At 39.7% G+C, this 67355-nt stretch overlaps 1 protein-coding gene across 1 annotated transcript; it reads right to left on the bottom strand.

The window, feature by feature from the left end:
* Positions 1–21054: 21054 nt before the first annotated feature.
* LOC132324813 (orofacial cleft 1 candidate gene 1 protein homolog) lies at positions 21055–50418 on the bottom strand. Its single transcript, XM_059841371.1, has 8 exons — positions 50407–50418; positions 44115–44181; positions 43630–43806; positions 32108–32194; positions 28812–28895; positions 24162–24331; positions 22409–22518; positions 21055–21139 (listed from the first exon to the last, which is right to left on the bottom strand). The coding sequence occupies exons 1-8, from the start codon at positions 50416–50418 to the stop codon at positions 21055–21057; spliced, it is 792 nt and encodes a 263-aa protein (XP_059697354.1).
* Between the last annotated feature and the right edge of the window lie 16937 nt (positions 50419–67355).

Genomic DNA, 67355 nt, shown 5'->3' with positions numbered 1-67355 from the left:
AATGTCCTTGAAACTGTTTGTTTCATCATATTTTAAGAATTAATACCTAAGGTCATGTTAATCAGTTTCTGATATATGTAGTTTTCAAAATGCACTTCAGGGAAGAAAATGCTGGAAATGACTAATAACAACAAAGATATGAACTTTATTCGTTACAAATCTAACTCCAAATGTGAACATTATCAAAGGACTTTGCCATCTGAAGTATTTAGGAAGGCTTAAATAAATAATAAATCCCTCATTCAGTGAAATAGAACATCCTCTTATTCCAAGCAAAAGAGTTCAAATTTATTAATTTTGTAGCTATATTTTAAAATGAGTGTCAGCCCCTGCTAGATGACTGCATGATAAGTGTCCTGAAACTTCAGGAAAAGGCACTAAATTTTTCACAGCATTTGTGTTTCATTTTCAGTATAATAAAAATATGGTGCCCTTTTAATAATGAATAATAGATCTCCTGGTATGATTTACATGAGTGGATTAAATGTCATGTTTGAAAAGTTGCTGTTTTATTCATATTGAATTTCCCTCAAGTAAAACAAAATGGTACCCAGCTACTGCTATAATATTGCTAGTACCTCACCACGCTGATACATAAATATTAACCAGTTGATATACTCTTTAAAAACCCTCAGTTCTGTGAACTGTTCTGTCAGCAATGGTGTCTTCTCATGCATATGAACAGATTCCTGGAACTATCCCAAGTTCCAGGTATGTTGGGAAAAATGTGTAGCACCAGTGCTTACACACTTGTGGAGCTCACACCTCTTTTGCTCAAGTGCCAGTTTTGAAAGCTCTCACGGAATAAGGATTGATGACAAATGGAGGCAGCGAGACCAGGGTTAAAAACCAGTTTGGGGAGCTCAGCCCTGACACAATTGTTCCTGCTTCTGTTCAGCAGTGCTGGACCAACTTCCCAGGTGACTGGACAGCATAATGAATGTTTTTTAAATGTCACTTGCAGGCAGCATCATCGCCTTATAGTGCCCTTCACAACAGCTGGAAATTTCCTACCTGAACTTCCCATTCTGAATAAAAACTCCACTTAATAGGCAATATTTTTTTCTTAAGAAGTGTTTCAGAAATTGCAAATATTTGAAATAGGAACATATTCCTTAAAGGTTCCTACCCTGTAGGCAAAGTCAGTAATCTTCAACAAAATATTTTGGTCCTGATAATTGAAATTATAGTTGAAAATAGTTTTTTAAAAGAGAAGCATTTTTACCACACTCCAATTTTTATTCCATTGAAGCCAATGAATTCTTTTATTCTGAAAAGTGAACATTTGTTCTTATTGTTGTATTTGTTTCATACAATTATTTTAATGTCTACCGAACTTTAGAAAAGCCAGCAAGGAAAAAAAAAAAAAGGAAAAAAAACAACCTAAGCACTTTCTTTTTACAAGTGAAATTAAAATTTTGCATAATGCAACTCCTTTTTGCTCCTCAAGTCATCATCAAGGAAAAAAATGTAATCTGGACTTGCTAACGCTGGGACATAATCCTGTGGAGTAAAACACTGCTTTAAATACACCATGATTTAAAAAAAAAAATTACTGCTTAGGACTTATCTATAGTAGGATCTCAGCCACCATGAGACAGCAATAAGGAAGTTATGCTTGTAAAATCCTTGTTCTAGTGTAAAGATGATGCAGTCACATCTGTGCAAGTGCTGCCAAGGACAACCTAGCTGCATAACTGCCTTACTCTATGCAGAGTAAGCATCTCATCTCCTTTCCTATCCTCTCCTTACTCAACTTCCATTCCAGACCTGAGAAAAAACCTGTCAGTGCAAAAATATATTGGAATTTTAGGAAAGCTTCTTCACCACCAGTTAACCTATACCACAATTTTTAAATCTCAAATTCACATTGAGTTCATTTTATAATGAAGGTGAAACTCCAGAACAGCTCTCACTTTGCCTAAACCATACAGACTTAATCTATCAAAGCCTAAAGCCCACTTACATAAACTAAATACATGAAAATATCCTAGAAATGCTGAGTCTAAAACAAGTTCCCTTCAGATCATGCAGTTCATTGCTATTCATAAAATTGCAAAAAGTCATTTGAAACAGCAATCGTGTTTTACCACAATCCAAAGCATTCATACATGTTTCTTTCAGCATAACTTAAAAAAAAAAAGAAATTACTTGTGTGACCGTCTGGCCTTACTGAAGGATAAATAAAATTCAACTGGAGCTATTAGGAGCCTCTGTCTAGTATGTAGTCAGAGGTTACTGGGGGAGGTAGGTTGACAAACTAAAAAGGAGGACAATGAAGGAGCGGAAAGAGGGGAAGCTGGCAAGCTGGAGCAAAGAACATTGATTAATGAACAAAAAACATTTTTGAAAGGTCGGGTGTGCAAGTCAGACTAGCCCTGAGGCAGATCTAACTTACATGACCAGCACTTTCTGTACACAGCAGGTAACCCACGCTGACACCAACTTTGCCGACATGACAGGGTTATTATTTTTGGAAGGATGTAATGTTCTGGAACAATTTCTCTAATATATTAGTTAAAATTAGGCTTTCCTTCAATATCGAGCATGCATGTCTTCATTTTCACCATGTTTACACTGAACTCCTATTATTATTCTGGCCAGTGGAAACAAAAGCATATTCTTCATTTATGAGCCCTTCTATTTCTCACACCATAATATATCCCAGTGCAGCAGTGCTGTGTGTAAGATTCTGTTCAAATCCAGGTGCTCACATGGAGGTCACCACTAAGACCTCACTACTCACCCTAAGTCTTGTGGTAGATGCTAACCATCTGAAGCCTAAAATTTGCCTCATATCTCAGCACACACACTAAAGGTTTTTTTTTCAAACATACCTTAAGGTTGTGAACCACTACCAAGGTGGAAGAACAGAAAGGTAGAGTCATCCAGGGTGCAACATACCCTGTGTCTCCAAAATGAGCTGGTGGAGCTCTAAAATTATGGCTTTTGCTGTACATCACTCAGTAATGAAGAAAGGGAATTACCAGAAGGTCACTGCATTCAACTTCTCCCATTCCTCATGTATTTTAAGGGAACTTGCCCAATTTCTGCACACCAGTTCACTAGTCTAAAAATGAAGTTTGGTGAAGATGCTAATTAAATGTCCCCTGTGAAGCTCCAAGAGAACTTGGAAGAAAACCTGAAAGTGCAAAATCTGCAAAGTCCAAGGAGAAATGTGATGCTGAAAGTAAGAAGCAGGACATGCTGGAATCATTCAGCCCTAGGACCCAGTCTTCTCCTTTCAAGACAGTACTTCAAGGCAAGTTACCGGGATGGGTGCATCCTGCCTAGGAGGGAATCACAGCTCAATGATTTCTGACAGATGCCTGGATTTGTTTTAACACCATGTGAAAGCCCCACTTGCAGTTTCCCTCTCTATACATGCAATTCTTTTTGCACCAATAGCTGTATTTACAGACTCTGCTCATTATCAATTACAGGTGATAAACAATTAAAAAGCAGAAAATGTGACTTAGCAGCACTTTATGTATAACAAACCCAACATCTGAAATGATCTATCTGCAAGTAACTGAAGGCATTAGTGCCACACATAGAAGTTGCTTTATCTGAAAGCTCTTTGGGATAGGTGCTGTCTGTCTGCTCTGTATCTACATAACAGAACATGTGGAGGAGGAAATCGATCATTCAGGTCATACCACAAAATAAATAAGTGAAAACAGAAAAGATTCCTCTTTCTACCAATGCCTCATAACATGCGCCCAAAAAAAGAAAAAAAAAAAAAAACACCAAACACACTGAGAGAGATGAAGATTGTTTTCCAAACTGTAAAGAAGCTTTCATGTGCCAGAGAGTTTATCTGAGACCAGTGTTCCAAGCAGCACCAGGCATTAGCTACAAGAGTGAGCAACTGACACACAACAATCCTGCCATGCACAGCGTGCTTAGGCAGGAAAATATCTGTGCCTCAGTTGCAAAAGACAGAATAGAGCCTCAAGTGTTTGGGCTCCTTCCAAAATAATCCAAATGCTGCTTTTTTGGCAAATGGGGGGGTCAATGGAGCTAAAAACTCACAGAAGGATTTGGGCATTCATGTGTTTATATACACCCACTCATTCATTTATTATTCTAAAGCTACTTTACAGAAATCAAATTACATAGCTGACAAGCTGCATAGATAAGAGAGAATAAAAGTAAAATTTAAAATTAGCTGACAACACTATATGGTGTAGCATATGTTTGGCACCCTTAAAGCGAGTGATGAGGGTTAACCTGGGGGGAAATAAATGCACCTTCCTAAATTGCACCTTAAATTATTAAATAAATTATTAACACGATGGAATGCATTAAATATATAAGCCTAAAGGAGAAAGGGCAGATGTGTTTTAACTTTCAAAGCAAAGACAGCATATTTATGAAGTGTTGCTTACCGTCTGGATACTTTGGCCAAAGTAGATTTCAGTGTTGTAGAAGTTTCCACCATGACTAACAGGCCGTGTGGTCCTGGCCTGAGGCTGCTCCTCCAGTTCTGACCACTCCACCAAGGCACCACCTAAGTGGCTGAGGACAGAAACTTTGAGAGTGTAGAGGCCTTTAGGGACCTTATCTTTGACTCCCCTCAGGCATCTGAGTCGAATTTCTAGTGGCTGTGGCATCTTGGAGCAGTCAGCCTAGGGAGAAGACTCAGAGTTACTGATCTGGGCTGGGCTCACTTTAACCATACAATTAGCAAGGACAAATTTCTTCCAGAAAATAACTACTGAGAAGCAGACAACACGCTTCTTGTTCAACCTGCAATTACCTACTGCTTACCAAGGATCTGCAATTAGGGAGGTCAAAAGTCATAGAGATGGCAGATAAAAGAAAAAACAGTACAAATACTACTAATAAAATGTTCAGCATCCTTGGGGGGAAGGTGGAGCTGGTGAAGTATGACACTAGAAGACACTACCTGACAATTATGAGGCAGAATTAACTGGAAAACAATACCTTCAAAAATACAGCATGCTTTTCAAGACCGGCACAATACACGATGTGATGAGCAGGCTGCAGGCACAGAGTGAAAGACAGGGCAGGCCATGTTTTTATACTAATTATTAGCCTTGCCAAAGCTATTAGTGCTGTGTAACAGGCAGACTATCCTTTCACCTTCTGATTATCATAATCAGATTCTCTTAAAAATAGTAATCAAAGTGCAACACGTGTAGAGTTTAATAAAAACTCCCTACAGGCACCTTTATTCCAAGTCCAGACAAAAGAAAACATCTGCCACTTGCTATTGACAAGATGTTGTCTGAGTTTCTGAATATTTAGTAAGGAAATGCTTTTCTGGTGCTTTCCTTGTGCGCTGAGCTTCCCAGTGGGGAGGTTTGTGGAGGAGAACAGGCACAATGGCATGATCTTTACCAAACTTTGCCTGAATAATAGCATAGGGTCTGTCCCACTGTACCAGAAGATATTTTGGTGCTGCCCAAATGCAATCTGCAGGGTCCGGCGCACAACAGGGACTCCCAGTTAGGCTCCAGTGTTGATTTGAATGGATAAAACTCTTTCTGCAATAACTAATTATATACTGCTTAAAATCAGCACTGTTGTTTTATCAATTTCTTGCACTATTTTGAGGAAAGACTAGTGCTAGGTCTTCTTTTAATGCAACTGGATATCAAAACCCATGCCACACTTAGGAATCACATGGCTACCTTGACTACTAGGTTTAGTGGTCTCACAGTTTAAGCCTACAGTAGCTAATAATCTCTTCTTTAATCCTGTCTTGGATTTATTTTGGAAGAGATAGCATATTTCCATATAGATAGAAAGCTTCTGGAATTAAATTAAGCAGTTAAATAAACAGTTGAATTTGTTAAACTTCTTTTGTTTCTCCACACAAACCATACTTAACAACTAATCTGAATGACAATTATTTTCAGCTTAATTAGAAAATCTTAATTAACAATGAAGATTTAACCTTAATATTTTTGGTTTCTGAATCGTATATAAAAAAATTAACATTATATGAATAAATAAGACAATCTTTTTAAACCTCAAGGCAGGATTACTGATGCAGGCAGCCTTCGTTATTAAACACATTCTAAATTAAACGCCTCTATGAATTTTATACTGAAATATATTGTGATAGTTTTGCATGCCAAATGTGACATTTTGTATTTTAGATTCATCTTCTGTAGTAACTTTGGAAATGTCATACAAACAAAGATTTTGTCATTTACCAATGGAATTACTATGCATGGCCGGTTAGCCATCTCTTTTCTGGCTCTTCTGGTTGTTTCAAGTCAGCAAGCCATAAAAAATCTTTATCTCTCTGAAACACAGCAATTTGGAAGATAATCGAATAGTGACTGGGGGGCAGAAACGCCAGTCTGAGGAATTATACCACAATCTCTCTTGCATTTACAACCTTCCTCAAAGCGAGTGTCAGTCGAGTAGGAAAAGGAGATAGAAGATTCATCATAATTCAAGCCTGTCTCATTTGCATGGTGGCATAGCTGTCTCATCTCCTGCTGAAAGACTTTGCTTGGCCAGCACTGACAAACTGTTTTGAAGAACTCTTGCCATGCCCAAATGATTCATCATTAATAGCTTTAGACATTCTCTTTAAGCATATGGTTACTTTTGCTGGAAAGCATATTTTGAAACTTGTTAAATTCTATCCTCTTAAACTATGAAAAGAGAAAAAAACAAAACAAAAGATAATAATGGAATGCAATTGATCCAGTGATTTAGCAGTTAATATGAGGGAAAAGAGCACTCATATAGAATCTCACCTTCCCACGAGGTCCTGCTGCTACATTTAATCCAGTATTCACATCTGTAATGTTACCAAAGCTGGCTACCATTTCTTCTTCAACTCCACTCTGCTCTGTTTTCAGTAGATGACTTCCTACTCTGCAGAGGTTAAAAAGGAAGAAGAATGGAAAAGAAATGAACTACAATGCACATACATAAATCACTTGCTGTTGGAAATACAACAGTTGATGTTTTCCTTGAACATACCATAAGACTTGCAGGGCGACCAGGAGAAACAGAAGTTTGTTAAAGCAGAGAAATACCTAGGCTTCAAAAAGCAGTATTAAAAAGAAAAAAAAAAAAAAAAAAAAAAACCACAAGACCAGCATTTCTCAGTCTGTATCACAGGTCAACATAAGGAACCCCAGCTTTCACTGCCTGTCTGTAATCAACTCTGGCTTTGGGACTTAGGATCCAGGTTAAGAATATTTCGGTTGGAAGCCATTGTCTCCATCACCGCCTTGAAAACTGACTGACAGCTTCAATAAACTTGGACAGGTTTTTGGAAAACACTGATTCTTTGGGGCCTAGGTTGCTCTAAACCACTAAAAAAAAATTAATTTTGTTTCAAAAAATTTTACTTTTATTTTTTTCCCAAAAACTTCTTGTAATTTTATATGTATATCTCACAAAATTTATAAATCTTCAGAATATATACAGGACAAGAGCTATATATACAAATTATATACATGCACATAAACTTTCAGGTGTATGTGAACTACAGAACCTTCCTTGTTATTCACATGTTAACATCTTTTGTTTTTAAAGTGATTTGGGGGGGTAATATATAAACTCAAAGTTGTTGGGGTTTTGTTTTTGAAGAAAGGTCACTATAGCAGCACAGAATATCAGCAAATAGCGCAAGAATAGCCCAACAGTGGACAACCCAATGCTGCCCCCTTCTTAGTACACAGGATACACAAAAGGCACAGTACCCTATGGAGAAAACCTCATTCCTAGAACACAGCAGGAGCAAATGCAAAACTAAGTCATTTACAATGAGCACTATAAAGCTGCATGCTTTGGCAATCCCATCCCCTCTTTCAACAGACACAGAACCATGAGTAATTCCTCTGTTCCTAAGTGTCATCAGCATCCAAATATTATTGACCCTAAGTAAAAACATCTGCAAATGCTCTGCTGGCTTCTAAACACATCAGCTCTTGCTTCCACAACATGCTTTAGGAGGCCAGGGAGGGTCAGCCAGTCACCAGTGCTGGTAATATTCCAGCCACACTTGCAGGTGGAGCCAGGGCAGGCACAGACAAAGACATGGTGGGTCTCAGAAGGTGGAGGCTGAGCAGGCTGGCCCTGAGCCATGCTGGAGGTCAAGGGAACTCTCTGCAGCTTCCTGAGAGGAGCTGCATGGAGCAAAGGAAAAACCACTGCATCAGGTGCACTTGCAATGCAGGGTTGACTGGGATGTCTACAACACAGGCATCAGAGAATAGGCTGTCCTAGGTTCCCAAGCAAATGCACTCTGCTACATCTTTAGCCACAAAAAGAAAATGCTATCACTTGGTGTTCAGTCAAAAAAAAAAAAAAAGGAAAAGATAGAAAAGAATCAAGACTCAAAACCAACAGCATTTCTCTGGACTGCATTTCTGAAGCATTTCTTCAGTATTTTCTGACTTGCTTTTGAAAATTTCAATACCAGAGCCATCATTCCCATTTTCCTCCTTATATGAGGCTATATTATATGAGATAAGTCCTCATTTGTAAAGATTAACACATAACATGGTTCTTCATTAAGAAAATTACAGTCATGCTAAACATCCCAGACTCATGCATGTTAGGTAACAAATGCTTCACATTCCCCTCTTCTGAAACAGATGCTTCTGCCCCCGAGATCATAGGACATTGCTATAAATCATTTTCTATTCAGACCTTGACCATTTCTTTTCTTTTGAATATGTACATATTTACATATTATCAGCAAAATTACCACTGCTTCATAGCTAAACTGTTTTCCAGATTCCTCTACAATAAAATTGTATCACATAAATTCCTAAGCAATAACTGAATCTGTTGGAAGGTCTGTGTGAATGCTAGTGGCAATGAAGTACATGGAAATTTTGCCCAAATCAAGACTGATGAGAAATAGGACAAGATTCAAGTGCTAAGAAGTGAATACATGAAGCACAGGGTCAACCATATCTGAAGTTTTATCCCTGAGCTTTAATCACGTCAACTGGGATCCAGCTGTCCTGAACAGAAATATAACAAAAGATGACTCTTGAATGGCTCTAACTAACTCATAGATCTGAAACATCTGAGAAGTTAAAGCATTCTCAAGGACAGAAGTTGTTTGGAACTTTGTACTTACTTCACTTCTCATGATGGAAATTATTTCACTTAATTTGGTTAGAGTTGCATTGACACAGGGGTTCATTAGGATGCCCATTTGCTTGCAATTCAATTTAAAATTAAATACACTTTGTTGTTGATTTTATTACTTTTAAACTACTGTATCTATTGCCTTTATTAGCTGCTAATACACAATTATGAAGGTAAACAGTTTTCATTACTGAACATCAAACATTTAAATAACCACATTTGATCTCCCCTAGCTGCACCATTTTTCTCCTTTTTCTGAGTATGAGACTGAAGACAATAATTTATTCAGTGAAGTTAGGCCTCTTTTGTGCTCAGCAGCATGCTCATCAGCTGTCACAGCAGAACATGGCTTCCTTTGCTCTATTCATGAGGGCTTTTATTTTGTCTGTTCATTTCTTTGGAGTTAATTCGATGCATGTATTTATCTGAAGGTCATTGATCACAAAAACTTTGCTTCAATTCCTATTTCCTTCACTCTCTAAGACTAATTCAGAGGCAAGGATGAAGGATGGTGGGACAAGCCATTTGGCCATCTTTTGAAGTGCACTGTGTGTAGCACTCAAAAACTACAGTCCAAGCTGGGTATCTGAAAACAGAGGTAATCCAAAACAGAGACCTCTTTCAAAGCCACAGGCTTAATTTTTCTAGTCCTGAGGTCCTTTGTTTGGGAGAAGTTCCCTTCATTAATATCTGTAAAGAACTGAAAAATCTTTAGAAGGAAGGTACACTAGATGGAATTACAAAGTAGCCTTTATCTGACATACCTTTGAAAGAGTTCATGAATCCCGGATCTCCACTTTTGTTTCTTGCGGTGAGAAGCTCTCTTGTGCTTTGAGTCCCACATGCCAAGAAGAAAAAGAAAAATCAGAATTTATTTCCAAGTGTACAGAAATAATATGGAAATAAAAGCTATAAATGTGCAATTTTCCAAAGGTTTGCCTTAGGTCCTCTGGTTGAAGCTTTTCAGAAGCAGTGAGGAACTTTAGCCACCATTACTTTATAACTTTTTTTTGCCATAACTTTTTTCCCCCCTGTGTGTTTTCCCATATTTACCGCATTATTTCCAAGAGAAACTGAGCTCTCATCTTGTTTTAAAAGTTTTTTGGTACAAAGTATATTTGTACATGGTAGTGTCCTACTATCCTTATTACTACAAGACCTAATCAGACAGTCATATGTAAGCATACACGTGTTCAAGTGTGCTTTCATACACACACACAACAAAACAGCACACAAAGCAGTTAGGCATAGACCAGACAACTCACATCTTAAAGCCTTGCTTGAAATCTCCTCCAAATTGTGATGTCTTTCTTGTCTTACCACAAAAGTTTTTAAATGTTTGGTGAGAAGGACTGGCATTTTTGTAGTTTACAGCGCTTGGGAGGCTAACTCATATGAGCAGTCCTCTCCCCCAACAGTTCTGCAGCTCTCCAGCATGAAGCTGGAGGGCTTGAAGTGGTTTTTCCCCTGCAATGCAAGTTGAAAAAAGTCTTTCCATCTAGAAGCTAGCATCAGCATGTATTAGGATGTGTTGTGTGTGCAAAAATTCATAACAAAAACTGCTGAGGGCTGTACAGTCATGAAAACAAAATTCTTCCCCATGACCTGCACTGTTCAGAGATCTTGCTGAACATTCAAGGGCACTTGCTGTCTGGATCTTCTACTGGGTGTCCCTGAGACCAACATAAAATGTGAATACAACACTACCAACACAGAAGAAGGCATCCCACTGTGTACCCTAGACTGTCATCCAAACAGTGTGAAACTGTGCTCCACTTCTACTCTCATCAAGCCTCGAAGGCAAAAAGTCATTTTGGTAGGGAGACAATGCAACAGTCAGGGGAGAAAAACTCCCCATCAGGGCTCCATATCTGGCTGTTAAAGTCTCTCCTTTCTTCCAAATCTCTTAATTTTTTTTACAAATTTCTGGCTCTTTTCAAGGAAGCTTGGAAATGTCTGTTGAAGACTAAGGCAAAACACCCTACTTATTTCCAAAATTAAAATTGTCTGAGTGCAAAAACAGACAAAAACAACAAAAGCCCGCGCATGTAGCTTTTAATGTAACTTTTTTAACACCGTAAAATTAAAGCAGAGACAACATGGCTGCCTTAAAGAACAGTGGGATTTGTTGGCAGTCCCAACAGCTATCCTCAGACATATGCAATAAATCCTCCAGGTCAAGCATCACTCACAAACAATTACAAAGGTGGCATGACTGAACTAGCTCAAAATGAGACCTTCCAGTCTTCCATATTGCAATTGTGTCACGGGCAATGCTTCCTTCACCACGGCCCCTCCACTGGTGAGAACCAAGCCCTCCTGCTCCTGGACAGCTTTTGGTTAAAGTTTACTAGGACTCTCTAGTGCAGGACCTGTTTCTCTCCCATCCCATCCCTCCTGGCACTGATTTTCTTCACCACGTGGGTAAATCACTACCTACACCACTTCCCCAGGAAGGGCTGGCAGCTGGCTCTGCTCTGGAGTTCTGCTCCAGCAGAGCTGGTCACTGTCTGGTTAGGGCTGTCAGAACCACCTTGTGACACTCCCCACAGTCCAACGGGCTGCAGTCACCAGGGAACATGGCAAGAGGTCTCAAGTTTTGGGCAGAGGCAGTTAAAGCTGAAGTTCAGAAAGTTGGAATAGTGTTTCTCCTGGACATAGCTCTTGGTGATGTCCGTGAAAGCTATTTTTGAGGTGAGTACTAAGATTAAGAAATAAGATGAAATAGCAAACCCATTTCATGTAAAATATCAAGTAGCCATAATATTGTAACAACATTCAGACATTACCACTCCAGGCTTACACTGACCCAGTAGTAAAGAAGCTGCTGTCTTAGCTACCATGAGTTCTAACATCATTATACTGCAAGGATTTCATATCACCAGAGCTTCATACCCCCTCAATATTTCTCACAAGCAGCTCCTCTAAGCACTGACTGTTCCTGCCCCTTGCAGCAGTCATCTGACTCCAGAGCCCACCAATCCACTCTTTTATACCACTTGTTCTTATTGGCTACAGGTGTGGCCTGTTAAGATCAGGCCTGCTTCTAATCTTTAGTAATTGGTCCAGCTGCAACTCATTGGGGGTTCTATACCACCTTCATTTACCCATACTGTATCCCCCTACAAGAAGTTTTCTTTAAAAAAAATTATTTTATTACCAGACTCCCACAGCTGTCCAATCCCCTTGTTTATCTTCTTAATCTTAATTAAATAATGAATATTCAAAAGAAAATATGAATCAGGCTTCTCTGTATGAACTGCACTGTTTTCCATCTCTTCCTCTGAAGTGGCAATGGGAATATGATTTAAAACTATTTCTTCTGGATCCTAGTAAAATATTTGTCACAGTGTGTCATGATAATTTTTAAAAAGCTCTATCATCTACCTAATAAATTTGTTAAGTTTATTCAAATCTTATTGAACAGGAAAAGTGCAATGAGTCATGGTTAATATTTCTTTACCTATACTAAGAAAAAAATATATCAAAAATTCAGTGCTCAAGGTCCTATTCAGAAAACCTCTATGAGTCTGTAATACATCTTCTACATGATTAAAAAAACAGGAAACTTGCTTTAAAATGAATTATTCACCACCTTGAATAAATTTCCATCTTTCCTATTTGCAAAACCCCTAAGTCAGTTATGTAAATTTTAACCTACACTAATTACCTCAGGGGTGTGCAGGCTAAAGGAAAGTACATGCAGTAGAAAAAAAAAAAAAAAAATTCCCAGACATTTCCATCGCCAGGAAGCAATTTAATAGAGGAAAAAAATGTGTAAGTTTTCAAAAACAGAACAGCCCACATACATTCTTTTTTTTTTTTTTTTTTAATGTGGAATAGACATTTCTGCAATATCCCTTGAATCTGAGCTTTACTGGAATAAACCAAGTGCTTTTCTCAATGGCATGTACCATGGCCCACATAGCAAGGCACTTGTTTCTCATCATGACACCAGCATTGTCTGGACTGTGACAACGACCCATTGTTGACAACGGGCGTTCCCAACGAGAAGGCATGAAATGTGGTTTAGCTCCAGCTCTCTATAGACATTGAGGGCCCCTTCAGAAAGTAAGTGGCTAAAATCTGCAAACCACTGGTCCAGGAGGTACTGGGAAAAGCAGAGTTTTGTGAAGGCAGAAGGGCTCAATCACAGCACCACTTTGTCCTATCCCCACCCTGATATCAGGCTCTGCTGTAGCTGTGAGCCAGTTCCTTCACACGTCTTTCCTGGCTTCTTCATCAGCTACCTTGAGGTCTAATTACACAAATGGCCTATCTACTGACTTCAGAGCGTGTTGCTGAGAGCAGGGCTTGAAAAGGTCTTTCAATCTGGGCTCAGCCTAGACACACACAATGGTGCACATTGTTTCTGCAAAGACAAGAACCTGACTCAACACTACTAATCAATGCTGACTGGATATTTTCAGCGTGAATCTACTTCACAAATAGCAGGATCTGGTTGTGTAGCACTTTTCAAAAAATTAGAAAAATTAAACAACACCCCACCCAAACACATCCTTTTCTTTTGAAAGCAAGCCCACAACATTCAGCAAAGCTTTGAAGCAAAATCAATTTGGCTTTTATTGTTCAGCAAAAATGGAGCATTTAGGGAAAACATTTACACACACACACACACAAACACACACACACATACACCCCTTTTTGGTCAGTCCTAGTCTATTACATCCTTCTGCTGAGGAGCTCTCCCCATGGCAATTTAAAACAGCCAGTGGAGTACTGGCCTTGGTGAAAAATCATACTCCATGCAAGGACTGCTGTAGGGGACAACCTTCCTGCATGTCTTCCTCAGCAGGTCAGGGTGCAGCAGAGGCAGCATGGAGACACAGCCTGTGGGTCTCCAGCAGCCTCCTGCTGCCCACAGCAATCCCACATGCAGAGCTGGTGCTTCCCCTTTGTTCCACTCCTTGAAACATCATGTTGGGCTATCACAGTGCAGGTAGTACTGACTTTTTTTAGGTTTAAGCAGATATCCAAATAAAATATTTTACTTAGAATTTCCATCTCTGCATCCTAAAATGTTTTTCAGTGATGGAAATCCTGCCAACTCTATTTTTACAGATGGGAGAAGGGAGAGGTCACCAAGCAAAATGTCATCAGGACTAGAAACAAAACCCAGATCTCAAGTCCCACTGGTGCCACCTAGTTCTCCTCCTTCACAGTCTGGCTGCTGTGTGGAGATTCATTCCCAGTGACTTCAATATCTAATGCACTGTATACACCACAAAACAAGGTAAAAAATGAAGAAACATTTGAGATGAACAAAAAAAAAATATATTGCAAGAAAAGTTAACATTCTTTTCAGGCAAACTGAAGTTCTGAGAGGCTTATCTGCTCCATATTAGCTGTAGAGAGAGGTCACAGGGAAGGGAGACATGAAGAGGTAAGTTAAACTGAGTGCCCTTCATTGGAAGCAAAGACCAAAGGAGCTGGATAAGACTTGCTCTGAAAATTGCACTACCCATTACCTGCTGGAATTTGTGTGACCTTGTTAAGGAGATGGCCACAAACCAGAAAGGAAAGTTGTGCCAAACCCTGGACACATGGTAGTATTATTGATGGTGCACTCTGCTAAAAAAATGCACCACAAACTCTTAGATGTTTTTTCAAAGAGAAAGAGAAAAGGCAACAAAGCAAATCCTCCCTGACTTTCCTTTCAAATAGAAAATTAATTTACTGTACACAAGAACCAACTTAAAAACTTAGACAGTTGAGTGTTCTGTAACAGAACTCAAACTCTCCTTTAAAACAGATACTGCAGAACACAAAGTGAGATTTACTTTAGTCGTGCTACAACCTTATTACACTGAGTGATACAGACACATTTAGTGATTATAGGCTGATCATTTTGACAAATCTGTAAAACATCACATTATTTCTAACAATGCAGCGAAAACTGAGCTACCAGTCAACAGAGGAAAGTAGTATTCTGCTATCAAGGTGAGTGCTTTTATAAGAATATATATCAAAGACGCTAATTTTGAACAGATATGGAAACTAGATCCAGCGGTAAAGCAGGTGTGATAAACAAGGACCTGAATTTTCTCAAAAAGTCAGAGATGTTTTCATTCAGGATTTTGATCCAAGATGATAGGACTGGACTTACAAATTAAAAGAACTTAAATCACTTTGCTTAAGATGCATTGAGAAAACTCCTTTGAGTAGCTGTGGCTGCTGCAGAGCTACCCAACTTCTACAAAACAAAGATTTTGCCTCTCCAGTCTCAAAACAGTGAACTCATTCTTCTCATTTCTGTCTTGCTGTTGACAGAGAGATGACCTACAGTTTCTTCAGAAGCACCAGGTGCTCCTTCAGATGCTTCCTACTGTTGAGAAGATGTAGCTTCTAGGTCATAAACCTTTAGTATCCTCATCAAAATCTAGAGTGTTGTAAGAGAATGCAAGGCCATTTATGAGAACATCTGACTACCACAGCCAGCACTGAAAATATGTAATTCTGAAATGTCTTTTGCCACTGATTAAGAGACTTTAAGCAGAAACATCTTAGTCAAAGTTCCACAAGTTCAGATGCCTCCAGATTAGCCTAGAAATCACCAGCTACTAAAAGATTCTTACTTTTAAACAGTAAGATATAACAGAATATGCTACCAAGATATGATGGAAGACACTAACCACATTTTATTAGGGAATACATTCCCTCCAGTATAAAGCCAGGCAGCATGAGAGATGCCAGTGAAAACCAAAGAGAACTATGCCAATCTATAGATCTAAAATGAATAGTTTACATTAACAATGGAAAAGTGTTCATAAGCTATGTAATGAACTTCAGCATTTTACAACCTTTTTCCACTTTATGGATACTGACAGTGAATCGGGACACAACTGAAGGGAAAAGGAAAAGAAATACCAATCGGAAACACTGACATTTTTATTGTGGTTTTCCCCCATTCTTCTTTAATTTAAAAATGTTTGTCAATTTCAGCACAGAATGTTTTTATTATTTGTAAAGCCTTTTCAAAGTCCCTCATGAAACTTTATTCCTTTAATCCTCTTACTCTTCCACAACACAGGTATCTAATTTTAGGTCTGTTTTGCAGATAGGGAAAACTTGAATCATGGCAACAAATTTGCTTGTTAGAGCTGCCCAAAAAAATCATGTTCAGGCCAGAGGTTACAATCTATTTCATCTTTCTGAGTCCCTGTTTTTTCTGACTGTCAGTAAAGCATTGCCTCACAAATCTGTCTCCATTATAATTGTAATCAAAAAGTATAGACTTTAACTTTATCCAACAATTCCCATTTGTACTCCCTTTCACATAATCCTCTGTTTTTAGTGTGCAGACATATTTGAACACTTTACAATTAAAAAAGATGCTCACTTACAATTAGTGTATGAAAATTACAGAAATAGAAAAAACACTAAGTACGGTTTACTGTATGATTTTCTCAAATAAAACAGCACAATGATGAGTTGCCATCCCTAATGATTTTTCTCTGTAAAGAGCAGACCTCCTCCTGCAAACCCACATCCTGCTCCAAGTCTCTGCTGAAATTGTTTCACATTTTCAGCTGAGATCTTTCTCTGATTTGAATGCTGATATAAGCAACTGTATAATAACATCATATTGTGCTGATGTATCTTTGAGTGAACATGTTGACTTTATTACATATTCTCATCATAACCACCTAGTCCTGAAAACTGCATCTTGTCTAAGGGTCTGGCACAGTAATGAGAGAAACCAACTGTGCTAACGGGTTGCCAGCAGGCTGAACAACAGTGGTGATTTTTCAGCTTTGTACTAAATAAATAAGCAGGCATGTAATGCAACTGGACTCTGTTTCACAGTATTTTAACATCTTTCAGCTTACAGACTACTGGTTATATTTCCCACTTACAGACTGATGTGAACTCCAAAGCCCTTAAAAAGTCTGGTTACACATGAAAAACTCAATACACCTCAAGAGCAGGAGGTTGGACTAGACAGGCTCCAGAGGTCTGGCTCTTCTCCACTTGAATTAATCTGTTCTATGAAGTAAAGGTCAGATGTGCCATACAGCACAGGTTCAACAAATTCAGCTCTGCTCTAAGACTACAGAGGCAGAACTTTGCACCATATAGAGCAATTTCTTTATCTGCAGCTCAAAATCCATGTAGTCTATTAATGTTGCTAAGGAGTACCCCTGTCGTAAAAGCTATCCAAAGGTAGACTTAGCTACACCTGTGACTACAGTATGGCTCCAAATGTATTAAAAATACAAATAAAACAACCCTGGGAAAAAAAATCTGGAGAATACATGAGCAATTAAAAATTTGGTTTTATTGTTCTTATATTTTGCAGGTTTGTGCCTCTGTTCATCAGTAATGATGATACTTTCCTTACAATGCTAATCTGAGTTTTGCTTCTTTTAACAGGTGGCCAGTACTTGATGAAGTCTCTTAAACTTCATCAGGATTTGGCAATCACTAATTCTCTTTGAGGAATCTTTCCAATTGCCTCTGTTTATTGAACCACAGAAATGGACTTCCTTACTGGAGTTTATAGTGGGATAATGAGCCAGAGAGCTGACCAGTCAGATTACCTTAAGCAGCAGCAAATGCAGTATCATCATTTACAGCAGCTGTAGGAATCATTGTTCCAGCTCAATAGAATATCAAGAATTACTTCAGTTCTTTAATTGCCCTTCTGATCTTAAAGTGTGAAAGAACACAGTAAAAACTATGTGAATACATTTTTAGGGAAAAACATAGGAAATATGGATGATTTTCATTACTTCCATTTAAATATTTACTTAAATGAAACTCTTAATATTTACTTAAAAGGAAACTCATATAATTCCTGGACAAAGCAATCAAAAAAGTGCCACAATTTAAAAGGGCAGCTATAGACTATTAACAAACATGTAGAACATCTTTTCCACTATTTTGTTTATGTTTATGTTAATCTCCATGCTCCCTCTTCAATCCCCCCCCAGCTCCTTTAAAACAAAAAAGTATCTGAGTGCCCAGAAGCAAAAAGGTAGGAACCTTAGAAATTTGGAAGGTTCCCAGGCTTCCAACCGAGGACACAGGAACAAGCCTAATAGAATGAAGATATTTAGAAATCTCAGATTGCCATCCTACAGTGTGGAGAAGTCCCTGTGCTACACATATGGCTTCTACATCAGACTATGGGTCTGCCCAGACTACGGGTGCTGACACCCATCTGAGGGCCATAGGCTCTCACTGAGCAGGAAATCAGAAGTCCAAGGGACAGAAGCCCAATATCCCAACCATTGGGAAGTTCACCTTTTGTATTTTACTCCCAAACATAGTATTCTGTGATATTTTTTTCACAGGTGCAAGAACAAGCTACTGATAATGAATTCAATGAGCTCAGCCTAATGATGGATTTCAAAAGAAAATTATGTGCTAAAGAAGATAACATAATTCCTACTATATCATGCAAATGAAATGGAAACCATTATATTAACTGACTGTAGAAATGCTTTGACAGCCAAATAATGTATGTAGCATATAGGTAGCTTGCCTAAAATAAAGTCACCCACTTTTAAGATAGAATGAGAATTAAACATTTTCAGCTTTTGTATTCTCAGGAAGAAAAAAAAAAAAGGAAAATAAAGAAAACAAACAAGAAAAATTCTCCATCCCAACTCATTTACACATGACCCTCATTTAAGGTCCTGGTAAATGACAAAAAGTCAGTTTCTTCTGATGAAAAGTCACCTTCAACTCTGCATTGCTCTTAGGTGAGTATATTCCCACAAGGGTTATACTCAGAACAGACTGTACAATGGACTGTACAATGCTCAGTAGGCTAAAGCTGTGATGAGGGGAGGTCTGTAGGTACCATCAGGATATAAGCAACCTTTCAGGTCCCTTCCAACCCAAACCATTCTGAGATATCCCTCTACGACAGTATTATCCAACAGGGTAGAACATGCGAGCAAATGTGTGTTGGTGCTTTATCTGATGTTTATCAAACTGAGGTCAGATCCCACTGGTTAAATTCATGATTGGAGAGTAAATTTACCATCTTACATAGTACCAAATTTTACCCATGTTCTATCCACTGTTAATGAAAGGAAAACTGACCTCTCCATCATCATATAAATTGATCTCTCTGACTTGGCAAGGAGTCAGAGCAGTGATGATAATGACCCTGTAAGAGTATTAGACCTAATACCCTGAGGCATTAACCTTTGTTTAACCAAAAGGTAAATCTTTTGATGAAAGACAACATTTTATTACTCTCCACCTGCAACAAATAGCTCCTTTCTTACGGTAACTCAGCTGCTGGTACCGAAGAGCAAAACGTGCACTTTATATTCAGAGGTTCCTGAGTAATTCACATTGAGGTAATGGATCAAAACTGATTATATAGTGATGATGATCAAGTCCTGCAAGGTGCTATGCCCTGCACAGAGGGGTAAGTGTAGCAGCTGAAACTCATGGAGAGAGATGGAGGCTGTGAACAAATTACCCCTGGTAAAGAATACTAACCAAGTTGCAGGAGGAGGGTGGGCAAACAGAAAAGATGTTCTTGGTTTGTGGAGCAGTACTGATCCTTTCAGTCACCCCATTATAAATTTTTTTTTCTGAGACAACCACATAAAACTGAGTAGTCACTTTTATTATCTCAGTTCAGAAACAGCTCAAAATTCTAGAGTTGGTAGTACTTTTCCATGGAATTTAAATTAGTGTATTGCAAGATTATGTTGCCAAAAGCTCATCAAGTGCAATCTCACTCCAATCACCACTGTTTGCTCCATCTTCAGCAGTCTGTCATGTTTTGAGAGCACCCCATTTTTAAGCAAACACGGTAAGTCAGCATTATTTCAGGTATTTCCTTGCATATTTCTCTGCCCTGAAAGATCAAGTTCCACCCCTCAGCATGTGCCCCTGCATTGTCTCATGACAAATGGTTTTCTGTGGTGCTCTGAATATCCAGCCTTGGTTGTACCTCCTCAATTTCTACCACAACACAGTCTCAAGTTTTGATTTTCTTGCAACAGAGTTTATTTTTCTTTATTGAAAGCAAATGTCATTGGGGCCTTTGAAATCCTTGTGTCTACATGGCAGGTCACACAAAACAGCACTGCTTTCCAAATTTAATATTCTTTAATGCATTTGTTAACAGAACATTGACATCTGCTTAATGCTTTCTTTGCAAGAATCTATCAGATCTCCCTTTATGCATTTCTTGCCAAACTCAGCTCTCAGTTTCTGCATTTACAAAGCAAGACATGAAGTAAGAAACAACACAGCTTAAAGTTACAGAGCTATAATCTAACATAAACCCTTTTTCCAAAAATTTTATTTTGAGAAATGCATCTGCCCTTTCAAAAGCTTTGAATCATGGTCATCTCACGCACTGAGCTGCTGTTTAAAAAAAAGCCACCCATTTTTTGTAATGCTACAAAGCAGAGAAAAACAGCTAACTAAGGGATAGATAGCTGATACATAGCTATCCTTTTCATGCCAACACTTCCAGCAATGCTCCAGAGTAAATCAGGTGCCTCATTGGAGAGAATTTTTGGCAGCCTAAAAAGAAACAGCAGCAACTCAAGTGTGTTTCTGAACCTCACTTATAAAACCAGTCTCACATACTGTAAAATTTCCCCTGGTATTTTTAACCCTTGGGCTCCCACTTTTTTTTTTTCATTTTGCCAAAACAAAGGAATGTGAGGGAGATGTCTGTTAGACTCCTTTACCCAGCCCAAGGGTTAATTACTCAGTTTTGTAGACATTTGAAAATATTATGCTACCTCTAATGGCAAAATTGATAGAAGCTTGTTTCAGGCTCACTTTATGTCATTATGGCAGATTAAATTAACTAATCATAAATTATGCTGGCTAAAGTACATCTGCTACTCACTAAACCTGCAGAGAGAAGGGAAGGGTTTTTCTACTGAATAAGAAGTAAATGCCATGCACAAAATTAAAGACTTTTACAAACCAATAAATACACGTTCAAGCAACAAAAGCTGGAAGCATCCCAAAGTCAGCAGCAACAGATTCTGAGGGCCATGGCAGCAGTCTAACAATGAACCGGTAGCTGTTGCAGAAAAGCATCAACACCGCAATGCTGCAGGGGTATACCCACGGATCAAAGAATAAAGAGGTCCATTAAAGAATAAAGCAGATCAATTAAACAAGAATTAACATGCCCACACTATTGCTAGAGGTCTTGGAATGCAATATAACTGTAGTGGGTTGACCGTGGCTGGATGCCAGGTACTCACCAAAGCCCTCTGTCAACTCCCCTCTGCAGAAGGACAAGGGAGGGGAAATGTAATGAAGGGTTCATGGGTTGAGATAAGGGCTGGGAGAGATTGCTCACTAAAAATCATCACTGGCAAAACAGGATAGAATTAGAAATGTTAATTGAATTTATTACTAACAAAATCAGGGCAGGATAATGAGAAAAAAAAAGTAAGGCCTTAAAAACACCTTCCTTCCAGCCCTCCCTCCTTCCCAGCTCTACCTCCCACCCACTCCAGCCCAGGGAGATTGGGAATGGGGGCTACTGTCAGACCATCAGGCAGAACAGGTTGCTCCTGCCACTGCTTAGGAAGAGGAGTCCTTCCCCCTGCTCCAGCCTGGGGCTCCTCCCATGGGAGACAGTTCTCCATGAACTTCTTCAGCATGAGTCCATCCCATGGCAACAGTTCTCCACAAACTGCTCAGTGTCACTCTTTCACACAATGCGGTCCTTCAAGGACAAGCTGCTCCAGTGTGAGTCCCCCCCATGATCACAAGTCCTACCAGGATACCTGCTCCAGCATAGGTTCCTCTCCACTGGTCTGCAGGTCCCACCAGGACCATGTCCCAGCATGGGCCTCCCACAGGATCACAGTCTCATCTCAGGCATCCACCTGCTCTGTGTGGGCTCCTCCGTGGGCTGCAGGTGGATCTCTGCATCCCCACGGTCCTCCCAGTCTGCAAGGGCACAGCCACTTCACCATGGGCTGCACCATGGGCTGCAGGGAATACCTGTTCTGCCACCTCCTCCCCCCTCCTTCTCCACTGACCTCGGCTGGTGTCTGCAGGGCATTTCCTCTCACAAATTCTCACTCTGCTCTTCTCTGGCCACAATTACAACCGTGCAATAGCTTGTTTGCCTTTTTTTTTTTTTTTTTCCTGTTTAAATTCATTGTCACAGAGGTGTTACCACCATTTCTAATTGGCTCAGCCTTGGCCAGTGTTTGATCTTGAAGCCACCAGGGAAGGGCACTGCTAGACATGGGGGAAGCTTCTGGCAGCTTCTTATAGAAGCCACCCCTGTAGCCACCCCCACCACTACCAAAATTTGTAAACCCAATACAATGACATGATGTTTGCAGCATCTACTTCCAATGTCAGCTCTTCTATTTTCTGTTCAAAGGGACTGAATACACCATTCCTGTAGACTTTAGGAAGGGATGGATCACTGATCTAGAAGACAATTCAGATTTTACAAGGATCTTCTTCATACTCCTTGTATTGCAGAATGCAGATGTGACAGCTAATGCCGTGTCAGTGGGACTAAATTCCCTAGCAGGGCATGAAAAACTGAAGTTAGAGATGTGTGAGGAATGGGCATAAAACACAGGCACTCAAGACTTCTTTGTTGCAAAATAAAGAATGAGTCCCTGTCTGAAAACTCATGGTAAACCAGTTCAATCAATCCCACTAAATGAGGATTTCCTTCCTTTTGGACTAATACAAGGAAGAAAAGCATATTGTATTGTATTGTATAGTCTTACAGGTAAATTCACATATGTAGTTGTCAGAAGAATGTAGTTTTGGGGTGACCAGATAGATTGCTTCTGTCTAGGAAACAAACTCTGCTGAACACCTTCAAAAAGATTCCAAGCAAGATGATCAGCCATATGACCATGTTTAGAGGGAGGGTAAACAAAGTCTTGACACATCTGTTGTGTTCCTTCAGGTCTCACAGAGCCTCATGAAGTTTTGGGGGCATCTGAATACCCCAAACTTAGTTAAAGTGCAAATTCTCAACACATTATAATCTTCTGGAAAGGTGCACCACTTTCTGTTCACCTCTCCCCAGGTTCATTCTCCATCAGTCCCTTGAGGCAGATGAGGTTCTTAGTACCATCTGAGTCCTTTTCCCTCACAGTTCCCTTCCATTTCACATTCTCTGAACAGTATTACCCATACCACCTTCCATGCATGATGTATACAGCTATAAAAAGTCACAAGGAATGAAATATAGCTACAGGATTTAGAGGAAAGAAGTAAGGAAGAGAATTGTGTCCCTCACCATCATGCAGATGGCAGTGATAAGGTTTAGTCCTGCAGTGGAAAAAAAATCTGAAAACTTCCCCTGAAAATAAAAGAAAGCTTACTTAGATCACCATCAGTCACTGGATAACCTATTTTAAGCCCATGAGAGCCAGTGCGCTGTTCTCATGTTGCTAATTAAAAATGATAGATTCATCAATTAATCTCTCTTCCTGTCCTCTAGTTTTAGTATGAAATTTTTCAAAGGGACAAATGGTCATTAGGTGCCCACAAGTATCATTTCAGCCCTGCTTGTGCCTTTGTCAACATGAACCAGAACCTGTCTCTTCATGCCATGAATGACAAAAGAAAACCTTAGAAACCTTTGCCACCCTGACAAACATAACAGATTTATAATGGGGAAATAATCTTGTCCTCTGTACAATGAACATTGCTACATAAATCCTCCCTGGGCTCCAATCTGAGCTTGCTCACTGATGAATAAGCCTCTGTTAAATGTGGCAGAGAGAGATGTCCTAGACTTAGTCTCTTGATTGAAACTCAATTGCAATATTACTACATAGCAGTCAGAGATCTTCCACTATTTAGGAAAGAAGCCATGAAGGCAATCTATTTTTATTCACATTGAAATGGAGACAAAGATAAAGGTCCTGCTGTTAGCTTAGCAAAGTGTCAGTCACATAAAGCATGCCAATGACAATGGTTATCCTTTCCTCTTTCAATATAAGTATTGCCAGGCAGAGAAATAGAATTGGGGTGTACAAGGTTAACAAGCCAGCATCACGTTATGAAGCAAGTGATAAAATTGTCTTATAGTTCTTAACTCTGACCTGTTCCAGTGAAAAGCTGCCAAGCAGAATTATGTCATCCTGAACATCTCTCTCAAACTGTTCGATATATGAAGGAATCTCTTCATCTTCGAGCTCCCTGTGAAGGTCACATGCCTTACTGGAGCTGACAGGCATTACAGCGTCCGGAAAATCTTCACTGACGACACGGGCTGCTGGAAACAAAAGTGGCAGACTATCTCTCAGCAAATGGGAGTTCATTCACTGGTTATTACCTTCTCAGCTAGTATGTTTGGCCCACCAACACTTTAGTATGAAACAGCATCAGTAAGACAACTGACAGGTGTCAAGTGCCAGGAAAACTGTCCTTAAGTGCAACATCTTAATTCAGGTACAAATTTAGTATGTGCAGTGTGTTCCTTAGGTACTTTTTAAAAGGCATGATCTACATTTCCACTGGCACCCTGCTCACCTGTTAATCTTAGAGGGATTGGGACTTGAAACAACTTTAGCAGTCCTTCCTGAGGAAGAGGAGTAATAACTGCAATTGAATAGGAGCTTTAGGTGAAGCTACATCAAGCATTTTGTCTTCCTTTCAACTCACCCCCAATGATTAAATTCCTTTCCCTAGGTATATGCATACAGTTCCTGCCTAATTAATTGGGTCCAGTTCTGCTCTCACCCACAACACTCCCCTGATTTCACTACAGTAACATATGCAGAGCATAAGGGTACATGCACCACATAAATAAAAATAAATCGCATTCATAAAGTCAGCCTAAAGAGAAACTTGGTCTTTTTTCACTTTAATTGATCATGCTATGTTAAAAAACATTTAGATCCTCTCATTGATATCTGCTATAGTACTAATAGTTTGGATCATAAATAATGACAACTATTTTTGGTCATGTCTCCACATTAGGATCACTAAAAAATAACAGATATCAGATTGCCCACATCTATGTGTCTTGCTTCATATTTCTGTGTGTAAGCTTTTATGGTTCTCTGTGCCTATCTCTTAAAGAAGTTGCCATATCTAGTTATTTGCTTCTCTTTGTCCATCCTACAACATGAAAGCAGTTAAAAGAGAGGGTTTTTTTCCCTCAGTCTCCTTTGAAGTCTTTCATTCTCTAATGAAGACCAGAAAAGGAAAGATAAAACTAAGGCTATTAACATTTCCAGTTTCGCTCACTGCTCATTGTTTAATGACTTTAATTGTTAAGCCTCCCGAGCACTTAAATCACCTCGGTGCCACCAACACACAGGAAGTAGGGTGGGTTTTCTATTTAATTACAACAGGATACAATTCAAAATCATGTTGGGGGAAATGTACAGTAGATATAAACAACTCAAACCATTACCTTAGGGTACACATCCCTTCATGTAGCACTTTACAAACCTAATGAAAAGTGATTTGACCTACAACTATTAACTGCAAAAACAAAACAATATTTACATTTAAATTTACTGTAACATTAAGGGTTTGGCTAGGAGAGAAAAAAACCCAGGAAGCACAGGAAAAAGAAACATTGCCAAAAGCAGAAGATGGAGCATCTCTTGTTCCCCTTGACGCTGTGCTGTACACAACAGGCCATATGCTCAGCTGGTATAAATCAGCTGCTCTACTGCTTTCACAGGAGCACTGCAACTTTACATCCTGGGAAGTCAGTAGATTCAGGGTAGAGCAATAGTCAAAAAGGGAATAAAACCATTTGGTTCAGAAAGATAAACATGAAGCAATTCATCAAAATATACTTTTTCTTTTTTGTGTTTCTTATTTTTGTGAGGAATCATACCAAGTGAACGCAATTTCGGTGGAAGACACTGGACTCATTAGCATAAATTTTGTCAAAAAAGAGCAAAAGAAGAGAGCATTTTCAAAAGCTTTTTCAAGGGAAGCAACTCTGAAAAATAGAGTGATAAATTACAATTTAGATTTGAAAAATATTTGATTAAAAGATAGATATGCTCATTTAAGCACAGTTGCTCATTTGCCTGCACTGGAAACAAGGAGAGAACAGGGCTAGTTCAGCTGATCTACTCCTTCCACAGTGTCTTTGCAAAGAAACTTCTTAAACTTGGTCAGCATCAGGTTGGTCCTTGCTTGAACTGATCCACAGGAGGACTGAGGTCATGCCCCAGTGCAATACTTGACCAAAGAAAAGCAACTAAATCCTCACTCTACAAAAGTTAGCCAAAGTCAAAAATTCTACTGCTTTGTACACAGAGGATAAAATGGCTGAAAATTCATTAATGGATTGATAAACTAATTAAAAACTTGTTGCTAGAAGTTGTTAGCATGGGCATCAAAAGTTTTCATTGCTTTGGATGTACCTAACCCTGAGAGTCATGCTTTCCTTGTAGCTTAAATCACTTCAGCACAGGCTGCATTTACAGATGCTGGACTGTAATTAAAACAATCTCTCCGGTATTAGCTTGACTGCTTGTGACTTCATTTAATTCTGTACTTGTCCATCAGATAGCAGCAGTTTATATATTGAGATGATAATTTAAAGGGTATATTCAGCAGCAGACTACACCTCAGGATGGGTTTGATGCATAAAGCTGTAACAAACTCCACATGGAAAAATAATTTTGGCTACCTGGTCTAGAAAACCATGCACAAATTGTATCTAAAAAAGTTCAGTGCTGAAGGCTCATGCACCAGGTTCAGACAACTAAAATTCTGCAAAACTTGGCACTTCGATTTTTTGGTTCTTGCCAAAGAACAATATAATAGAAGTTACTTTTTATGGCATTCACGTGACATCATTTAAAATGTTCATGGATCACAACTGTATATTGACAAAAATGTAAGGAAAAAAGATGTAGTCTATATCTTTAAAAACAAACAACCAATGTTGCCTCTTAAGTTTCCTTATAATATGAAATAACACATACCACAAGAGTGACCAACATGTTGCTCAGCCACAAAATGCTTTAAATATACAATTATATAAATTCTGAGCCATGTTCTTTCCTTTCCTTTGGGGATCATCTATTAATTAGGGCTGTATGACTACGTGATTTTTCAGCTCAGTGGCCAAATGAAGAAACGAAGCAGTTCTATAAGAGTGGAACCAAATGAATCCTAGTTTTCTATGGTTTTTCTGATGCTAATAAGGGTCAAACTCCCATATTAGCTTTTCCCTCAGTGGAGACATTAATAATGCTTGTCTGCTCTGCTCAACTGCCCACTTCCATAAAACTGGTAGGGAAGCCATACCTGTGAGACTTGCTCCCTGATAAAAAAACAAGGGTTGGAAGTGACCAACTGGTTCAAATACTGGGAGGGAAAAAACCAGGCAGAAATAAATACACCCTGATATATGCACAGAGGTGGAAACTGCACAAGCTTCACATCCCCAGGAAAATCTCTCTTTTCTGGATTTGCTTCACCCAAGCAAAAAAAAAGTAATAAATTCAGCTAGAACAGTGTGCAGCTTCACCCACAGGACTAGCTCTGATACCCTTCATGGCATTTTTAAGAAATAAAAGCACTGAGGCACAGCTTGAGACACACCACAGCAGTGGCCTGCAGTGCGTCCCCCATTTGCTGCCCTCATGTCTGCACAGGGGGCTCTGATGTGCACATGGACAGTGAGACACACATGCTGATGCATTTTCTTGTCACAGAATTGACATTAACATAGAACAATTGAGATCTTGCTAATAAGGTAAAGTTTTTTGCTCAAAGTATCTGCATGAATTTCGTTGTGATGGTTGCACTTTTTTCTCCTTGCATTTAAATGAGATAAAACGGGTTTCAAAGATGTTACTGATATGATCAGTGCCAGTTCAAGAGATTTTGCAACCGTAGGCAAATGAAAACATTTGCTTTCTCCAGAACTAAGTTGCTTATAAACTTAATAGTCATAAAACAAGTTGCAGCTCCTGGAGCTCCGGTGCCTTCGGCAACCGCCTGCTCCGTCTCTCTGACAGACTAGGTCCGTGCATTGCTGAAATATGACAGGAAGCCTCAAAAGACATCTCCTGAAAAAGGAGAGGGTGGATAGGCAAAGAATACAAGGACAGCTCTGAGCTGGGCTTGTACAAACGTCACTTCTCCGGGATGAACCAGAGGAGCGCAGCAGACATGGGCCTTGTGTAAAGGCTGTGATGGTAAAGGTCTCGTGAATCAACCAGTTTTAAAGTAATGCCTTAAAAATTAGTGAAATCAAAGTAAGACGGTTCACCTGAGGTGAAGAAATCTCTTCTCATATACTTGATTGTTTTTTACTGTAGATGGAACATCAATTTGTATTTTCTATCAAAGCCACAGAAAACACTTTCTTACTCGTCTGTTAGTGTAAATTCTTGTATAGATAACCTGAAGCAGTGTAACATGACCTGCGCATCAGACAAATTGCCTGCCCATTTATCAGCTTAAATAAGGATTTCCATTTCCAGATTTGAACACATAAACAATGATATTTCCTGCCTTCTTTCGTAAGTGTGGAATTCAACGTGCAGTGAAGCAATCTAGAGAAAGCACGCCACTTAAGTTACAGTTAAAACCACATAAACATAACACAAAACAAAAACATTTGGAGAAAATGACCTTACAGAATTGCATTAAAATCATCATCCCTTTGACTCCTAAGTTCAAGGGGATGGATTACCCTCTCTCCTCCCCACATGCAGACTCAAAAGAGTTTTATTTTTCTTTATGCAATTGACTTTGTTATTTACCTTGGAAGTCCAGCATCTTGTTTTCTTCATCTAGAAGCTTCATCAGTTTAGAGTAAAGGATTTGCTCATCAAATTTCACAGGATCTTTAAAAAACAACAGTGAAAAGCTATAGTTTCTTCCAGTAGTATTTCAGGAAATGCTATTTTAAATTGAAAGTAAAGATGTAAAAATACAAAAGTTAGGAAGCCCTTTGACATTTGAAGATAGTTTTTATAGTGCTAATTTCATAGCTCAGAATAAAATTACAGTCACTTGTTTGAAGTAAGACAATTCAAAATATAAAATATAGTCATATACTTTTAAATGGTGGGCAATATACATGTTGATCTGGACTGAAACTGGTTTATAATTCTGCTAATAGAGTAGTTGAAATGACTGTCTATATTCAGATTGCCACATGAATTATATTTGACTCTTAATGAAAATCAAAATACCCAATTTATTCTAACATGATTTTGGATCTTAATTAGAAATTCTACCTTGCTGTCCATAATACTGACACATTATTTACTATGCATAGTCATTACAACACTATGAATTTTGAATTTGTGGCTGGTTAGTCATTCAAATTTTCAGTAATATCTGCAGATTTTTAAAAGTAGCAAAGGACATGCAAACTTAACCTTTTCCATGAGACCTGAAAACAAAAATTATTAAAGGTTCTACATTCAATGGAGAAATGAGCAACTGGGGCCATTTTCTCTCCAGATCTCCCAGACCCTGACCTCTCTAAATTGTCAGTGAAGACAGGCAGATAGAAGACCAAAGAAATGCATACAAGGCAGGTGGATTGAAGTACAGCTACATGCAGGCTCAGGTGGCTCTTTTTAAACGCTCAATAGAATCTCAAAGAGTAAATTTCTTTTTCCCATGAAATTTCAGAGGCAAGTTTTTCAGTTACACTGATCTTTCAAAGAAGGTAGTGGCTTTTGCAAAGCTCTTCTGAAAGTATAGAATCTTTCACATTTCTCTTAGCTGCAACATTGAAATGTTTCCTTGGCAAGGGGCAAGCAAATCCATAGTGGGACATTGTTTGCTCTCAGGGCATTATGAACTCATACAAATTCCCAGAACAAATCGAATTTATCAAACATAGGAAAGATAATTGCCAATATCTTAATTTTCACAAAATAAACCATTAAATAATAGTTAGTGGCTGAAGATTTGCTTTTTACCAGATATTCTCTTTGGTCATTGAGCCTGGCTTCCTAAAGTTCTAAGAAAAGTCTGACTTCAACGTGTGCCCTGATTTCTTCATGTTTTTCTGGTTTTGACTCTTGCTCATGAGAATCTGCTAGCTGGAAAAAAGAGGTAAACCAGTATGGTTTCCAGTCAAGGGATGACCATGCAGGACCAAGCTTTAGTTCTTTAGTTCATCTTTTTTTAATCCATCCACTACATACAAATATACTTCCACTAATTTAGTAGGTCTTCAAGGAAAAAGAAGCCAGACAGTGAGCCTGGTTTGTAAATATTGACAAATCAGACTGCTTAAGGTAGGAAGGCACCTCTAGAGTCCATCTAATCCAGTTTCCCCTGCTCAAACAGAGCCAAGGTTGCCAGGACCATGTCCAGGCATTTTTTCAAAATCTGCAAGGTAAATGTTTTGCTCTCAGCACAGATATTGGTAAATATAGCATTATAACTGCTCTACAGAGGTCCACACAGCCAACCTGAGGCTGCTACTATTGCTATTTGTCTTTTAATAAGCAAGAGTTATCCTAATCTTTGAGCAACATTTTTGCCAGGGAGAAAGAGGAGGACCACCAAAAGACAGCTCGTCACACATGGACCTCAGGCTTAGCATGATATGCAATTGACTAAAACCATCTCTCCACTCCAAACCCTGGAAGCTGATGGACTAAGAGCCTCTTCCAAATTCTAAAATAAATAAATCCCCATGACACAATACAAAATTAGCATTTATGGTTAAGTTTATCACTCAGCCTCTTCAACACAGTCAAGAGAACATTCCCTCCCGTGAGAACTGTATTTCCGTATATCTCTTATGTCACCGCTCTGTCCGTACATGATTTCAGGCATACGTGCACAGATATATAAATCTAATCTGCTTTTCATTCTCTGGCTATGAAGCAGATCATGACTCATAAAGCCTTTTCATAAGATGAACCAAGGCAGGACCAACAGGAAAAAAGTCTTTCCTTTAAAAACTCTGAGCCAGAAGTTGACTTCCAAGGCATTATTACACTGCTATCCTACACAATGAATGGGGAAATTATTTGGATTAGATATAACTCAACCTTGATCAACCTTGATTTTTTTTTCACCAGAACACAGAAATTCAAGTCAGTTATATGCAATAGAGCCTGCTTTTTTCAATCAATCAAGTCTTCTCAAAAGTTTAAAACCTCCATGTGTGCTCAGAGTTTCTCATGACTTTCAGAAGTGAGTAACTTTGAGACCCAATAGATAACTTTTTTAGATCTGACTGCAGCTGTGCACCTAGAGAGTCTCTGCAGTACAAATAAGCCCAGGCTCTAGAGAAGCAAAGTAACACAGGAGAGCTGGCTCCAGCGTGCTTTCGGCTTGTTAGTGCTTAACAACAGGAGCCGGGCCAAAGCACTCCGTGCATAGCTAAGCACTTCATTACCATGATGATGTTCTTACTTAAGTCCATGCAAATTCAGGCAGGCCCGTTCCCACCCTTTTTATCTAAAAGCCGTGACAGCAGAGGAGAATTTCCTCTGCTAGACAATACCTCCTGGTTAATCTCTCTCATACCTATGCATAACTTCTGTTCTTCCAGCTCTGCAGAGTCACACCCTCCCACCGGTTGCTATCGCCCACAGAGAGCAAAGCTAAATATCTCGCCTAAACCGGCAAAAAAGAAAACCAAAAAAGCCTCTTCGTGCACTTTTACTAACTCTGGGGTTTCCTTCTTTTAGGCAAACACACGTTCAACTCTAATAAAATTTCTCTCCGAGGAGGACTTTGGGAGCAGGATTGTGAAAAAGCTAGAGCTTAGCGCTCAGTTCTGGACTAACTTCATTAATTAAAAAGAACATGGTGTAGACTACGCTCTCAGAGCGTGCTTCATTTTGTTACAGTAGCAGAGTGAACACAGAACAGCCTAATTTTTACCTGCCCATTAACTCAGCGTCCTTGATCAAAGTCTGTGTACACTGGCTATCCTGTTCAGAGCAGTTAAGGCTTAGAATTTAAATTGTAAACCTCAATATTTAAATAGAACTGCATATGTGATCTCTGACACCTCATTTTCATGAATGGAAAAGAATATTCTGACACCAAAATTACATACTTAATTTTGCCTCACCTTCTTCACTGACCTCCATCCCACACTGCCTTGGGTTTATTTCCTCACCCATCAACGGGTCAAAGTAATTTCTGCTGTATTCATTTCCTGTGGAAAGCACATGAAGTAAGGGTCAGCGATTATTAGAAGCACATGAACTAAAATGTTAATTTTGAAATCGACACCAGCAAGCAAAGGGGCATTTTTTGCTACTTTACAAGCTTAATTTTTTTAACAAGTCCTCTAAGCCTACTGGTACTGCAATCATCTTGTGAAAGGTCAGAAAAGGTAATTGTGGAAACAAGTGCACTTTATGCTACTTTTTCTCAGGAACTAATGAAAAATAATTCTCACATTTAGATGGCAGAAAGATAAGAAACATTTCTACAAATACAGCATTCCCAATATAAGTCAAATTATTCTTGAAGCACCCCGTACGAGGGAATTTTCCATACTGCAAAGGAATTTGTATTTCACAGCTGACCTCTCCAATTTCAACAGTTTTAAATTTCACCACTGAGGTTTCAACGTCTGGTGCATCTTTAATACTGTATTGAACCAGAGAAGTGTTTAATTACGGAGGAGATACCAGGATACTGCCTCATTAATCTGAACAGCAATTATGTTCAGCTGGACTAGGTAACTATTCCAAGATTTTGATGGGATAAACCCACTCATTTAAGTACTTGGCTATTTTAACAGCTACTTTTATCTATCCTTTAGAAAATAAACAAATTTACAAAAAAATCATTTTTAGAATTGTTATAAAATAATACAGTATTGAGCTGCCTGGAAGAACTGACGGTAAAAGCCAGAAGAATTTTCCTTACACAAGCAGGGTGGGAAGGCTTTTTTCCTCAAAATACATATTTTCTTCAGTGAAAGTGCTACACTCTGTTAAAACCATCCACATGTTCACTGGGTTTGCAAACACTGTAAATTGTTATTAAACAGGGGGGAAAGAAGTAAAATAATTAAGTCCATAACAAATGTTTTAATTGCTTGAATAGACATGGATGCATATCCTGGAAAATGCATAAAAGCTAAATGTAGGAGGGGGTTAATTCATCCAGGATACACTACAGTTGTCTACAGTGTATTTGTTTTAGGATCAAAAATAATCCAAGCAGCAGCTCCTTTTCAGAGACTAAATGAAACTTTGATATGAAACTAGGTTTAATTTATATTTCTGGACTGGCACATTTTGACTGTCAGTCTCTGTTCCTTCAATGTAGTAAGTACAAGAACTGAAAATTTGCTTTACCTTGAGGTCTCAATAAAGAAAAAATAAATGAGTTTCATTTTTGTTACTTTATCTGTCAACAACTACTAGGCTGGTATGAATCTTGGCAGTATGTAATCAAAGTCTTATGTACTGCAATAACAGAGCCATTCTACCTTATTCACTGTAATTGTTTTTCTCTAGCACAAAGCACCACGATGTTATATGAACACCCCTTCACATGTTGGTAAAATAATTCACCAATGTGCTAAAAAGGAAAATGATGATGCATTTCTTTATTCAATTACTTCATAGTTGTAAATGTAAATTGCTGGAACATGTTTTGCACCCATACAAACAATACTCAGCTATGGCATAGGCTTTTTGCACAATCTTACTATCACAACAGCCTTTATTGAGTTTTATTATCCCATGTGAGTCTAGTGTGAAACTTTGAGGAGTAGACTTCTGGGCAACTCTTCTGGACAGAATAATTGGTATTTAGGAGGAAGTGTCGTGTTATATTTGCGTCTGCAAGGCATGGAAACCATTATTCAAAAAAAGGGGATACATTGACAAATAGCATTAAATAGCTTACTCTCTGGTCCTCTTCACAAAAAGAACCTCAACACTTTGAGGAGTATGACATATTTTGTCCAGGGCTTTGGCTCTGTCAGAATCACACACAGCTGGTGACAGACAATTATGAAGAAGGAAAAAGAACCAGCAGGCTTGATTTCTTCAGAGCAACATACACACTTCAAAACTTACATAAGCAGAATAAGTGGTAAACAACAGAATCACCTCCTCACAGTGATTTTATGGATAATAAACCATTTTAAAATGCAGGACTCCACAGAAAACTTTAATTGAGGCTTTCAGAAGAGCTGAATAAATCAAACCTTAGGTCACTGCTCTGGATGGGGGATATTGCTGTTTGTGGGTTCCTTGGTTTTTTTCTCCCTCAGCTCAACACACACCTGGAGAAGTGGTGTGACCAGGATATCTGGGCTCTGGGCACGTCCTAAAATTATTCAGGGGCACTAGTAGTTGCTTTACTTTTAAAATACAAAATTATCAATTTTAGTCAACATAACACACTGCCCAAGGCATTTTGCTAATAACATTTTGTGAGCATGTGAACAGATTACTAATCATTTCACATTTGCTTTTGGAAATATTTGGAAGTGTATAACATGTAAATTAACAGTCCAGTAAGGAATTCACATTGCTCTGCTTTGTGGTATAAACACAGTAATTGTTAATACAGAGCTTGCTTGTAGGTATTTTGGACAGCACCATATAGGTTGGTGCTTTCAACAGGGCAAGATACTTTGATGACCTCCTCCCAAAAAGACCTGGTCAGCTTTAGAAACTTGGGTCTTGGTTTTGATCCAGAGATTCCCTCAAATCCATTAGCTCAATTTGAAGTCCAATTCACCCCTCAAAATTGTGCCATTTCATATGAAAAACACGATGGATAATTCAGGAAATCAGAACTGTAATGCAAACCCACAAATTATCTATACATTAAAAGAAGAGTGGAAAGAAGGGTGTTGGCACAACAGTGACCAGATGGGAATTTATAGAGTTTAATTAAAGCAAGAGGAGTTGCTAATAAAATTAGCATAATCTTTGGATACAGCCCATGGGACTGTACAGGAATTACTAGGACTGGATGAAACTTACAAGATGGCTTTTAAACTAAGATGTCTGTAGTCAATTATGCCATCTATATCCTGAGAATACCGCACAGGAAAGGCATGACTAAGCTGAATTTCTTTGTTGTTCTCTACTCCACAGAGAGATCAGGTAGTCGGTATCAATTACACATTAAAGGTATAGCACAGAATTTGGATAACAGGCCATTATTCCATTTATGTTGTATTACTGATCTAGGTTTTTAATTTAATGAAAGAATAGATAAAACTCTGTTGGATTTGTTAAGTGCCTCCTGATCAAAGTAAAAATTAAGGAATTCTCAATCGCCACATGACTGACTACTAAAAGCTTGAATAAACAAGAATGAAGCTCGATTTTCAGGGTAAAAGAAAAATAAATTGGCATGAGCCATCTTTCTTTAGAAGGCAGCATGCAGACAGTATGATCTGCACAAACTTGCCATGATAAATAACAAGTCCCTTTCAGACAGCAACAGGGTCAAAAAGTGTCTACCAATGACTTGGGAGAACATTACTGGGCATTACTAATATTACTAACGCAACTCCTGGAAGCCTTTTGCATCAGATAGAGTAAGACAGAGGCATTTTGGAAAGATGAAATTCCAGCCTGAGACAGCATTTTGACCCAAAGTGCTTTTGAAACAGAGTGGTGCAGCTGGGAATGGAAAAGAGTAGTCCTCCTTTCCCTCACTTGACTTAAAGCATTGATTTCAGCTGCAATTCCTATTAGGGAACATCATAGCAAATACTCACATTCTCCATTCAACAGAACTGGATTTATTTCCCTGGGGATACTCTTCATTTTACTTAGCAGACAAGGCCCTTTGGGCGGCCCAGACTGAGGGCTCTGTGACGATGTATTTCCCCACTTCTTTATGAGAGCCAAAGCAGTGTCCTAGGGTCAGACTTGAATGTCCTCAAAAACAAAAGTGACCTCCTCAACTAAGCCAGGAAGAACCAAGACTTGGGATTAGAAGGAAGGGAAAGCAAGGGTCCCACTTCCAGCGTTTCCAGCTACTTCACCCACCCTTCCTCAAGCCATGATGGGTTCTGTGACTAGCTCTCCCACCCACCAGTCTTCATGATTCAGTATCTACATTGATAAAGTTTGATATCTACGAGTTGCTTATTTGAGCCTTTGTACTTTGAAAAAATCTATAAAGAACTCTAAAAAAAAATCATTTAAAAGGATTAAAGAATAAGAGAGGAGAAAGAAGCCTTTCACCTTAAAAAGAATCTCACAGAATGCAGAACAAGAAAAATCATTAATAAAAACTGCATAAATAGTAGGAGTTCCTGCACAGTGAAAAATTGAATCAGTTACCAATGAATTTAGAAGTTCTTACTTCATATAGGCAGCGACTTAAAAGTGGAAAATAACATAGGAAAATTTGAAACTTTCACAAGGAAAAAAAAGAATCTAAGATTTGAATCAAAAATTTTGTATTGCTAGAATTACTCATATCGAAATGTTATGAAGATGCTAAGAATAAAACTACAGTCTTGTAGAACATAGTGAATTAATATGCAGTCCATAAAACAGTGTTTACTTTCCATTCTAATTTTTTCAATGAAAAAAAGAATTAATGTTAGTCAGAAGCTATAGTTTTAGTTTGTGTTCCTAATTATTATTACTGACCCAGGATATTGGTCACATTTACCTCAGCTCATATAATATTTATATGTAATGTAAATATAATATTTATATATAGCATTAATATATAAATATAATATTTTCTATATTATATGTATAGATAAATATTTTCTATATCAATCTAAAATAAGATTCCTGAGGGTGCAACTGTATTCCAGAGTATCAAATATATGGAAGAGTGGTAGGAATTTTTACACAGAGTTTCTAATTTTCATTAATAGTATTCAATGAAAAATTGCATGTTAATGGTACCTTCATACTGAAGAGCATTTCACCAGTGCTGGACAATAGATTTTCTCTTGAAAACACAGCTCATTAAACACTACCAACACCAGGGGACTTCCCAATTTTTTAAAAGAAAATTTAAAGGTATCACATGTCATTCTCCTTATCCTCAGCAGACACCATGGGTAATGAGGAAATCAGATAACTGTGTCTTATGTTCATATTGCAAGCCTTGAATAAACTCACTGGTCAGCTTTGACGGGACACTGGCAAAGGGGCTGTTCCTGAGCCCGAGCTGTGCAGATCGTGCTGCACCTGCCCCGACCCCTGAAAAGCACCGCGTCGTACTCATGGCACCCACAATTTTTTACCCCCAGCTCCGGTCCTGCAAGACTTACCATCTTCTCTGCTGTTTAAGAAAAGATACAGCACAGAAATTAGTTCTTTTTCCCCTTTTCCCTTCCCTGCAGGCAACAGAGGGCACTGTGCCAAGGGATGCCAGTGTGAGACCTGCTGCTTCTCCTGGGACACGCTGTTGGTCGAGGGCATGAGAAAAAGATTTACTGATGATGATGATGGAATTCTTTTAGGAACAGTATTAGATAATGTGACACATGTCAATGGGGAAAATGGATACTAAGTTCTCCCAGGCTGACAGGCTTGGCTGGTCCTACTCTATGTCAGTGGGGTAACTTGCCAAATTTTGAGGATCTGACAGCACCATTACAAAGCAAACAATTTCCGAGTGTAATAAATTAGCCTTAAAAATATATATTCCATCACATTCTGAAAAAGTATTTTCCCAATTATAAAAACGCATCCATTCTTCTCAGTTCTTCTCCCCTACCTTTCACAATTCAATTTTAGCACATTACTTAGATGAGTGGTGTGGTATCCCTGTTAAAATTGCATGCAATGGATCACGTTTTGCACACTACATTACACCTTGTGCCGTTCTGCTGATTTCAATTGGATTACACATTGTGTAATTCAACGCAAAATTACTTCCAATGACAACCCTTTTATTCCTATGCATACATGGTGATCCATCATGCCCTGCATACTAAGTTTGGCATTTCCATTTCAAAGTCCCTGTTGGAATCAGAAAGCATGGAGCCACATACATAGAACTTGAATTATTAGATATAAACTTTGCCATTGTTTAAAGAAAAAAAAAGAGCACAGTTTTGATTCATATTTCCGGCGCCATACTTTATGCAAATCACTTTGTCCAATACAAATCAGCAGTGTTGCAAGCTCCCATTTCCTTCACATGCAGAACAAACATGAATTTACAACAGATACCTATTTTTTCACCTGTGTTTGCTGTCTCTCCAATGTCTCTTCCTACCACTTCTTTGGAATAAAATTAGACCCTGTTCAAAAAGTGTCAGCCTCTAGCTCTCTATAAACAGACTGAACTCAATGTAGTTGCTGATACTTTTGGCAATCTGATATCCTACATAGCTCCTTCACAAAGCTTTTTTGTCTGTGTATTCCTACATCAAGGTCTTGCCTGGTTACATTCTTCAGCCAGCAGGGCCTTGTATTGTCCTGGCACATTTGAACAACTTTTGTATCAACTGTTCCTTAGCAAAGACTTGTCCCCACTTTAGCTTTTGATACGGAGCAAGGTTGCTCTACTTTACAGTGGGATTTTCCCTGTAGGACACGTGCAGCACTGTATTAGGTACACCCAGCCTAGCTCTGAAGTTTGGAGGTGATGCAGCAGAGATCCACACAGACACTAATTTGCTCCCAGAAGCAGTATAGCCATGCTAAAGCCATTCTGTACCTGGGCTAATTAGAAGAATAGCTCCTGAACTTCAATTGAAAGGGCTTTCTTTCCCTCCGTTTTTTCTTTCCTTTTCTTTCCCCCCCTCAGATGCTGTTAATCTCTGTGGGCAAATTTATTGGAGCATGATATGAGATGTTAACAGTGCCTGTTGCAGAAAAAATGGTAGAATTAATTAGAGCTTCTTTATTTTAGGAGATAATCTAGTTTTGAAAAAAGATTCGTGTATTGGGGATAATAGGGAAAAAAATTAATACTTCTTGTCATCTGGAGACAATTTTAACCTGAATCATCAATATTTAGGGTCAGACTGACTCAAACCATTTACAGGTGCACAGCATACAGGAGAACACAATTAGCCTTTTCCTTTCTCTTCTTTGCAAAAGCCACCTAGTATCACAGTCTCCAAAGGTGCATGTGCAGCCACCAGCTACAAGGCAGGCCACGCAGCGGGAGTATGCCCAAAAAGCCTCATTCCTGGATTCTGCAGCTTGCATGTGCTGTTGACACCACAGAAAAATCACATTCTAATTTGATCTGACATAAATTCTCTCGGTGTGGTTGGGCTGGAAATTTTACCTATCTATGTGAGCAGTGCCATCCCACAGGGCTCTTCTCAGCACTAGCTACACCAAATCTGTGTATCACTGTAATGAACTCTAAAAAGCACAAACTTGTATAAGGCATTTGGACTTTTCCTGGTAACAGCAGCTGAGGAAAAAAATGTACTGAATGCTAAAATACAGTAACATCTGCTTTACAGGCCTACAATAAAATACTAAGTACAGTAGTCCTGTGTTCAGGGATTGCTTGTAACATTCATCATTCATTTGAAGTTGAGCAATTGCCCTTGTCTTCTGCTGTCAGACAAAGATAGAATAATTCCTGGAAGTTTGGTGTTCCTGTCATGACAGTTTGCTGGAAGCTCTTTACTGGGCAGAGACTTTACCAAGCCAGCCTGAACTTTAGGACACTCTATAAAGTATTTTGTGCCTAAACCCCCCTGGAGAAAAGAGAAAAACTGATATTGGCTCAACTTGAGATCAAGTGTCTGACAACTGAGGAACTGGTGGACACAAGTTCTTGAAAATTTGGGTGATGCAACCCCTAATGTTTTTCCCAGGGAAATTTATCTATTAGACCTTCCATTGGGATGGGCATCATGAAAATCTCTGCAATTCGATGTTTGATGAGGGGGAGAAAGGCAGAAGGGTTGGTTGGATTTAGCCACAAGGAAACTGACTAGTTTAAGAAATAAAAAAAAACCTTGCAGTTTGGCAGCTACAAGGCTGCTGCTAGATGAACTTAATTTCACAAGTAATATGTGAAAGAAATGAAGGTGATGGCAGCAATCAGCAAAAAGTCAGCATAGAATCCAGAAGAGAAAATAGGATAGAAACCAATTAGTTGGCTCAAAAATCAGGAGATTAATCTGAGTAAATAGTCAGGCAGTTCCCCTGGGTCATTATAACATTTAACAACAGTACCAGGACTTCACTGATGATGAAGAGCAAAGAGCAGAAAAAATTACTCTGTGGCCTAGTCCTGAACAACGGGCTACCCGTGATGATAAAATCTGGAATTTTGTCCATCATAGAAAATAGAACAGTGAAAGATACAGAATAGCGTAATGAAAAGAGGAATGGACTAAGGATCAGAGCTTTTATTTCTGTTGAAGGTCGGCATGGTGACAACAGAGAAGCCTCATGCTCTGCCCCAGCTTCCCCTTAAAGGATGCAGGAGCCTTGCACTTTGAGTCACAAGAAGAGCCCCTACCAACATAATTCAAAAAGTGAAAAACTTTTTGAACAAAAATACCAAAAATTTTAATAAACTTCTTGCAAACAAGAATGAGTTTGTAAACTCTTATTTCTAGAACGTATTCTATTATGGGAGAAAAAATTTGAAAAAGCACAAACGTGTATGTGAATTAGGTCCTTTGGGGGCAGATGCAGACAATTTACAATGACTTGGGCCTTTCCAATTGCTATTTAATCCCCAGGTAAGGGGTGTTCTGTAGAGAAGCCCCTGTACACACAAATAGCCAAGTTCCAGGAACAGGTTTTAAGGCTGTCTTGAACATGCAGCTGACTACTCACACTACTTCCCAATATACTAGTCTGGAGGTGTGCAAGAAGACGTCTCTAAGTAGGTGGAGGTTTTTCTAGAGAACACTTCCCTCTGGCAATTGCTGACAGAGGAACAGCCTGTGACTGTTGCCAGGTGGAGGAAATGATAGCAACCCCTGTGGCTATTAATTGCTGCCATTAACAACATGGGCGATAGGTGGAAAGATAAAAGAAAGGCAATGCCATCTCTCTGCCTTGCCTCCAACTGCTTAGCCTGAAAACCCAGCCTGATGTTTATATAGTGCTCTCAACCTGTAATCTGCTAAATCCTGCGATTAAATAATTTTGCTAAAGGTTATAACTGGTTTTAAGTTGCACAGTTTAACACCAAGCATTAAAATTGACAAATGCCATTCCCTATTGAGTAAGCAACTGAACTTAAGCCTGGGGGCTGAGAGCTGGAAGAGCAGCCAACAGCTGTGAAGGGAAGTAACTCCAAAAAAAGGAGAGTATTTTATTAGCATCTGGGGAAGAAGAGGAGAAAAGGGAAAGGGGGCAGTGTAGAGCCTAAAACATTTTTTTTTTTACATGGGTTATGCTGTTGCGCTTGGTGTGTGGGCACACCCTCCTAGAGAAATAGCTTCCAGCATGGAGTACAAGTCTTGCATCCCAAGTGGAAAAAAATGAGAATTCTGTGCCTCCTCTTGTGAACTGCATAGTGGTTCCTGAGAGCAGAGGGGCAGGAGAGAATGCTGTGGAAATGTCTCCCCTGTGGTAGAAGATGGGAATAGTATTCAGCACCATGTCTGGTTTTGCTAAGAGCTGAAATGGCACCCGCTGTGCAAAGCATCTATGAACTTGGATCAAAGGAAGGCAGATTGAAGAACAGATCCCGTGGGTTCTGGAAGACCCAGACCTCGAAAGACTGATGCATGCAGGCATAAACTACCTGTAGACCTAGTCTTCACTGAGGACTGTGAAACATGACTACTTATACATTAGTACATTAATGTGATAATGTGTTTACCTGTGCAGCTGGCTTTTCTCTTTTCCTCTTTAATGAAGAATTGTTACCCTTGGAAATGGGGAAAATTAGTACATGAGGTACCTGAAGATTTTTTCCCAGATTTCAGGCTTGAAGATGTTGGCTTATTAGTGGCCCTTGATAAATTTTAACTGGTCCCTGTGACTGCCAAACAAGTGCTGACACAAGTTAGACTAAGAATAATTTAATGCAAGGTTAGACCAGATGATCTCTAGAGATATTTTCCAATCTAGACTTTTTTATGATGGTATAAATGGATGATTACTTTTTAATAGCTGCTTGACTTAGAGGCAGAGCTATGTGAATAACTGATCTTTTGGCTAACTGGATCAACAGAAGGTCGAGAAGGGAGACACAGTGTTGGGAAACAAAATTTTCCAACTCTCGGCAAGCTTTTCTCTCCCATTACAGAAACACTTAGCATTGTCTCAAGGCATTGCATTCCAGGCAAAATGGAACAATTTCTACTCCTTTCACAAAGACTATATTCAGCTAGGGTTTTTTTGAACAAAATGCTACTTAGGATGAAAAATCAAAATGTTTAAAAACGCATTTCAAGCTTTTAAAAAAAATGTGTTGTTTTCTTGAGGGAACTATTCATGAATTTCTGAAGAGGCGACTGAAAGCATGGATAGTCTCCAGCGAGCCCGACTTCATTTTTTGCCAGATAGACTATTTCATTAAAAAACAATCAATCCCTTTGTCTGCTTAATCACTGTTCTGACAGTCTGCAAAGGAAAGACGAAGAATTCCTGCTCCATGTGGCACTGCACAGAGTCACATGAAGGCTAAATGGAAAGCCAAACCTAATTTTGCAAGAAGCCATTAGGAGCCATGGGCTCTCCAGTCCCGCAAGGATAAAATCTTAACACAACAAGGTCCAATGTTTAAAAAATGACTGCCTGAAGGTCTGCTCATCAGCCTGCACTTACCCATTTAAATACCTGGGTTCACAGCGTGCGAGGGTACTTAGAAAGCAGCAGCTCCACTTGTGAGTTTGATGGGAGATGCTGGCTGATCAGGACTGTTTAAAGCCACACCACTTAATTTGGTACCTTCTTCCTCACTGGGTTACTAAGATAACCATTTTCCCTAATACCCAGGATTAATAATAATTTAAAAAGGAGTAATTAAATAATAGATTAAAAGAGATCAAAACTTCCGCAAAAGGAGAACTGACATCAAGTGACTCTCCTTATAGTTCGGATCAACCAAAATAATAAACAGAAATTGCTTCCCAAGGCGGCAGTTCTTTTAGGTACTGCAGCAAAACTGAGCTGAAAAGCCAGGATCACTCCCCTGGACAAGCTGAGCAAACAGGACTAGGCTCCAAGCATCTGAGCAACACTAGCTGAAAAAAATAATGAAAGCTGAAGCAGAGGCAAGATGTCGATTGACTGAAGGCATATGGGAGACCTAAGGACAACAATCAATCATGGATCTGTAAGCTGTTTCAAACTATTCAATGCAAGGGAGCCAGTGAGGGAGCTGCATCTGTGTGCTCAGACTGGCTGCAGCGCCTCCAAAACCCAGCTCAGTCCAAATTAGGGGGAAGCACTGCCATGAACACCGAGTCTCCACACTTCCTCCCACTGGCAGACAGCCCACAAAACCTGCACCCCGTCACAGGGAGTCACTTGAGCATGGAGACAAAGCCCAGGTATCTAACTATTTAGACAGCCCATATGTTTTTGGCAGCATGTTGGATTTCCTACCCAGGGTTTGCAGGGCACCTGCTTGGACATGCCGGGATGGCAACGCCCAGCACAGGCTATGGAGTGTGCAGGTTGGATGGGGAACAGCCACAACCACTGTTGCTGAGTTTGAGGCTAATCAGGTTTGATGTCTCACCTCTTGGTTCAGCATGGGCTTGCAGCCCGAGTTTTTGTTGGTGAGCTGCAAGGGTGCTATCTGGCTTGTCATGTCTAATAACTTTCTCTTCTGAAGGCTGATATGCTGAAAGATCTGTGCTGCTGATGTTAAAAGCTGGATTTTCAATGCCTTCTGTTGCTGCTCTCTCTTCTTTTACTATAGAAAACAAGGAGGTCAGAAGAGCACATTATAGCAAAGTGTATTTCAATGACAAGCAGAAAATTCCTTCTAGTAATTCCTTTGCTGAAAGACTCAAGTGTATCGTCCTCAAATGTCGCCAAAACAGAATTAGGTTAAAATTAACTCTAAAAAAAAAAAAAAAAAAAAAAAGAATAAATGATTAAAATAATTACAAATTGCACCCTGACAAGCAAGAGCAAAATTTCGCCCACAGCCATTTGTCTGTAATTAGTTAATTAATCCTTACACAAATTATGAGCAATAACTCATCAAGCAAGGCTCACCCATCAGAAATTCAGCCGACTTGGATTTCTTCTGCTTAGTTTGCTTCAGAGCCTTCTGCTGGAACTTCTGGAGGGAAATTGTTAAATGAATAAATTAGCTAAAGAACGAAGATCATCCTTTATGATCCACAACTAACACAGTATTTTAAATATGGGATGGCATTGAAATGTCATTTAATTTAAATCTCTGCTAAAGGGGTCAAACACTAATTGAACAACAGAAGTGGAAGAATTAAATAAAATAGAAGAAAAGTTGAAACAAATGCCAAATGAAGGTCACATTAAAATACTTTGTTTTTCCCCAATTTTAATTAATGCAAAGAAACCTCAACAAATGAAGAACATTATAAGACTTGTCTCTCAGTATGCATTCAACAGCAACTGCTTTATTTCACTTGCAGAACGGCAGTGCTTCATTTAGAAAAGTTTGGTTATGTAGCATATTTATAGACAGACTTCCCTGACATCCCCTATCCTCCTATTTTCTAAGTCCACTTACATAACCAGTGTATCTGTTCACCACAGAGGAGCTAAAAATGAATGAGCTCTACCCTTTCATACAACGCAATAGAATGACAAGAGAGCTAAGACAATTTTAAATGAAGTGTTGCAAAAGAGAGATCACAGTCCAGGGAAGAGAGGAAGCAGGACTCATTACAACAATGAAAAGTTCATTTAATATTAGAGAGACACCAACAAGGGTTACGGTGAAACCAAACAGCCGGAAATCTTGTGGAACCTTAACTCTGACAAGTTCCACAGTAATTCCCATGGGCAAGCAAGGCTCAAAAATTATATGGTCACACTGAACTAAGGAAAGCCCAAATGCTGTACACCATCTTTGTGTAATACCTAGAGCCACGTTGGGCAAGAGTCACACGTGGTCTGGTATGCGGCTACAGACCCTATTTCAGATGTTGACAGTCAAAACAGGCAAAGATTACCTAAAATAAAGCACATCTGGGAATATTAATCAAAGCCAAAACCAAAATAAGAAAACAGTTCGGACCCATTTATTTTAGAACGTCACATGGCAGCTTCCAAAAACAGCATTATTTTTTCAAGCAGTTGCTTAATTGTCCAGTGATAAAGACCACTCCTGGCAACATAGCTCCTGGAAACTGTCAATACAAAAGGATTAATTACAAGAATCATTGAAAAATTGCAGTTTTTACAGCATCCATCTTTCCCGTTTGATTGTGGGTGTCAATTTCCAGTAAAAAAACAGCACTTGCAGCAGACACAATCAATAAACCTGTCAAAAATAACTGAACCATACCACTGACAGGTTACTATAGTTATTAATATCTTCATATTTATACATGTATATATGCACACACATATATGGTTTTCTAGAAACAGTGGACATCATCTAAACTAAGACTAATACCCTACTAAAAAGCAAATGTGTAAAAATGAACAGACACATTCTGAAAGCTACAATAAATAAATACATAAAGTGAAAAAATTCCTGCAAGCCACATGCAGCACAACTGAAGCTAATGATAATTTTGATAGGAGTTCAATAGGTTCAGAAATTCACCATACTGCTTCTGATTATTCAAAAATACACATTCATTCCATTAGTATCTTCAGAATTATGTCTGCTTTGCAATATTAAAGAATTGCTGCATTCCAGCATGCCATAAAATTTTAATTGAGCCGCTTTTAAAGATTCCGGAGTATTTGTAACACTGCTGTGTGATAATTATTCTAACTATGCTGTGCATAATCACCACACAAAACCTTCAACTTCATGTTAGGAGCTAAAGAAAATAATATCAAGCCAAAAATTCTGGGGCAAATTTTCAAGTGGTATAAATCAATATACATCTGTAACTCTGACAGGATTAAGATGATCTGCATTACATTCTGTGTGTTCCTTCTGCATGTCAGATTTCCCTAGCAAAACTACATGCTCACTATATTGGCCATAGACAACTTTTAACTGCTATAGTCTGGAAAAAGCACAAGCTCCTTTCACAACACAAAGAAGAAAAAGAGGTATTCCTACTTCCCTATACATAATAAAAATGTGTTCTGCAGTGGGTTCTGGAGTGGATTTCTGTATGTGTGTGTTTTGGGGTTTTTATTGTTTGGAATTTTGGAGAGTTTTGTGTCTTGTTTCAGGGAAGGTGTTAAGGTGTTGGATCTTTGAGGGGTTCTAGTTGGTTTTTTTAGGATTCAGTATAGTTAACACCAAATTTTGTATTTTTCAGTGACACAAATGACTAAATTATTTGGTACTTCAGTCAAATGCCAACTAGAATTTTCAGGCAATTGATGGAACAGTGATCCCTGTGCACTGCAAAGAGATGATGCCCTTGTCCCTTAATGAAATCAGGTTTTGAAAATATGTTCTTCATATTTTTTAGAATGAAAGCAATGCTTGATTTCCAACAGCAGAGTTGAATTCTTCCAGTGTTGCTTCTCAACATAGCTGAATAACAGAGTATTTCAGTGGTGGCCTTTGTATAATCAACACATGTTCTTGTCATTTCGTGCTTGAGAGGAAATTAGAAGACATTTTCCTTTCATACCTATTTCCAGCCAATTTCCTCATCCTTCTCTCTTTTACACATGAGCAATTTTAAGTTGTGTAAATAACACTATTTCCCCTCCTTTTTATTTTAGGTTTCCTTTCCCAACTCCCCTATCCTTATAGTACTTTGCCTTCTCATCAGAGAATAGGCAGGAAATTATCCAGTTGCATTTTACATTCATTTTATCATTAGTCACTACTACTTAATGTATGTATTTATGCAAATTTATGTCTAAAGCAAATGTTCTTTAATCAGTTTGCACATACCTGAAAAACTTAGGTTTTCAATAGCAAATTAAATAAATGCTCTCAGTGACCATTTGGATTGTTTGCAGGCAAAGTCCAGGTGTGTGAGCATACTGAAACAAATGCACATGAACACACAACCTAACAGAAAGCTTCCACTCTGATTACAGAGCATTATCCCAAAATAAACATAAAAAAGCATTAAAAAAAAAAAAAAAAAAAAAAAAGTTGCACAACCTGAAGCCAGAGCCTCAAGTGATGCAAAGGCTGTGCTGGTTTACACCTGCGGTGACAGGGGTACAACTTGCATCCACAAACAAAATGCATCAGATCTGTCCATCCACAACCAGCACACAGAAAGGGGATGTCCCTTGCCTGCAAAGTCGAGTTTAAAGGGTCATCTTGCTGCTGTAGCAATTCATCCTACCTCAAATCCCCACGACTGTTGCTGAAAAACAAGAAGTACTGCCTTTTAATTTTTTTTAATATCTTTTTACCTTGAGTGTGCTGCACTACAGCAAAGACAAGGGTAGTTAGAAGTGTTTGAGCACAGCACAGACTAATCACCGTGTCACTCAAAAAGGGATCTAAACCTTTAAAAGCTTTTTTGCACGTCGTCATCATTAAAAAGCACCGCCTGCTTTCTGATACCGACGGAAACAAAGGAAAACCGGGAGCACCAGAACCTGCAGCACTCGCATCTCTGGGAGAGCGGCGAGCACCACAACAACAGCAGCAGTAGCAGCAGCAATGGCGAGGGAAAAAACCCTCATTTATAACCAGTGACAACTAAAACCTATGAAGTTTTTAAAAGAATGTGATTGTTGTCAAAAGGAATTGGGTACAACAATGCTGCGTTCAGCTCTGGTTCCACTCAAAGCCGTGGCTGAGGGGCTCTGGGAAAGCTGCTGGAAGGCTGGTGGGCACAGACCAGCAAGAAAGTGAATTTTGCATACTGTACGGATCATCGCTCAGTTCAGGGCAGTCATATTGAATCTGTGATCAACCAATTGTGCTTCATGAAACCGTCAGCCCTCATTTATGTCTAGCTGTTTTCTTCTGTCCTGCTGTAAACAAGCTCTGCTCTGAGCTGTCTCCCCTACCCTTATCTGCTTACGAAGATCACACAGACAGACCTCATCAGCAGCCTTAGAGTTAAAGTTAAAGTTACTGCTTCCAGACAGCAGTCCCCATGCAAGCTGGAAGTCAAAAAGAAGAGCAACTTTGGAATGACAGAGTTTTAGTTCCTTTTAGGAAATGCATACCTTAGATTCATACACATACTGGCATGTTATGTCTCTTTCATGAAATTAAATTAGGTGTTCCTAATATGAACAACTGTTTCTAACATCAGCAAACTAGCTCAGCAGATTCATCCATGGTTTTGTTTGTGGGTTGGTTGTCTTGTTGTTGGTTGTTGGGTTTTTTTTTTTGTTTATTTCCTTTGGGGTCTTGTTTGAATACAGCCAAAAGAGAAGTAGCTGGAAATATTGTCAATCTGGTAGGGCTCCAAGAACCTAATAATGCCTGAAATGCTCTAAGGAGTGTAACAATGGTAAACAGGAACAGGTATGTTAGCTTCTGTTCTCATTCATTTCAGTGAGAGCATTAGCCTTTCAACAGAAAGCAGAGCACAGTTTTCAAAGAATGATCCTCTTGCATAAAAAGGGATGGAGCTTCACTAAGCACTTATTCCTCTGTGAACACGCTCAGACACACACAAATGCATTACTTGCTATTTACAGCATTTAATTCTTGCAACCAGCTGCTAAGTCCCTGTTAAGGCTTTCAGTTTTGCAGCTGGAGCTGGAACCTTTTCCTTTCTCCCAGCCTATTACTTTGTCTGTTTAAGGGATGGCAGCCAAAGAGAAACAGCTTGGTATTTGCACCTGTCTGCTTTAAGCATTCCATGTTAGATTTTGCAGAGAACAGACTCTTCATTGCTAAAGAGAATGACACTTAGGAGGGTCAAAGATGTTTTTAGCTGACTCTGCAGCAATCAAAAATAAATAAAATTAAATAAATAAATAACTCCACTCTTTGTTTATTCCAGCTAGACAATGAGGCCAAAGGAAAAGGCTTGTCGTAAAAGAGCAGCTCGGTGTGTAGGTGGAAGATGTAACCCTGTGTGTTTAGTCTAACAGAACACCAGGCACAGCTAGGCATGAGTGAACCTGCACGCTGCCCACGCAGGAGCACGTGGGAGAGCTTTTGCCTCTTCCCCTGTAAAACAGAGAAATGCTGCAGAAAGCAAACGTGTGCTAAGAATCACTTCTGAATTTCTACATACCAGACTGCCTTTTGAGGACCCACTGAAAGCTTTGCTACCTAGACGCTCAGATCTGTGAGAAAATTGATTTTATACAATTAAAGAGAAATGTACACTCCATTCACATGTATGCTCAGAGGTGTGCAAGCATAGCCCTACAGAGCCCCACTAGCTGGAGAGTAACTCAGTGAGGGTGCACACCAAGCGAGTAACCCACGTGTGATCTTTCAGCCCTAGACAAACTATCTTAGCACGCTTGCTTCTTGCTAGGAAACAAACACGGTGCTTTCAGTCAACTTTCATTTACAATTGCACTGAAAGAAACAACAATCTCACTGGTGTATTAGTTCAGTTACTAAGAAGTAGTCTTTTTATTGCTTGCTCTTAAAATAGAAAAGCCCTCAAAAAACTCAAGCTACAGAGCTGATGACAAGAACAAAAATGCCAGGGGAAGAAAAAAAAACTAGAAGGGAAATAAAACAAAGTAAAACATACAATTTATTAAACAAAACATTGGTGCTGCATTTTGATTTCATAAATTGTCCCCATTTGTACTTCCTGCTTAAACAATAACTAACATGATGATGGGTTAAATGAAGTTGAGATTGTCACAAACATGGCCTCACTAGTAATTAATGTAGTTTAATATGGTTGTTGGCACACATCTTGCATGACAGATAATGTTCCAACATGTCACTGATAGGACCTTTCAGCACAGCTTTAGGAGATCTACCAGGCATTGCCGAGGTTGGTTGGGTCAAAGGGTTGAACCATGTGTAATTCAGAACAGAAGAGGTCCCACGGTCACTCCACAAAAACAATTACACTACTTATTTCACTCCATCCCTTGCCCGAAATTCACAAGCCTCACAGTTTCAGCGCAGTCAATCTCACTCTGCCCTGGGGCTATGAGCCACATGAAAATATGTGGTGCTGTGTTTATAAATCTAATCAAAAATAGAAACAGTAGACAAGCACAATGAGGTCCTACTATGGATCATGGGAATTCTCTAAATTCTGAAGGCACTTTTGTTTAACTTCTGTGAGCCTTCTCCTACCATTACATTGTCTGGTACTCTCGTTAATCATCTCCTTGACTTGTCAATGCTATAAAGGAGCCTATGCGTCTGCAGACTTCCCTCCCATCACACTACAAATAATATTATGAAATAGCAATGCTAGGAATAGTCCCTTTAACTTTTCTCTTTGGAAAGCATGGCTTTTGCTTCACTTACCTCTTTCTCCATGCCAGCCTGCCCTTTCTCAGACCTGCAGCAAAAAATGCTTCCTCCTGCAACAAAGGAAAGGCAGTATATCTGAATTTCCAGTCTGCAGTTCTTAATATCACTAGGTTTAACACCCAGGACTTGAGGGATACCAGCCCATAAACCTGATGGGATGGGGGGGGGGGGGGGGGGGGGTGATGCCATTCCCTCTTTGATCTTGTCAAAGAGCAGAGGGATGATGTAGTGTCGCTCCTCCATTTCTTTTTGAAAACAAATTTCCATCAGATCATTTTAAAAAACCTGCTAACATAAACAAAAAAAACATAATTTAAGATCAGATGAAGCAATGCCAACAAAAACTTAGTTTTAAGTGGAAGCAGGCCAGAAGTAGATCATTTCTACCACCAGAGAGTAACTAGTAACACGACACAGAGTTTGCTGTAGAATACACCTTACCTGAAGACTACAGTACCAAAGCTGTCAAACGCAGGAACACTTCTGTAATCTGGCATTTACGTGGGTCCCACTTGTGCCTCATTTCCTATGCTGGCAGTTCCACTGAAAGGATTAAAATTTTCCTCTACTTTGAGGTTATAATTAAGCAAACATACAATAACTTCACAATCAATATATCACGTCAGCAAAAAGGCCTCAATTTTATACCAGCTACTTTTGTCTCTATGTGGGAATAAAATTTATTCATTCAAAATGGCCAGACAGGTTGCCCCTGTGCCCACTGAAATCAATGGCAAAACTTAGTCTGACTCCACAGTTGCAGGACCTGACCCACAATGAATAACAAGCTTCTTCCTTGGCCAGATTTTCCCTTGAGCATTTACAAAAACACACTTTCAGGTTATTTCGCTGAGCCTGAAAACAAAATAAGACTTTGAACAATTAAAAATATCCCTTCAGAGTCCCTCAGAAGCCTTAGGTGACCTTCTGGGTCAGAAGATGCCCTGTACAAAGTACATGTTTGGACCCACTTGAGGAAATTCTCTCTCCTGAGGGAACCGGGCAAAGAAGTGCCTAATTCTGAGTATGTGCTTAGATTTCATTGAAATCAAAACAATGGACAGTGGACGGGGCCACAAGTGCTCCACAGAAAAAGGCTGCATTGTCACTCCAGTTTCTCACTAATGAATTAAGGGCCAAGCTCTTGCCCAGGCTTTGCTGATGCTGAGAGCCTGCTGACCTTTGCCATCACTCCTTGATTTCAGAGTCCTTCTTGGGGTGCCAAGGCCATTGAAGCAATGCTGGGGGCTGTGGATCCAGCAGCTCCTGCTCCTCCTAGAGCCAGCCCTGCCCAAACAGCCCCTGCACCACAGCCCACAGCTGTTGCAAAGCTCTCTGCCCCAGGGCACTATACAATATTGAAAATAAAGCCCCAGCAAGACCCTGCAGATAGACTCAAGTCACAGATCTGGTCATTGTATGTCTCAGAAAGCAACCCTAGTCCCAATTCTAAAATCTGGGATGGGTTTTCAGGACAAGATAGTATGTGCATTTCTTTTCCAGCTACTGGAACTGTACATCCACTGAATGTAACAGGTTACTCGTTTTGAGCCCAATGGCATGGCATATGGCTTATTATGACTCAAAGGGGAACAGCAGAAATGAACCACCTGTATCAACCAAAAGCAACAAAACTTGAAAGGGCTCCTTTCCTCCTCAAAGTAGAATGGTGAGATGCTGCCAGCAGAAGAGAACTGATCAAGACATAAACTGTGAATTCAACCTTTTCATCCGTGGTCAACATCTGTGCATTGTAGAAGAGCCAAAGATGCAGCAATGAGGACTTGTGGAGCCACAACAGTCCAGGAATCCAAACATTATTGGGAACATTTGGAGTTTCATCTTGAAAAGTGTGATAAGGACAACAAAGGCAAAGGCAGAAAAACAGTGAGTTCAGAAGAGACATTAATAACATTAGGATCTTAACACTGATTTTCTTAGAGTTTGAGAACTTCCTATTATTTAGGTTTTCCAGGAAATTTTTTTGTTTGTTTATTTTGGTGGGGGAAAATGTATTGGTTTTTTTTTAATGAAGGTGTTAGACATTGCTTTTCCTTTTATCTTTATAGTACCAAACACACAACGCATTCAACACTGCATCAACTGATGCTGACTGTGGCCTTAGTTAACCTCACCAGCCTATTTTCTTTAGCTGGATAACAGCTGAATCATGAGCATCAAACTAGCTTGCAGTCCTGAAAGAATACAGGGAAAACAGACTACATGATCTTCTCAGCAATCAAAACATAACACAAAAAGCATCTGAGATCCCATCAGGTATTTTATTTCATACCTGGCTGATGTATATTGCATTAATTAGGGATGGACTTTAGTTATTTTTAAGTCAATTTTTAGTAAAATGGCAAAGAAAACAACTGCTTAGGAGTTCTTAAACTGGATAGCCCATCTTGTTTTCTAATTTTTCATCCAATTGTGGGGTTTTTTTTTCCACAAGAGGAAAAACTAAGGTTCTAGATTAAATATGCAAGATATATTAATAACTTTCTGTAGGGAAAGTAATGAATTTTTTAATACAAAAAATGGAGGCATTTGAGAGATGCACAAAACACTCTTTCAGCACCACAACCCTATTAACAGGCTCCCATCACCAGCTACAGCTCTGGGAGAGATCAAAACAACACACTTTTCCACTGGAGCATGCTCAGGGATGTATTTCTCATAACAGTTGATATTTTATGCTGTATCAGCCACCAGAAATCACTTGGACCAATGTACAACGAGGGCCTTACAAACGCAGCCATAAAACGTGTGGTTTTCACCACGCTGCCCCGCGGCAGGAAAGAACCCTCCTGTTGGTAGCTGTGCACCCAGAATCTCCCCAGGGTGCACCCCAATGCCCAGGCACTTTATCAAGGAGAGCAATGCCCAGCACAGCTGAGGTGTTGGAGGAGAAGCAGCGGGTTCATGACAGGAGCAGCAAAGCAACAGTTTGTCATGGCGGGGGCTGCCCTGGCTCCTCCCTCACCTTCACCTGGGGCACCACTTATCACATGCTAAGAAGCAGTGCTGTGGGATCCCTGTGCCACAATATCGGCAGAAACCACTGAGTAAATGATAACCCTAACAACCCCGCTTGTAATTCCCTTTGGACTCTCTCATAAATACCAGGTAGCCAGCCTTGGTCTTTAAGAAATATTTCTTCAGGGGAAAATTGCACCTCCAGGGAAGAGAATCCATCAGTCACTTAAATTCAGCAGGGCTGACCTTTGAAGCCAAAAGCACTGAGCTTATCCTCCTTTAATCATCAATTTTGGGAGCAGGTCCTTCAAAGTAATTTCAGATCCATGCTATATTTTTTGGTTTTAATTTTTCTTTTAAAAAAACAATTATAAAGAAAGGAGCTTACTGCAATATGTCTTTATAAAGATTATTAACGCACTCAAAATTAGGCTCACATTCAATTCATTCACTTGATAGGTTGTGATGTTCCTAGCCTTTTTCTGTGTGCCTGAAAAGATGGATAGATACATGACTTTTCTAATGACAAACCTCAGTCAGCAGCTATGCACCACTCAGCTGCTCACTCACCGTCAGTGGAATAGGGGTTAGAGTCAGAGGGATAAAAGTACAAAACCTCATGGGTTTAGATGCAGTTTAGAACCATAGCCTGATTTGGGTTGGAAGGGACTTTAAAGATCATCCAGTTTCAATCCCCCTACCATGGGACAACTGTCACTAGTCCAGATTGCTCAAAGCCCCATCCAACCTGGCCTTGAACACTGCCAGGGATGAGATATCCACATCTTCTCTGGGAAACTCGTCACCCTCCAGTAAAGAGATTCTCCCTAATATCTTATCTAAACCTAATCTCTTTTAATTTGAAGCCAGTCCCTTTTGTCCTGTCACTATGTGCTCTCGTAAAAATCTTTCTCCGTCACTCTTGTAGGCTCCATTCAGGTACTGAAAGGTCATGATTAGAATTCCCATAAAACCTTCTCTTTTCCAGGCTGAACAATCCCAGTCCCTTAGCCTTCCCTCATCGGAAAGGAGCTCCTTCCCTCTGATCAGGTCCCTGCTCTTCCTCCTGTGCTCAGGGCTCCAGTGGTGAAAGCAGCACTCCAGGTGGGGTCTCACCAGGACAGAACAGAGTGGTAGAATCACTTCCCTTGCTCTGCTGGCCATGCTGCTTTTGATGCAGCCCGGGATATGGTCAGCCTTCTGAGCTGCCAGAATTTATTTCTCTAAATGAGGGGGGGGAAAAGAAAAGGGAGTAGGGAGGGAGCCACAAGTAAACAGTGATGCAAAAGGAAACAATTGCTCACCATCAACCGACTGATGTCCAGCCAGTCCCCAAACACCTTTCACCCACTCCCCTCACCCTGTTTTATTGCTGGACATGACATCATATGTTATGGAATAACCCTTTGGTCAAAGGGGGTCAGCTATTCCAACTTCTTCCCCTCCCAAGCTCTTGCATAGCCCCAGCCCACTCACTGATGGGGTGGTGTGAGAAACAGAAAAGATTTCTAAACTCTGTAAGCACTGTTCACCAATAGGTAAAACATCCCCATGTTATCAACACTGCTATAACAAACCCGAAACACAGCCCCACACAAGCTGCTATGACAATATTTAATCTCAGCCCAAACCAGCAACTCCTGTGGAAGTTGGAAATACCAAAATTTCAGCTTTTGTGCCACCATTCCAATATTCCCATTTCCCACCAAATGGAAAGCACCACACGTGAATGTTGACCACACCACTTCAGAGCCTGGCTTATGGATGACCATCTCCTGATGAAGTCCCAGGGCTCATGTTCAAGAGGACTGAAATTTTTAGTGATCTTCATCTGACAGTCGCTATTGAGGGAGGAAAAAAAATCAGCCCCAGCCTGGACAAAAGGTATTCCAGAATGGGATGGAAAGCTCCCAGTCATTCTTTCCAGGCTTTTTTTTTTTCTTTTTTTTTTTTTTCCAGATCTGCCTACTGCAAGACTTGGAGACAGCTCAGATTAAGATGGTAGCAGGCAGCAGGTTTGAGAGACTAAGCACAGTAAAAAAATCATGCTCCTCATGGTCGTGGTCAAGCCAAAAATTTTTTTTCCTCCAGTTTTCTACTTGTAAAACAGGTGCTCCTTGTTACCTTTGTGATTCTACCAGCCACAGTGAATTTCTGCACAACACTCTGGATGCAACACCATGGTATCAGGAGCTTCAGCACTGCCACTGTCCTTAATTTTCCCTTCCCACCCACATCCCACCTCTTAACCAGCAAAAAGAAAAAAAAATATTCCTTTCCTTTCATTACTGAAAGTTTTGTGATTTGTAATTCTTAAATTACATGGCCTTCATGTTACAGAAGACTGTTAGTTAGAAGTACTGAGCTGCACATGAAATTCTGAAAAAAAATAATATATGCTTTAGAGAGAAAACCAATGAATGATTTTGCTTGTGCAGAAACAGCATTGTAAACTCTAAGTATAAAAGACTAATTATCAGTCAACATTTGTGGCAAGAGACACAACTCTTTTTTTAAAGTGTTTCAGAATTTCCTCCCTAATTTACATTCAGGGAACAAGCAGTTCATTTTCTGACTATATTTTGTATTTGCCATAGAGTTGAGTACTTCTTCATGAATGTCTACTTTTCATTTTCTGGTTACCATTACTACTACAAAGAAAAGCAAACCAATCAGAAGTTATTTTTGTGCACCCTGCAGCCTACAATGATTGGAGCATTGTTTTCCAAGAAATTTTCACTGTAAATAGCACAATCTGCAGAATCCGTGCGGATTCTCAGGGAGAGAATCTGCACAAGGAAAAATTCAGTTTTGCTGTTTGTTAGTTCAAAGATAAAAATTTCAAATATATATATGAAAGTGTAATGCTGAAGGGTTTTCTCTCTGAATTAAGCAAGAGTATAAGCAAGGATTCACTGCAAAATATGGGAAAATGCTCCTTGTAAAAGTTGCACTTGTTACATACATCACTTCTGATATCAATACTGTTGCTAATAGATCAGGAGAGTTTTCTTTCAGTCAAAGAGACAGAAATCATACTGTATGAGCAGTCCCAGAAGGAATACCTTTAGTTGTTCAAAACATATTTCACTTGCCTCTGGCAGGAGTTTCCAGATTAGTGTCATATATGTGTCAACATGAAACAACACAGGCTACTTGTTCATACATTCCCATTAGTCCCCCTTATATCAGCCTATATGCCAGCTGACACTGACTATACATACAAATCTCAACATATTCAACCCAGTGAGTGCACTCCTCTGTCAGGCACTTGTTAATGAGACATAACCACCAAGTACGAGTGAAGGGAAACTGAGGCAATGGCATGAATTAGACAGGGAATTAGGAATTAGGTATGCATTTCTAATTTGCATACCCCTCATTAGAAATGGCAGTGCATAAAGACATATTTTGACTAATAAGCAGAGCTGCAGCTTGGTTTTTAAGACCCAGTTAGCTGATAAGACCTAGATGCACACAGTTCAAAGTCTGTAATGGTTTCCATTAGTTTTCTATTAATAATAGCAGGAAAATTATGCCTGGCATGTTTTAACCTTGGTATCTTCAGCCAGCACAGCTAGGTGTGAAGTTTCTTAGTCCCAGCTAGGAAATCAGCAATTCTGACTCTGAGATTTGAATTCTTGGACCAAATCTCCCTTTGAAATGAATGCTAGTGAGGTTTCATTTATTACATGTGAAAAACAGTTACCTCAGCACCTTGAACAAGCAACGACTAGTCAAACATGACTGCTTCTGAATTCACGCATTTTGGGATAAGATGGCATGTACAATAGGCCCAAAGCTGTTTTTTAGCCAATGGAGAAGCTGTGAAACTGATATGCCCTCTGCTTGACTTCCTCTGGTAGAGTAGAAGAGTCAGCAGCAATCCCCTGGCATGCTCTCCATAGTGATGCAGCAGCTTAATAAATTCCTGCTGTCTGCCCTCTTCTTCTCTCCAGCCATTCACTCCTGTCCTTGGAAAGCAGCTCCCTGAAGTCTCATTGGGCTGTACTTGCTGTAGATCTAAGCCAGACGAAAAATATCTGTCCCCAAAACACCTATTTTTTCATTATTTACCTTGAACCACTTCACTGGTCATGCTCTTGGTTCTGCCATTACAGCCAGGGCACAAACTCCATCAAGGAAAGAGATTATCCTTAAGTGAGCTTTCCCATCAGAGAAAAAATATACTAAAACTAGACCCCCATAATGACATTAAAGTTTACTACCAGCCCCACAAAATAAGATTCTGAAAATATTTATGTTTCCTCCACCAGCAGAACAAAGTGAAAAACTGCACTGATGGATACTGTGAGACCTAGACTAGAATCTAATAGCATGTTGCAATCGTCACAGGTAATTAAAACAAAAGAAAAAGCCAAAACAAATAAACAAACAACAACAAAAAAAAAAAAAAACAAAACCAAAACATCTTCAATGAGGTAGCATCCAGCAATGATTTGAGGATTTAGAAACAGGAAGGAGACCCTTTACCATGTGCAGCAATCCAGCACACACCCAGAGAGGATGCCCACACATTGTGTGTGCGTGTCTTCTCACCTGTCCACTGCCTTGGAGAAGACCAGGGCAGCCCTACGTCCTTCTCGCCCATCTGGGTAGAACTTGATGCCCCACACCTACTTCTCCAGTTTTGGATTGGTGCAGTCTGGAAGTAAAAAAAACAATGAATTTACTTTTCCACGCAGGGTCATCAAAAGGCTTAAAGATCAGTGACGGTTTTTGAGGTTTTATTGGCACACTAACATTTAGATAACCTGTCTTGGAAGAGACAGTTTCACATGACAAGGTGGGTAAGTTGAGCCAGAAGAAGCTGTTTTCTGAGCTTTACTTGCCATGTTAGGAGAATTAGTGAGGTTTGGATTTCTTGGCTTTTGCTATCTTGGGTCACGCCCAATCTGAAAATAGACTTTAATATTGCATTTTTTACTACTTCAGAAAAGGGTTCGAAGAGCAATGGTACAAAGGATGTCATTTACTCATTTAAGACACTGCAGTCTATAGGTTCATTGATTGCCTAGTTAGGATTTGGTTTGGACAATTAGTAGAATTTAAAAGCATCTTACATATTGAGTGGAAGACATTAAATGAGGAGGAAGTCTGTAATTTATAGGTCTCAATCCTGAAAAGCATTTATGCACACACTTTCTTCTTGCTTGAATTACTTTATTGAACACAGCAGACTAAAGTACAAGCTCACTCCCAACTGAGAACATTTGTAGTAAGAGGATGTGTGAAAATTTCTACAGAACTGAAAAGACATGATTGCATTTCATTTTTTTCTGACCCCTCATCCTTCCTTCTCCCTCCCTCCCTCCCTAAAATACCAAGTTAAGGAACTCATTCTAATATCTTTTCAGCAATTTCAAGTTGGTATAATTTTACTGATTTGAGAGAACTCATTTGTGAAGTTCCCCATTCCTCATTTGGTGAAGATGAAAAGAGTTTCAGATACTTACTGCTGATCAGTCACACATAAGATAGCCCAAATACTAAGCTCTTTTTCACCAGAAATTTCAACATGTTTATTTCATACCCTAATAAACTGAGGGTTTTCTCATGCAAATTTTAACAGATAATACAGAGTTAAAAAGGGTGACATTGACATATTATGAGATTGTATACAGTTTATTGTCACCTTAATTCATTCCTATTCATTTATCGACCAGGGGTTAACTACTTAACAGAGCCCAAAAAATTAAAATTGACAGATGAAAAATCCTTCCCAGTTGTCATTTGCTACTGCTTTTTCTTCAAGTGAAACCTGTGCCGGCCTACTACCTTTACTACTGGTTTACTACCTACCCTAAAAGAGGGGCCACAGATTGCTCACGGTAGAAGCAGTAACTTCCAGCTATTAATGAGTAGCAACTTTTGAGACCAGACTGATTTTGTCATTGCAGACTCTCCCCTGCAGCCTACATGGTGCTGTGCAGAAGTCAAATAAGGCATGGAGCCCACTGGAATCATTGAGGAGATTACCACTGGAAAACTGGAGAGCGTGCTGTCAATATACAACACAAGTCCCATTCAAAATGTAGGGACATCTAGAAACCTCAGGAAATCCATAGAAGCTGGTAGAAAGAGCAGAAATGACAGAATTAGAAGTATTAGAATTAATACTTTGTGAAGTATTAATACTCACAGAGATCCATCACAGGTTGGACAGCAATTGACAAGAATTATTTGCATAGCATGTTTATTCCAGATGATATTTTCTTGTGAGTTTTTCCCACAATAGCTGAAAACATTGAAACTAACATCACTAGTTTACTTCCTTCCCTTTAAACCAATTCACCTCCTAAACTGTTAACACCAAAATTAAATGAGATTTTGCATAAGGTCGTGTTAAACTCTCGTAAAATCAATCTCTCATTCAGATTTCAAGAGATTATTGAAAGGCCTAACACAGCCCTGATCCACAAGTGAGTGGGTGATTCTGCATGGTGCCACCTTCCTTCCTCACACCAGGACTTGGAAGAAACCTTCAGCAGATCTTCCATTTTGTTCCATCAGAACCAAACCCATGTTTTCCGTCTCTACTTGGCAGAAAGTATAGAAAGGCAGTAGTAGTAAAGTGCAGGATGTAGTGCTCAAAATGCCCCTTTCAGGCCCTGGCTCACTGATGTGGTTTTCCTAGTTAAGACTTTTCATGCTGCAAGTGGAAACAGTATTGCAACTACAGCAACTGTACGTGGCTTTTTGTCTCAGAATGGGTGGATTAATTCTCCTCCATTTTTGACTCATGAATCATAAAAGGATGACATTTCAGTTTGAAATTATCAATATTCCCATAGGTTAAGCTTAAGCCTTTAGATAGTTACTTCTTACACTTTACACTTTGGTGAAGGTAATCTTTAAGGTGAAAAAGCAACTGTTCTTCCTTAAGATTCATAAAGAATGCCTAAAAATATCTCTTTTCTTTTTTTCTTTTTTTCCTTTTTCTCCCTTTCTTCCCCCCACCTTTTTAATATCTGAATTAAGAATGTAAAATCTTGTCTTTTGAGAGATTTTGTAGATGCTTCCAGAGCAGTGGATTGCTGGACTAGGAAAGATCTTCATCCGTTGAATGAGTGAAACTACTGGATCTCTCACATGCATCTCTGCAACTGGTTATTGGGCTACAGTTAATAAAGACCAAAGAAAACAAAACAAAGATGATCACAGGAGTTTATGCTGCAGTGAGCTGCGTGTGGGCAAGTCACTACTCAAGCAAAATCCAGCAGGACTCCATGAGATCCCAAAAGTCCTCTGCAATAGCGTGACTGCAGGACTATGGGCTGAATTCAACGTGGAGCCCATCTTCTAAATGCCTGGCCACATGCAATTCCTTCAGCCACTTAATTGCATCAGATGAATGGATTCTCAGTGTCACTTCATATGAATAATAAGGTGTTGTAATTTAATCCCAGACAGCAACCAAATCCCACACAGCCACTCACTCACTCTGCCACCAGTAGGATCAGGGAAAGAATTGAAAGGATAAAAGGTAGAAAACCCATGGGTTGATATAAAGACAACTTGATAGGGAAAGGAAAAGTAGCTCACACCAGCAAAGCAAAACTTGGAATTAATTCACTTCTTCCCATGGGCAGGCAGGTGTTCAGTCCCCTCCAGGAGAGAAGGGCCCCTCACATGTAATGGCTACTTGGGAAGACAAACATCATCACTCCAAATATCCCCCCCTTCCTCCTTCTTCTCCCCCAATTTACATGCTGAGCATGATGCCATATGGTCTGGAATATCCCTTTGGTCACTTGGGGTCAGCTATCCTGGCTGTGTTTCCTCCCAGCTTCCCATTCATCCCCAGTATCCTCAACAGTGTGGCAGTACAAGAAGCAGAAAAGGCCTCAGTTCTGCGCAAGCCCTGCTCAGCAATAAGAAAAATATCTATTTCATCAACCCTGTGTTCAGCACAAACTAGACAGACCTGTACCAGCCACTGTGAAGAAAATTAACTTCCCTTCAACCAAAATCAGCACATAAGGAAAACTGGACATTAAAGCTTGCCTTTAACCTTGAGGGCTTCTTTCTTTCCCTTGTACTAGACTATGACAACTTATCTGATAGAACAATAAATATCATATTAGCACTGGCACTCAGTAGCATACTATAAGCTTCTTAGCACTTTATTTTGCCCTAAAAACACTGTTTCATGTCAATGAAGTAGACTTATCTTTGGTATTTGGCTAGAGATTCTGAAGTCCGTACTTTTGCATGGAAGGAAAATATTTCCTTTTGCATGCAAATAAAGTATTTAAGGTAATGGTTTTATGAAGCAATGACATGTCACTGTAGTGACTCCTTTTTTCCATCAAACATTTATGACAACAACAATACAGAAAAGCAACAGGACAAATCAGAACCAGGAGTCTTCCTGGTCATCCCATCAGCAAAAACAATAGACATGATATTTTTCAAAAGAGTTGTTTTGTCCTCTTACAAGAGTTATAACCACTTTGTAGTCTTTAATAACAAGTTCAAAGATGGGTTCACCTTAACAAAAAGATGAATCTGGATTCACTATCCCATAGATCCCACAACAAAGCATATGCAGATATTTAATATGTTAAAAGCACTAACTTTTTGTTTTTTCTGCCCTCCCTCCCCCAAGCAGAAAAATCACAGGAAGAAGGCAAGTTTCAGGAGCCAAGACCCTCTACTTGAACCAAAAAACATGGTTTATTACCACATTATCTTAAACTTATTCTTGGCTTTGAATCAGGCTCACTGTGTAATCTTGGACATGTCTCCGAGTTTAACTGCTGAGACGGATGGATGGCATGGACACATAAGTTGGGAAAGTTATCCAGGCTGGGGGACTTGTTTCAAACTCCTAGGTCCTGCCATGCCTGAATCAGAAACTAGATATTGAAATAGCCACTGGGAATACATCCTGGCAGCAAAGCCATTCCCTGAAGAGCTTACTTGGACAGTGCAGAAAAAACTGCAGGAAAGAAAAGGAAAGCTGTGCCCCAGCACAACTGGTTTGGCACAGGATCTGGGTTTTTCCACACACTCAGCCATGGCTGCACCTGAGCACAGCTACTGGGGTCATTGGTTTCCTGTGACGGGGAAAATGCATTTTGAGAAATTAAATTTGGGGTGAGAAGGAAAGTAACCTAAAGAGTTGCAGCAAGGTAAAACCCTTGCTTCAGCTACAATGAAGGACAAGCCTGTCTGGCATCCTTCAAAAAATCTCCACCTGTAAGCTGCCATCTGGATGCAAGGTGACCAGAAACACACAATCTCCCTTCTCCTGAAACATGCAAGGCAATTACACGAGACTCAATGTGAAGTTTACACTTCATACCCTATTCATCTACTAGGAAACAGCTTCCTTTGGCACACAGCAACAGGAACAAGCTGGTTTCATATCAGGGTGTCAAAGAATCTGCTTCAGGTTGGACCATGAACGTTCATCCTTGATGCTGACGAGATGCCTTGAGAGCAGCTACTTTCACACCATCTGCAAATGGTGCTACTGAATATACTGAATACTTTCCAGCACCCAGCCCAGAGGCACAGTTTGCATCTCAACATGGCCAAGTGAGGAAATTCTATTTCAATGTCCTAGACCAAAAGCAGCACAGGTGCAGAAAGTTACTAAACACAAGCAGCTGCTTCATATAACATAAGGATACTTGAAAGGGGCAGTGAAGGAAATTGAGAAACCATGTGTGGGTGTGAAACGTTGCATGATCATGGATATAGAAGAAGGAGGCCATATGAAACCAAATCAGATAGGGCTTTGTATCAGCAGTAAATTTGCCTGTTCTTACATGAAACAGTTTTAGGTGATAGGAAGAAAAACAGTGAATGTTAACAGGGATTTTGGGCCAGGACTTCAGCCTCCACAGACTGTTACCCACATTTTTTAGTAGAGCTACAACATCCTGTACTCATAGAGGATAAGTCTCTGACTTATGTGGAAAACTTTTTATTTTTTTTTTCTTAAAGGAATTTCTCCCAGCAATTGTTACACTCAAGAAGCGAGGGCTCTTCCAATCCCGAGCATTGGAGGCTGCTGGTAGCAACAGTCCCAAAACCACAGTACTGTGTTGAGTTCAACCTCTGTTTGCTTTTCAAAGAATCATAGACTGGTTTGGGTCAGAAGAACCTTAAAGATCACCCAGTTCCAACCCCCCTACCATGGGCAGGGATACCTTCCACTAGACCAGGTTTGCTCAAAGCCTCACCCAGTCTGGCCTTGAACACTTCCAGGGATGGGGCATCCACAGCTTCTCTGGGCAATTTTTCCAGTGCCTCACCTCAATGTCAGTAAAGAATTTCCTTCCGATATCCAACCTAAACCCACCCTCTTTCAGTTTAAAGTCATTACCCTCTTGTCCTATCACTACAACCCTTTGTAAAAAATACCTTCCAGCTCTCTTGTAGGCCCTCTTCAGAAACTGGAAGGCTGCTCTAAGGTTTACCTAGAGCCTTCTCTTTTTCCAAGATGAACAACTCTCTTAGCCTGACTTCATAGGAGAAGTTCTCCAGCCCCCTGATCATTGTCATGGCCCTTATCTGGACTCGTTCCAACAGGTCCCTTCTTTATATTGTGGGGGTCCAGAAGCTGATGCAGTAACCAGGCTGGATGACTTGAGAGCAGAGTAGAGGGGCAGAATCAACTCCCTTGACCTCATCTCACTTCTTTTGATGCAGGCCAAGACCCTGCTGGTCTTTTGGACTCTCAAAGCATAGCCAGGTCATGCTGAGTTTCTTGTCAACAACACCCCCAAGTCCTTCTCCTCAGGGCTGCTCTCAATCTATTCTCCACGCAAGCCTATTTGTGCTTGGGATCGTCCCCACTCAGGTGCTGGACCCTGTACTCAGCCTTGAGCTTCACGGGCTTCATACAGTGCCATCTCTCAAGGTTCTCAAGTCAAGGTTCCTCTGGATTGCATCCCCTCCTTCCAGCGTCCCACCTGCGCCACAAAGTTTGGTGTCACTGGCAAATTTGCTGAGGCTGTCCTCAATCCCTCTGTCCAATCACCAACAAAGATGGCCCCAACACCAACCCCTAACACCTCTCGTCATTTGCAGATGCTGTGGAATTAAATGCTTTGCTCCTATTTGTTTCCGTTCCTATGTAACAATATTTCAGTTCAGAGAATGACAACAGAGTGTCATGTATGTTTACACAGTTGAATTTGAATATTTTTATATATAAAAGTTAACTAAAGCCAAAGTGAAAATGACTGATAAAAATCTTTCTCTTTCCTTTGTATTGCTGCCATTAATACTGTAAGCTGTTTCTTAAATACTAGCCAAAAAATTTCGACTCGTTTAGGAACTAGTCAAACCTGTGCTCCTGGCTTTCCAGTAAAAATTGTCACATGTTAAGATACTCACATCTTCTCAGATCCTCCTGCTACCTCTTGTCCATCATTATCCCAGATTAATGCCTGTACCTCCTTTGTTCTGCAACGACCCTTGCTGACAGTTCTCCAAAAAAGTATTTTGCTGTACGGCGTGTTGAGAAACGCATACCAACAGCCATCCTTCTCATTTAAGTTACCACAGAGCAGTCACATCATGCCGTTTTCTCTGGGTCATTTGTGCAATGTCAGGTAAGGCAGGATGTGACTCAGCCATGACTGGGTTCAGAAGTAGGACTCTGAAATCTTCTGGTTTCAGTTTACTTTGGGAATTCTTGGGACTGGCAGAAAAGGGAAAGTGAACCAAGAGAAAATTAATGATAGATGCTCTAAACCTTGGTCTTCTACAAAGCCTCCATGTATCCCTTCCTCAGAAGGCATTGATTCTGTAGTGCTCTGAAGGGTATAGGAGATTAGGGAAATTGATTTTCCCTCTCTTTCTGTTCCATTTTTTTTCCCAGTTCCACAGAAGAAATCTTCCTTTCCTCCAGCTCTAGGCTGTTTAACATTTGAAACCAATTGTCAGCAGCACCTGGAAAAACTCTTCCCAGACGGAAGATGCTATCTCCTGTTTCCCTTCTAGTGAGGGTGGCTTGGAAACCACCTTTTCATGAACCAGGCCTCAGCCTCCACCTTTGCTTTGAGACAAATCCTCGTTATACTTTGCCTAAGGATGTCCTGTGCTCTGAAGGATGGCTTGAGGCCATCCTTCACAAAAGCCAGAGAACCTCTCTTAGCAGTCCTAATCTCAGAGCTACACACAAGCATACACTAAAGTTCTGATCAAGGCAGTGGAAGGCTACATCTCTCATGCATTTGTAATTATAATGTCAAACAATAAGATACACCTGTTCACATTCCTTTTGGCCTAGAAAGTCACTTTTTCCTAATAGCTGAATGATATCACAGCCTCTCTTACACAGTGTGATGAAGGTGAATGAATTTCATAGCACTAAATTTCATAGAACCAAGCTGAACCTCGCATGACTTGCGTATGGATGCCAGCTACAGCCACATTTTAATCCTCTGCTATTCATGAAAACAAAGAGCATATGCCTTTATCAACTCCATTAATCCAAACAAATCTTTTTATGGAATACTTGGCACTAAGACACATATTTAAGACACATATTTATACTTAGAATAAGGAAAGTGATAAGTTTCTTTTCCATACATTGTTTTATCTCACTGGGTCCCTCCCACTATGTTTTCTTAGACTGATATGACTTGCAAGAGGCCCTGCAAATACAGTTCTGCCATACAGACCTACTTGCACAAGTAGACCCCCTAAAAGGTGCAAGAGATCCAAAGAGGGGACAGAATGACCAGAGAGGAAAGAAATCAGAAGCATATAATAATCTTTTAGGACAATTCCCACAATTTTCCCAGGTAAACATGTCTGATATGAGCACTTCAATCATGCAGAGATAGATGACACATTTGTGTGTGGGCAGAGGATGAAATTGGGTGTGGATTGCGTGCCTCTGCAACAGGCACAGTGATAGGCCTAACTCAGCACCAGAGGCACTGAGTCATCTGTTCAGAGCTTAGAGGTCTTCATCATTCCCTTTATCACATGGAAAAATCCTGGCTGGATTGCCTGAAAATTTTTCCTTGCTGGCTGGGGCCCAATCTGAGAGAAAGGCCAACAGCACAGCAGGATTTAGACACACTTGGAAACCCTCCTCAAAGTCCACTGATTCATGGAAAGAGATTGTATACCCCCACAAAAACACCAAGCACTCAGAACAGTTATTTTGCTTCTTTCATCCTTCTACAGAATGAGCACAGGTGAAAATAAACAGGCTTCTAAGTAGCTTAAGTGACACTTGAAGGATTGAGCTCAGAGGCAATTGAAAAATCCAAGCATCTAACCCGGTGTATGGAAGTGTGTAGAGAAAAAGCAATATCTAATTTTGGGCAATGATCACCATGATCACCACAGATGCTGACAGTGAGTAAACATCTCTATATTCTGAAATCATGCCCAGCATCAATTTCAGATTTTCTTTTTCCTACCTTTTCAACACAAATTGGTAAATTAGCTACATGCCAGCAAACCCAGTGGCATGATGGCAGAGATGTACTCCCTTATTCTCAAAGCAAAAACACAACTACAGCCAGTCTTAACAGCCTGAGCCAAAGAAAACCTCAGAAAATCTTATGAAGACATGACAATATCACACAAAACCACCACAAGTATGATAGCTGCCGTGGCTTTACTTCTTGTACCACCTCGTAAGACCATGGCAAAAATCTGGTATATATAAATATTCCTGCTGTAGGCAGGAAGAGAAAAAATCTTGTTACTGCATAATTTCCAGAAGCAGGTCTTGACCACTTCATATATGCAGTCAAGTGAGAAGCATTATAGGAGAGGTATTATATGTAACAGAGGAATTATATTAGCAACATCCCTAACGAGAGGGGAGAAAAGGTGGTGCTTGCTAGAATATTGTTCCCAATTCTCCCCCAGCAGGTAAAACATACACACGCTGTGGCAACAGCAGGTTGCAGGAGATGAGCAACCAGAGGAGTGGCTAATTAGCCCCTCTAGTTGAA

The sequence above is a fragment of the Haemorhous mexicanus genome, chromosome 1 (assembly GCF_027477595.1).
Source record: "Haemorhous mexicanus isolate bHaeMex1 chromosome 1, bHaeMex1.pri, whole genome shotgun sequence".
Lineage (NCBI taxonomy): Eukaryota > Metazoa > Chordata > Aves > Passeriformes > Fringillidae > Haemorhous > Haemorhous mexicanus.
This window is presented reverse-complemented; position numbering and strand designations above follow the sequence as displayed.

Excerpts from the sequence above, each read along its gene's own strand:
- LOC132324813 (XM_059841371.1), bottom strand. Across the intron at positions 43,807-44,114 it reads GTCGGCTGAATTTCTGATGG|TAAAAGAAGAGAGAGCAGCA; the intron begins GTGAGCCTTGCT and ends TGTTTTCTATAG. Across the intron at positions 22,519-24,161 it reads GCAGCTTTTCACTGGAACAG|ATCAGTGATCCATCCCTTCC; the intron begins GTCAGAGTTAAG and ends ATTGTCTTCTAG.